General features: G+C 36.5%; 3 protein-coding genes, 1 long non-coding RNA gene and 1 other non-coding gene across 5 annotated transcripts; 4 read left to right on the top strand and 1 right to left on the bottom strand.

Moving 5' to 3' along the window:
• Positions 1–13,104: 13,104 nt before the first annotated feature.
• On the bottom strand, positions 13,105–15,762 carry LOC122301991. The gene is made up of 4 exons (XR_006240244.1): positions 15,481–15,762; positions 15,305–15,387; positions 14,171–14,208; positions 13,105–13,288 (listed from the first exon to the last, which is right to left on the bottom strand). It is a non-coding gene; the product is annotated as an uncharacterized LOC122301991 (long non-coding RNA).
• Positions 15,763–33,061: 17,299 nt separating this feature from the next.
• LOC122299884 (aspartyl protease family protein 2-like) lies at positions 33,062–34,645 on the top strand. The gene has a single exon (XM_043110365.1). The coding sequence runs from the start codon at positions 33,068–33,070 to the stop codon at positions 34,565–34,567; it is 1,500 nt and encodes a 499-aa protein (XP_042966299.1). The 5' UTR covers positions 33,062–33,067; the 3' UTR covers positions 34,568–34,645.
• A 12,852-nt stretch (positions 34,646–47,497) lies between these two features.
• Positions 47,498–47,606, top strand: LOC122302047. The gene has a single exon (XR_006240296.1). It is a non-coding gene; the product is annotated as a small nucleolar RNA R71 (small nucleolar RNA).
• Positions 47,607–56,078: 8,472 nt separating this feature from the next.
• Positions 56,079–60,044, top strand: LOC122299868 (UV-stimulated scaffold protein A homolog). Its single transcript, XM_043110345.1, has 2 exons — positions 56,079–56,325; positions 57,848–60,044. The coding sequence occupies exons 1-2, from the start codon at positions 56,134–56,136 to the stop codon at positions 59,612–59,614; spliced, it is 1,959 nt and encodes a 652-aa protein (XP_042966279.1). The 5' UTR covers positions 56,079–56,133; the 3' UTR covers positions 59,615–60,044.
• A 4,224-nt stretch (positions 60,045–64,268) lies between these two features.
• LOC122301673 (protein FAR1-RELATED SEQUENCE 5-like) lies at positions 64,269–66,863 on the top strand. The gene is made up of 4 exons (XM_043113068.1): positions 64,269–64,940; positions 65,201–66,532; positions 66,621–66,734; positions 66,807–66,863. Exons 1-4 carry the CDS (start codon positions 64,269–64,271, stop codon positions 66,861–66,863), a joined length of 2,175 nt encoding a protein of 724 aa, XP_042969002.1.
• Positions 66,864–72,089: the final 5,226 nt, after the last annotated feature.

The following is a 72,089-nucleotide window of genomic DNA, read 5'->3' as shown; positions in this document are numbered from 1 at the left end:
CTTGGAATTTTTGGGTGTTTTTGGACTCAAACTATGCCCTTGTTTTCATTCCAAACCGTGGGTTGCATTTTGTGTTTCTTGTTGACTTGTTCTTGACGTGCCCCTGTTTTTGGTATAAATCCATGCATTTTCGATTTTTTAGTATTTTTGGTGCTATGGAAGCTTCATTTTCAGCCATCATCTTTCAGATTTGCCTTTTTGCACTGTAAGTAATTTTGCAAATACCTTTCAAGATTTAAATATATTTTTGCACTAACTCATATTTACAGTGATTTGCTTGGTTATGTCGGACTGAGTTCGAAGAGTTTGGGAGTCAGTTGGATTGGAGGATGGAGTTGTTTGTGTGCTTAGATTATGCTGGGATTCGGTGGTTGTTAAATAATTGTGTCATGTCATATACATTGCATGATCGTACACATATTCATGTTTGTAAATGAAAACTAGGTTTTCGTATAATTGTATGCATGTGTTCATGTGTATATTTGAAAACTGGATTTTTATGTGAGAAATGACTTTTGGGTGCGAGTGTATCACGACCCCAAGTTGAGATGGATATTATCTCGATGGAGGTCCTTTGGTCACGAGGGAGCGGAATAAACTCAGTGACATCCCCTGGGTTGTCGTTGGGCGACAACGGGATCAAACGGGATGGTAACGCTCTCGTGCTGACTCTGTGGCCCCTCTGCTAGCGGGAGCTGGAGGATGCTTGGCCACGAATGCCCTGGGCGCGGAACTAGGCATCGCTCATTACAAAGTCACACGCACGATCGTTATCTGTGGTGTGACGGAGGGAGTCAGGGTGTGCAGATGATCCCTATGGGAAATCAAGCTGCATAAGGTAAAATTGGATAATGGGTCATTTTCTGGAAAAAAAAAAAAAAAATTACGGTTTCAATAAATAAATTTATGTGAATCATTTTCTGGAAAAATCGTGGATTTTTATACTGAGCCATTTTCTGAAAAAATAGTGGATGTTATTTTTAATAGACTTGATTTTTGGGCCAAAATGAGATTTTGGCGTCGGTTGAAAAATATTCATTTTCGAGGAAAATGATGTTTTGGGTATCATATATATTTCATCATATGCACACATATTTGTTAGTTAAATTAATGCATTTTTATCTCTTGGATTGTTTGAGATGTTACTTACTGAAATTCACAATCTGACGGTATTCGACACCCTGCAATATCATTTCATGGTATCATAGATTTTGATGCAGATGACGAGATAGAGCCTGAGGATTCGGCTCCGCCGAAGGAGTGATCGGGGATCACTTTCTCGAGTGTTGGGATTATTTCCCCTTTTTGGTTATTGTATTTTGGCTTTTTCTTGGTTTTATTGGACAGCTGTAATACTTTTTTAAACGCTTGTATTTAAGCAAAGTTGCAAAGTTGTATTTAACAATTCTGATACTTAGTTGATTGACTATGCTGTATTTTTGTTGTATATTTTCTACATGTACACACACTTGACACTTTTTTTTTTTCCGAAGAGGTGGTAGCCACCCACATAGCAGCCCCGTCCCAAATTTATTAAAAAGCCCTCACATATGGTGGAGGAATACCGTGGTTACAACACAATCACCAGAGGTTTTACAAAAAATAAACAAATAAAACCTAAAACCCCTGTGATCAAAGAAAAACAACCAAAAAAAATTCTTACAACGGAAAACATAAGGAGATCAAATAATTACATCCTAAAATAAGGAAGACCCTACATATCCGTACGTACTAACCCACGAAGGATACCCCTATCAAGGACAAGCCCTGTGAAATACTTACATCTATTAAAAGCCCCCTCTTTGGCAAGATAGTCTGCAACCATGTTTGCTTATCTGAGAATATGATGGATGGAATACTGTAAATCAACAAACAATCTCTGGATGTCATCCAAAAAATCCCACAAATACCATAAACTGCATTTACCAGCCTGAATCCATCTCACAATAACTTCTGAATCTAACTCCACCAAAATATCTCGAATACCCAACTGTTGTGCCAACTTTAAACTATCAAGTAAAGCTCTTCCCTCAGCAGCATTATTGGAAACCTGCCCATAATGAGTAGCAAAACCCGCCAACACTCGACCATCATGATCTCTAATAACCCCTCCGCCACCTGCTAATCTAGGATTTTTGAGCGAACTATCATCAACATTTAGCTTATATTGTCCTCTATTTGGCTTAATCCAAGCTATAGCTTTCATACTTTTCTTGATAACAAGAGCAATTGGGCAATTTAATTCCTATAAAACCTTGATATCATGTGAATGCAATCTATCAAATTTTCGATGCAAAGAAAACATATCAGTTAACATTAACTTGATCCTCCTTACCACACCCTTCCAATCAGTTTTATTTCCTTCTATTCTATTCTCACACCATACTCTCCACAAAGCCCACGTGATAATGATTGGTAAGATACCATGACAACAACTTACTTGAGAAGATTCTGACGCTCGAAGCCACCAAACATTCATAACCACATTCCATCTTTAGAGGTTAGGTAATCGAACCCCTAAAATACCTGCAAAATACCTCCAAACTGTAGCAGCCAACTCACCACTACAAAAAATATGATCAATGGATTCTTGTTGTGATAAAACACAACAATGACACTTTGAAGCTAGAGGAATTCCTAGCTTAGCAATGATATCATCCACAGGTAAAACTAGTTTTTTCGCACACCAACAAACAGAAGACATTCTTTTTTGGAACCAATTTATGCCAAAGCCATTTTTTCCAAATACAAACAGGCTCTGTCTCTCTAATTAAATGCCAAGCAGATTTGGTAGAGAAAGTACCATCCGGATTAGGCTGCCAAATATGCACATTTGATCCACCTGATATTTGAACCGGTGAGGCAATTATTTTCTCCACCATCTCTTTCAACATCAGCAGACGCAATTTAGTCACATCCCAGCCAGAATTATTTTAACCAATTATCAAACCAAAAATTACAGATACCATTTCTAACCAAAATACATGAATTCTGTTGCACAATCAGCATCATCGACAAAATACCTCTCCAAAATCTTGAATCTGTGGAATTATAAAGAGTCACAGGGTGCTTACCACCCACATATTTCTTCTAAAAGAATTTTGCCCACACCGAATTCCCCTCCAATGATTTCCAAGCAAATTTCATAAAAAGAGACATTTGAACATCATGTAGGCTCCGAATACCTAGATCTCCTTCCTAAACCAGCAAACAAATATTTTTCCAAGATACCTATTTTCTTTTTCTCTTATCATCATTAAAATTCCAGAGAAAACTAGAGAAAATACTTTTGATGGCTTTGAAAACACCTTTAGGTAAATTCATAACAGAGAGAACATGAATTGGCATAAGATAAAACATGTTTGAGGAGAATAATCTTACCCCCAAAAGAAAGAATGTTACTCTTCCAACCAACCAATTTTTTCTGCAGCTTCAACAACAAAGGTTCAAATAATTTGATAGTCATCCATCCCACATGCAGCGGAACTCCCAGATAATTACACGGCCATTTACCCTCCATAAAACATGTGATCCTCAAAGACTCTAATTTTCTTTTCTAGCAACAGAAAACTTATAGGAGAAAAAAATAGATGACTTAGCCAGACTGACCAACTACCCAGACATAGATTGGCACGCTTGCAAAGTCTTCATTATCTGCACTAGAGATCTTTTACCTCCATTTGAAAAAATCAGCACATTATCAGCATAAAACAAATGAGAAATCAGAGTACCTCCATTAGCATTAAACGGCTTTACTTTTTCCTGTTGAAAATCAACATTGATCATACGAGAAAGTAATTCTTATGATAAAATGAAAAGATATGGTGATAGAGGATCCCATTGCCTAATACCCCAGGAAGGTTTGAAAAAGCCCTTCAAAGAACCATTGAGCATCACCGAACACATAGGTGAAGAGATACAATTAAAAATCAAACCCCTCCAATGATCTGAGAATCCCAACCTTTTCATCACCTCTAACAAGAACCTCCAATTCACCCTGTCATACGCCTTTGCTATATCAATTTTAATCATTACATTACCACCTCTCACTTTCTTATTCATACTCTGAACCATTTTTTGAGCAATAGAAATATTATTAAAAATGTTTCGGCCTTTAATAAAGGCTGATTGTTCATCAGAAATTATTTTCTTCATGATAGGTTCCAACCTATTCACCATAATCTTGGATAAAATTTTATAGACAACAGAGCATAAACTGATAGGCCTGAATTGTGAGAAGCCCCTTGGTTCATCCACTTTCGGTATCAACACAATATTGGTGGCACCAAAGAAAGTGGTTAATGGCTTCCCCTCAAAAAATTCAATCGCCAACATCAATAAATCTTCTTTGATAATATCCCAGGCATGATGGAAAAAACTAGCAGAAAAACCATCAGAAAAACCTTAAGCTCCATCAAATCTGGAACTCTGCAAAGAAACCTATTATCAGCCTCAATAATAATAGAAGTTACGAAATTCATACCAGACTCCTCAAAAGACACTACCGACGTGGTTAACTGCTGCTGGAAGAATTCAACCCCCTCAAGGACTACTTCACTGGAGTCAAGAACACTACCATCTTCAAGAATCATACTCTCTAAAGTCTTAAATTTCTTTTTACATCTAAGAGAAGCATGAAAGAAAGCCATGTTTTCATCACCTTCACAAATCCGCTTAACTCTAGATTTTTGACACCCCATAATCTCCTTTCTATGCAAATATTGGATATGCTTTTGCTTGCATCTCAAAAGCTCAACTTCCATTTCCTGAGTATAATTTTACTGAACATTATTCTCCAGCTCAAGAAGCTCCTCTTCAATGACTTTAAGATCTACTTACACTTTACCAAAGACCTCCCTATTCCACTTCTTCAATACTTGTTTCAATTTTTTTAACTTTCTACTGAATTTCACCATCGGACAACCTTGAAATTCTTGCCTCCAACACTCACTTACCACACCTATGAACTCCTCATGCAAGCACCGCATTCTTTGAAAACGGAAAGGTTTAGGGCCAACCCTCCTATCAACCCATAAAGAAGTAACCATAGGACAATGATCAGACGAGGTGCGAGGAAGATACTCCAAACAACTATTAGGAAAACTTGATAAAAAACCAGTATTCACCAGCACTCTATCAAGACGAGCCCAAATTCTTCTACCCCCTAACCTCCCATTATACCAAGAAAATCGATTGCCAGAATAAGGAAGATCAACAAGACTACAATCTTGAATCCATTTATTGAACTCATCACGCCCCCGAGAAGAATGACAAACACCACCAATTTTCTCACCTTCAGACCGGATAATATTAAAATCAGTATATTATCACCACCATCTAAACCTTAAGATAATTCCAAAGGATCCGACGATGTCCTTGAAAACAACTGCATAAATAAAAGTCGCCAACACTCTAGAATTACCAAGGAAGAACCAACCTGAGAAAGCTTGACCCATCACTGAATGCAATTGAAAATCAATGCCATTAGCCCAGAATAACCAAACTTTACCACGTGCTTCCACATTATTAGAAGATGCAACCACCGTGCCCAGTGAGCAAACTTATTAACAGAAAGAAAATGTTCTAAAACTGCTACAACCGATGGACGGTATTTATTAATAATTCGCCGCAAACTTGCCTTCGAGGAGCAAATCCTTCTAATATTCCATACAAGAATATTCAACATTTAATAATGTTTATTGGAACGCGTCGTAGGCTTCTTTGCTTTACCACCATGATATTTTTTTTTTGTTTTTTTGAGACTTCAATCTCACTATCCAACTTATAACACTTGGTAGCCAACTCTTCAATCTCATCCTTATTATCATTATAAGTCAACGAATGTGCCAACAAAGGATACAACAAGCAATTATCATTAACATTAGCATTGCAACAGACTTCTCCTTCAAGAGTTTCATCAATCAACTTTAAAGAGCTTCTGTGAAAACAAAACACCATTAGAATCAACAAATAATACCTCCATCGGCTCGGACTGTGCAACAGTCTGTTTCTGGGAAATATGTTCCAGAATTGCTTTCCATCATCCATTTTAGTACTCCCTTCTCGCACTCTCCATCCGGAAGCTTCTCCTCTATTTTTTTCTCCCCTACCACCTTCCACACCTTGATCTCTATCCCCTTCCCATTGTCAACCGAACCCACTTTCTTTTTCTGCTTCATATTATACTGCTTCTTGGATTTACAGAAACCTTCCGCATGTCCCTGTTTGCTACACCAGTTGCAATACGGTGAAATGTTCTCAAAGATCACTTCTTGAAAATGACTGCTCTCTAGCCCAGGTGGTCTAATCCAAAAATGAGTCTTCAACGGTGCCGACACATCCAACTCAACACAAATTCTGGCAACTTCCGGTCAGGTAACACACAAAGTAGCATTGTCGCATTTCAAGAATCGCCCAAAACATCTCCAAAACTCTTCAACATGGACGCTTGAAAATAATTCAGTGGAGGGCCAGGTAACGTAATCCAAACAGGGACCAACGGAGGCTCATCATCTTCATTAAATCCCGGAGTCCAATGGAAAATTTTATACGGAACACCATTCACGTCCGAGCAACCTCTAGCCATAACAAACACAAAATCAGCCTCATTGATTAAGCAGACTAGAATATTTCGAGAGTTTCTTAATTGACTGACCACAGGCATATCTTTAAGACCCCATCTGCTCTTGATAAACATTCTAATCTAATCCAGAGAAGGCCGACGATGCTGGAACTTCAAGACAACTGCAAAATCGAAGAAGGCTCTGCCCATTTCACAATTTCAGCCGGAGAAAATGTAAAAAACATCTCTCCCTCAACAAACCTAGGTTCACGATCCGAAATCTCCATGGATGGCAAAGGTTGTGGTCGGTTGGCCACTACATCTGCAAATCCCCTCTGAAAACCAACTCTAGCAACGTGCGACAATGAGTTTTGAGCAACACCAATCACCGTTCCATGCACACCTAGTGGCTGAGCATCTGTGGAAGACGATGGCGCCATAGATGAGAGTAGGGGGCCTTGATCATCCCGATGCCTTGATTTTTACGTGTCCGTACATGAGAGTAGGGAGTGTCACATGCATCATTATTCACTCCTCTCTCTCCAACTACTCTCTCTTCAATGTCCCTCTATTTGAGTTCCAATTGCTCAACGACCAACCTCAGTCTCTCTTCCTCTTGTCGGATTTTATTTCCCATGTTTTCTTGATCATATTGCATCTTTTCGGCCTTGAGCAAGAAAAATTCTTTCTCTTAAGCACGTAACTCCTCGAGAAGAGTATACTTCAGCTTGCTCAGCTCAACAATCTCCTCTGATGGCCTGTTTTGCGCCTTACATTTTCCTTTCTCACCTTTCCTTTCCATTGGCCTTTCCAATTCAATGACATCATTGTCCACAACATTCTCAGCCTATGTACAACCAACTAAATCAAGTGCAACTATTGAGGTACGTGTTGGGGTTGGGGACATCGTCGACCTTCGCTTGGTCCCATCTTTGTGCAAAGCTAAATCCACTTCGGTTGGTCCTTCAACAAGTGCTAACAATACTCGAACTGAAAGGAGGTTTTCTCCAGGGATTGGTACATGGTCTTCGCTTTGTCAAACTTCCAATTCAAGAAAAACAAAAACAGTGTTAAAATTAACCACCCAGTAGATAAAGGAAACATAACACATAAAAATGATACAAAATCATAGCAGAATAAAAAAGTGAATTCTTATACCTTGTCTTACTCAGTCATGCCACTTTTATTTAACCCTTCAACATGGGCAAGTTTAGCACAAAATTTGTTGGTCGCCTTTTGAATGGCTGACCGCCGATGTATTAAGGATCCAACACTACACTCATTTGTAGTTTCTTTATGCTCATTGAATTATTGACTAATTTTTTTCCAAAGTTGGACGTGTTTTTAGTGCATTCTCTAGGTGGCATCAACACTACTATTTAACCATGCTGACACAAGTAATTTATCTTCTTCGAGAGTGAAATTCGCACCCCCGACTGATTTTCTTTGGGATGAAGGCTCTACTTGCGGTAGGGGTGGAGAGTCATCCAAAGTCACATGAGATTGTTGATTTTGACCACCATAAATGTGGTCAATTTAAGGTTCCTGGGTGAAAAGGCTGGTGAAGTACAGATTTCCATAGTCTTTCAATCCATCTATCTCTAAGAAACTGAAGACACATAATAGTTGGTAGAGATGTTAGACAATTTAGAACAATATTACTACGTGATTTTTGTAGGCAGCTTAGGAACCCTATGGTAACATATATGAAATTGGGCAACTTCCCTCTCATGGCTGCAACAGCCGATTGCCACTATTTATTGGTCATCCAGGTTACCATGCCATAGAGGTGTATGCCAAATATCTTGTGTCTCCACAAGGATTTGTCATCATCACAACTGAGGAGTTAGAGAAGGGAAATCCAAGCTCAATAATGCTCTAATCCAACAAAAAATCGAGCAACGTTACTAAACTGAGAAGCAATTCTACAAGAAATATAATTTACAAAATCCAAACAACTGGCAGCATGCAAATGAATAAGACCTTAAAAACAACATGTTTATTTGGCAATATATTGATTAAAACATAATATAATAGAACAAATAGAACTATTACATGTATGTCAGAGCAGGAATTTAGCATGCAAAATCAGCGTCATTAATTTTCAAAATCCAAACAACAAGAAATCAACATGTAAATATCACAAGGCTTGGTCAAAATATAAATGAGACAAGAATATATGGATTAAAAGAGAATGTTCTAATACATGGATTAAAAGTTGGATGTGGTAAATGAATAAGAGTATTCTCATCTGGTTCCCTAAAGTATATGTGTAATATTTGCAAGCTCAAAAAGGTTTTTTTTTTTTTTTTAATTAATAGCATGCGTAAGACAAGAGCCTTACATGAATGGCTGCAAAACCATGAACCCCGGTTGCCTTTTGTGAAACCTACCATAAAAAACTTAGTGGCCATCCTAGTTCGGATTACCCTAACATATCAATGGGGTCCCATGGCTCAACACTTGTGAACCCCACTCATCACAGCCCTATAGTAGACATGCAGCCCCACTTAATACGCCTAAATCAACACCAAAAGTTGCAAAGGAGGAAGGTAAAACTAAATCACAGCATTCAAACTCTGAAATGCAAAATCACCAAACGCTGCCGAATATGCATGGTTTTGTCAGCATCTATTTACATTACCAGAATCACAAAGACTTAAAGCAAAATCAAAGCAAGCAAAAGAAATGAAATACCCGTCTCTAAATAATAGAAAAAATGGCAAGTATTTGAAGTTCAAAACTTAACATGAAATCAAGACCAAACTGAGCAGCAGTTACACAAATTTTATTCCCAAAATCAGAGCATACAAAATCAGAAATAGCCATGGAAAATCACAGCCCCAAATGGCTAGTATTTCAAGTAAAAAACTAAGCATGAAAAATAATTCTCAACAAAGATAATGAATGCATCACCATGACTACCAAATTAGAGACCAAACTTAGCAACAGAATCACATAAGTTTAGAGCAAACTCACAACCTATAAAATCAGAACAATATGGCAAGTATACTTTGTGAAAATGAAAGCACGACAAATAATTCCCAAGGAAAATAATCAATGCATCAAAGTGGCTATCAAATTAAAGACCAAACTAAGCAGTAGATTCACTAAGAGTTAGTTCAAAGTCACAACCTGCAAAAGCATTCAAACTAGGGAGGCAAAATTACAGACCCAAGTGCCTACAAATCACAGACCCAAATGGCAACAAATCACATATGAAAATAGCTACAAATCACAAACCCAAATGGCTGCAAATTAGAGAATCAAATGGCAGCAAAATCATATACCCAAATGGCTGCAAATCATAGACCCACATGGCAGCAAATCACAGATAGAAATGGCTGCAAATCACAAACGCAAATGGTTGCAAATCACAAACTCAAATGGCTGCAAATCAGAGAATCAAATGCCAGCAAAATGATAGACTAAAATGGCTTCAAATGGCAAAGCCAAATGGCAACAAATCACAGACCAAAAGAATGCACATCACAGAGAAAATGACAGCAAGTATATTCACTCAAAGCACAGACCCAAATGACAACAAATATTTATAGCAAACTCATAACTTATAGGCAAAATCAACATATTCAATAGAGATGCAAAATCACAGACCTGCGAGAGACCAGTTTTCCCCAAATCAAAAACCCTAAACAAATCATGAGAGACCAATTTTCCTAAAATCAGGGTCCCAATATTGCTTAACAAAGTGGTTGGTGCTACAGGTTTGAGTAGCAAAACACCCAAATGCATAAAATCATACCCAAATCACTAGCCATTTTGAAGGTGTAAAATTAGATAGAGAGAGAGAGAGAGAGAGAGAGAGAGAGAGAGAGAGAGAGAGAGAATTTGATCGTGTGTGTGTGGATCTTACGAACGACGACAATGGAGGGGCTACTAGATGGGAAGGCGAACGACAGTCAAGGCAATAGAGGTTCGAACCAGGGGTGTTGGCACGAGATGAAACCAAAAAGGAAAGGATTGAGGATGTATAGTGGTTCGCCATATATAGGGAACCATTGTAGCATCCCTAATAGCAAGCCTTAAAATGGGGAACGGGATGAAGGGTGTACTTGGTTTTCCCCAAATACACACCCTATAATTTAGGAAAACCCTTCTTTAGAGAACCAGATAGAAATGATCTTACTCATTTAATTTAATGTTGTCCATAATATTTGCATTGGGTGCACGAGATGAAAAGGATGGTCCACCTAGGCAGGTTGTAGGCCTTGCTAAAAAGTAATAAACCTGCTGAACTAAATACTAATAGCTTGTTTATTTTTTATTTTTATTACAAACCTTTTCATTTATTTATTAATTTCCCCAACACCATTTTAGTGACAAGCATAGCCCTGTACCATGCATCAGTCTTTTTAATTTCACGAAGTGACTGAAATCCCAATAATCTATCTGAACTCACTAACAGTGGGGGCTTTACAAGTATGCATGTCTATAAAACTATGTGTTTTTGCCTTAATTTCGCACAACATATGAAAGAAAGGATTATCATCGACCCACGATGGTGATTTAGGCGTCAATACAATGTTCTTCATGTTCATCCATGAAATAAATAACAAATAAGCAAATAAAAATATATGAAGTGAGATACAGGGATTTATATGGTTTAGCATAATGCCTACATCTACAGCTTGTTTCGGGGTGAAATACACCATAATGAGTGATTTTACAATCTCTCATGGCTTCAGATATCTCATAGAACAATGGAGAAATTTAGTTCAGGTGTAGAGAAAATGTGGTGAGTTTGTTAGATTTGTGGGGATCTTTGCCTTATATAGAGGTCTATTTCCTTAAAGTGATTAAGTCAAACTAGCCTTATAAAGTCTTTTGCTTTCAGGAATCTGAGTGTCTTTCCTTTTAGGAGTCTTAGTGTCTTTTCTTATCTCTTCTTAGCCTTATCTCTTAACTTGATTTTTAACTTCATCTCGAAGCTAAATTTTAGGATATTGATTTGAACCCTACAAATACCCACTATTCTAAAGGGGGATTTGCTCAACAAAAAGGTCTTAAGAATCTTCAAGTAAATAATCTGCAGAATAAATTTGAAAATCAATCCTTAGTTTCCTATTTGGTCTCTGTTTTTCTATTTGTTTCTTGATTTTTAGATTGTTTTGTGCTAAGTAGTGAAGAACCTAGTTTGAAGAGATAGGCGGGAGATATACGCACCTGCATTATGTGCAAGCATAGAGCTCTACTTTGGTAAGAGATATACTTGATCGCATAAGGTATGAGTGTGGAACTCGGCTTGAGTTTGTTTATTTGTGTGGATGTTTGCCTGAGAGATTGTTTATTATCTATCAAGAGTGCATATTTCCATGATTGATTTTTTGTGTGTATTTCTGTGATCATTTTTGTTATTGCTAGTAGCAGTAGATTTTCTGCCCCTTGGTGTAAATCATCGTTTGATGTTCCCATTTTAGGTTTAATGTTGTAGTTTGTTTGCAGTAACCCGTGCTTAAGTGATCAGAAAGCCTATTGACTCCCTGAGTCCAAATTAGGCAGTTGCCAAGCTCATTGACTCATTCCCGAAAGAAACCCATGCGATGCAGTTGTGGAGCTCAGTGGCTCTTTCTCAAAGGTAACTCACTGGCGAAGGTTGTGGCCCTAGCGTAAACACTCAACATTTACTGAAGAAGATGTTGTATTTGTATTGCAGTCCAAGTAAGAGAGGTCAAGAAGTCCTGAGATTTGCTCGCTTGTTAAGCACTAGGGAGGTTGGGTGGTCCTTAACCTTACCCACCTGTTGGCTCGTCACAAGGGAGGTTAGGCAGTCTGATAACTTTTCCTTCCTATTGACCCTCAAGGAGAGATGAGTGAGGTCAAGCAGTCCCTGACCTTTCCCACCTACTGGCTCATCACGAGGGAGGTCAGGTAGCCTAATGACTTGTCCTGCCTCTTGACCCTTGGCTAGAAATGAGTGAGTTTGGGCTGTCACTGACCTTTGCTCCTATTTTGATGGCAAGGGCCACAGGGTCTTTTGACTTGTGCGCCTGTTTGGTTACCACGAGTTTTTAGACTCATCATTGGTGTTTGAGAGGTCGCATGGTCTTTTAACCTATGCGCCCATTTGGTCACCGTGAGTTTTTGGACTCATCATGAGTGTTTGGGGGATACTCAACCGCACCATTACGACGAGAGACTAAGTTCGACTGCCATCAGAGGATTTTACCAAGAACCAAATAGGTTAGTATAATATAAATTACAAGTTTGAGATTTGTAAACCTCAGCCATTTTGCTAGAGCATGATGAAGGTCCAAGATACCTGCGATACTAAGCAATCTATTCTAATGACGCAAATAAAATGCTCGAGCGGTGCTTGAGATGGGCTTTGTACTTGGTGTTCCATGCCACGTGGGTGATTTCAAGTAAAGTATGTTTCCCAATCTTGAAACCACTCGGATTTTCGTGAAACCTTGAAGAGTTTTGTGGGGGAAAACCTATAACGCCAATCCTTGTGGTAGGTCTTTTAGAAAATGATTTTAAGAAAAACAATGAGAATTACAATTCATTTAAAACTTTTTCCTTCCATGTCAGGATACGAAAGACTCCATATTTATAAAATAAAATGTGATTCTTAATTTAAAGAGAGTTACAGCAGTAAACATTAAATTTTATAATTGAAAGTCTTTCACACAAAACATTGTGCCTAGGCTCAGCACTCTTCCCCTTGGGAAGTGTTCGTCCTAACTCATATCATTCGTCTTGATCCTGGGAGGGCACACATAAAAATTAAAATAAGTCAAAAAATCGTAAGCATTACTTCATATAATTAAAATATCATAACATACGTTTTCAGTCATGTATTCATCACTCCATACAAACTTATACTTAATAAATTCATTCAATTAAAACTTTCAAGTCGGGGTTTTTCTTGAAAAAAGATTTTCTTTCATAAAATATTTTCCCACACCTCGTGCCTTCATTTCTTAAAGAATCTGAGCATAAATGCATTCTTTCTTAACATGTATACATTCTTTCTTATTACTTTCATTGGCCGTAGCACACTGTTACACCTCGTGTGCGAGGGTTAGTGATCTTTTGGACCTTATTTCCACCCATGGCCATGAGTTAGGAATCTATTCCGTCAGAGTACAGCACTGGGTGCACTACTAGTACTATTTACCAGGCATTGCAATCTGCCCGTTCATTTGGTACCCTTTCATTCATATGGTCATTATGTATTTTTATACATTGAACTTTCATTTCATCTCTTTCCTTTCTTTACAGTAAAAAATGTTTTCATCATCTTTCTTAGTCCAATGCATATGCATTTTTTTTTAAAAAAAAAAAAAAAAAAAAAAAAAAAAAAAAAAAAAGACATTTCATGTCATATTATGTATAAGGAAAGACATTAATTATTTAAGCAAGGTATAAAATCTCATGATATAGAACTTAATGTGCATGCGTTACATTATGCTCTCACAAACGGTGCTTAACAGGGATACCAAGAAAGGCTTGTATATAATATATATATATATATATATATATATATATATTTACTCTTTTCTTTTAGAAGAACATTTACAAAGACAGAGAGACATTCTTTCATAAAGAGAACTTGGTGTAAGAAGTATGATCATAACTACTTACCTCTATGCTCCTCGATACTTCCAATGTCAATATAGGTCCTATTCCAACAAATAGCATAAGCTTATTAATACTCATACAATATTCTTTAGCCTTCCCTTTAAAAGAGAAAGACACGATATTACAATCTAACGTCCCATCTATGCTTCGCATTAACCCCGACTACTCCTCACCTCAACTTACAAGAGCAATAAATTAAATATTAAGACATGCTAGCTATCCATGAAGGCTATTTAAAAAGCTTACATGAAAAGTAGTTAAAAATTCATAGGCTTCAAGCAAGGTCTCTTTGGTTCAAGCTCACTTTGGGTTATGGACATTTAGAGATAAAATCTGGAAATTCTCAACAATGGGCTTTAAAATAGATTTAGGCATCTCAAGTAGACTAAACAAGCTTAGCAAACATGCCTTTTAAATCAACTTGTGGTCCGTCATTAGAAAAGGTTAGCTTATCAATATTTTGGACTCTTAGGTTAGGTAGAATTTAACAAACGAGGGACAACATACATGGGCTATTTTTTACATCAAGACAAGGAGTGGCATGACATGGGCTTAGGGGTATTTGGACAGCTTTACATATCATAATATATTATTACAATTAATCTGCTATAGCTAAACCAACTATGCTATAATCTAATCACACAAGAAATATTTAAATGGTTTAGATACATATCCCAATAAAATGAAGGTAGCATAAAGTATAGCAAGGTTACCCATTAAGCAACTTTAAAACCTTTCAACACTCAAGGTTATGCTTTACCCACTTAATATCTTCTAAAAGAAAGATATAAAATTACAAAACCCAAGCAAAACCTCTAAACCGAACCTCTGGAATCCTAAAAACAAATTACTAACCAACCTCAACACAAGACACATGGTACCAACATATATAAACTAAAATCACTTTAATCATTGGATCATAACCAATGATTAAACCAAGTTTAATAGCGACATAGCATTTTTGAAATATAGGAAAATACATAGCAAAACTACTTCATCATATTCGATTTGGGCCAAAACAGAGCATACATATTTATTTACAACATAGGAATTTAAATACACCAAAACATAAGCTAAAACAACTTAGTTGGCTTCCAAAATCACATTAAAACAAATGAGTCAAATTAGGGTTTTTACCTTAAGCTCTTAACCCCTTTCAAAACACAAGTGGAGGACCAAATATTGGTATAGCCATGTAGATGATGAATGAAATGATGGCACTGTGTTAAACCCCAAAACTGAAAGTAAGAAAAATGGTGAAACTTGAAACCCATATGTAAATCATACTAGGGAATAAACCAAAAGTCTATTACCTTCAAGATTTCATCTTTTGGAAATGAAATCCAGCTTTGGTTCCAAGCTTTAAGTCAAAACCGAAAATGGGTATGGAGGGAGTGTTCTCGTATGGCTTGAAGAGGATGAGAGAAAAATGCTTTTTCTTCTTCCCATGGAGTCACAAAGCTTGAAGAAGATGAGAGGAGCTTGTTTTCTTGAAGATGAGAAGAGAGGAAGGTGTGCATCGGCTATGGCTTCCTTGGAGAGAAAGATGAAGTTTTCTTTTTCTTTCTTGAGTAAGACCAACAGGTATAAGGGACTCAGGGGATTTGCTTTTGTTTTTCCCCTTTTTCTTGCCTTAGCCGTAGACTTGGAGAAGGGGCAAGGACTTTTTGGTCTTTGTTCCCTTCTTCCATCACAAGGAAGCAAATAGATGGAGGAGATCTATCCACCTCAAAGATACTTTTCACCTAATAATCTAATGGTAGACAATAATTACGCCATTTCTTTAACAAGTAAAATTAGAGAGTTTAAGGGAAATATTGTAAAGTCTTAAAATCATATCCTTGATTTATTTTAATAAATCACATTTTAAAATAAAGCATACTCATCTTAAAATAAAATAATAAAAATCTTTATCTTAAAATATTTAACTTAAAGAATTAATAAACTGACGTAAAGACCCACGTAATAGGACTCGGGTATTAAAGCATTCAATCCTTCCCTTCATTCAATCCTTTCTTTCAGTCCTTTCAATCCTTTTCATTTATTCTTTTTAGTACGTTCAGTTCTTAAGCATCATTTAAAAGCAGAGGCCTAAACCTCGACATTTAAAATCATGACATAAGCATCATTTAAAATATCAATTCATGGCATCTTTAAACATCATCTTTCATGTCATCATTTAAAATCATCATCTTTCATGGGGGCATTTTAAAACATCAATTCATAGAGACATTTAACACATTTTCTTCGCGTCCTTCAAATTATTGCTTAAAGCACGAGGCATCAGCCTCACATTTCATTTTATGAAAATACATCTAGTACTTACTACGTATAACATCCATTCACATGCATATACTTAATACTTCGGGTGCATAAAAATGGGCTACCAAGGAGGGCCATTACATATTTATACTTGAAAACTTATACTTAGCATTCTTTTTTAAGACGTCGTTCGTGTCATTTTGTAAAGCATCGTAAAGGAAAAGCATTTCATTTTCACTTTCATATCTTTTAGAAAAGTCTAGAAGAGTATGAACATAATACTTATCTAGACTCTATGCCAGACTCATTTCATGCAATCTATTCATGTGCGTATCAGATGGCAACCTACATGCATATATATAACCTTAGCGTCATTCTCTGTCTAAAGGCATAAGTGATTATACTAGAAATAGAACTACACTTCACTTGGAACACTCTCCTTCTATCCCTGTGTTCTTACGTGTCCCTTACTATGTTAAAACCTTAGGATTAAGACACTAAGAACTTCGTCTTATCTTCCAATTCATTCCAATGCATGATTTTGAACGGAGTCATGCATCCCAATCTTAGACAATACTCCTATCACTACCTTCATGCATCTTAGCTCACACTAAACTCTCATGCCCATCCATACATGCCACATGGCTTTAAGTCAACTCTAAGGCTAAAACACCGTGTAACCATGTTGAGGACAAATTACCCATTGTATACGGTAAATTCGTCCAGTACACGTGTCTCACTAGATGCATATGTACCTTACCCATTTATCACCTAAGATCAACATATAATCCTTTGATCACTTGCTTGTATGGACAAGTGTCATACTCCAATACCAACTGACTCGTAAACCTAGTTGGTAGGAATTTCCTTACTTCCCGGCCCTTTATGAGTTCATCCCAACACTTAGCATGACGGGACTCCTTCCCAATACACTCTACATCGCGTCATGTGGCTTGAGACTACTCTCAAGCTATGCCATGACCTGGTCACATCATCTGATGTCTCGTTACGTCATTCTTATGCTAACCCCTCATTCATCACAAGCACGACTTCTTATTTAACCATGTCACTTTGTGACATTCCCCCATCATGCTTCCACTACGCTATTCTTACACTTTTCCACCACTTCACACATACTTTTATCCATAAGTCAACTACAAGGTGACATCTGTCCCCTTAGACTATAGGCCACATCACAGCTACCTCGGGACACTGTTCCACAGTTCCCGACACTACACCACATGCTCTACGCTCCTCAACTATGCAACCACCCTTTTCTTAGCGCCACACCACACAGTGTATCACTTCACCTTATGGAGTACACTCCACATGTACTCCCTTCACACACGCTACACCACATCATCACTATTGCATACACACCATATGGTGCATCACTCCATCACATAGAGTACACTCCATGCGTACTCCCTTCACAACACTATGCCACATCATAGCTACAGTATACACCTCACACCCATACTTCACAGCACAATCCACAGCACTACGCAGGACACTACACAATAAAGTCCAACACTTCACTACACAGCCACTCTTCACATCACAACTACACAGCAAACTCCACAATTAACCAATCTAATATTTAATATAATTAATGAGGGATAGAAGGTTATACCATCGACGAGATAACCCATGCATTGCCTCTATCCGTCACTGTCAAAGGCGTCAGAGGAGTAGTACACGGTGGCTATCCACCTTGCATGGTGGCTGTCCACCATGTAAGGTGGCAATTTGGGCTTAGGGAAAGGCTAAGGGTGGTCTTGGGAGGCTAAGGGTGATCTCACGGTGGTTAGGTGGTAGAGCTGTGGGTTCCAAGGGATTGGTCGTGGGTCTTACACAAGGGGATTTAGAGGGGAAGCTTGGTTAGGTGGTAGCTAGCCATGGAGGACTTGAAGGAGGTGCGGTGGAGCTATGGTGGCAACACAATGGCTGGGGGACGGCGAATCTAAGCCAAATGGGTGGAGACCCATTAGAAAGTGAGAGGGTGTGGGAACGGTGGAGGGCTTGGCTGGCATGGAGGAGCTCAATATGGACTTAGTGATAGGATTTCCTAGAGCCCTGGGTAGACAAGACTCAACATGGGTGATCATCAATAGGTTGTCCAATACAACTCACTTTATCCCTAGTAAGATGACCTATTCAATGAGCAAATTGGCATAATTGTATGTTCAGGAGATAGTCAGACTACATGGGGTTCCATCCAAGATTGTGTTGGATTGGATTAAAGGTTTATGTTAGTGTTCTGGAAGAGTGTGCAGAAGAATTTGGGGACAGATTTGACATATAGCACTGCTTTTCACCCTTAGACGAATCGATGGCCAATACAAAAGAGCAATCTAGATATTGGAAGACATGTTACAGGCTTACGTCTTGGATTTTAAAGGGAGCTAGATTAAATACTTGCCATGGGTCAAGTTCACATACAATAATAGCTACTAGGAGAGCATCAATGCTGACTACCAAAGGAAGGAGCTACACTTTAAGGTTGGAGATAGAGTATTTTTAAAGGTAGCTCCAATGAAAGGAGGTCATGAGATTCGAAAAGAAAGGCAAGTTAACTCCAAGGTATATTGGCCCATTTGAGATTCTTGAGAGGCTTGGGGCAGTAGCTTGTCGGCTTGCACTACCTCCACAATTCTTAGCCATGTATGATGTATTTCACATCTCAATGCTTTGAAAGTATGTGCAAGATCACTCCTATGTGTTTGAGTATGCGCCCCTTCAGGTAGATGAGGATTTCTCCTATGAAGAAGCATTGCTTTAGATCCAGGATCGAAAAGTAAAAGTGCTTCGTAGAAAAACAATTTCCGCTGGTCAAAGTGCTGTGGAACCACTACATTGAACAAGAGGCGACATGGGAGCATGAGGACGGTATAAGGGAAAAGTATTCCACCATTTTTCGTTGAGGTATGTTCAATCTTGATGATGAGATTATTTTAAGGGGGGAGAGTTGTAATACTCGACTCCTACTACGTCGGTCCTTACATCATTTTATTAATTCTTTAAATTAAATATTTTAAGATAAAGATTTTTATTATTTTATTTTAAGATGAGTATGCTTTATTTTAAAATGTGATTTATTAAAATAAATCAAGGGTATGATTTTAAGAATTTACAATATTTCCCTTAAGCTCTCTAAGTTTACTTATTCAAGAAATTGCCTAATTATTCTCTACCATTAGAATGGTAGGTGAAAAAGTATCTTTGAGGTGGATGGATCTCCACTATCCATTTGCTTCCATGTGATGGAAGAAGGGAATAAAGATCAAAAAGTCCTTGCCCCTTCTACAAGTCTACCGCTAAGGCAACAAAAAGGGAAAAAACAAAAGCAAATCACCTAAGTCCCCCATACCCGTCGGTCTCACTCAAGAAAGAAAGAGAAAACTTCATCTTTCTCTCCAAGGAAGCCATAGCCAATGCACACCTTCCTCTCTTCTTCTCCTCTCCTCTCATCTTCAAGAAAACAAGCTTCTCTCATCTTCTTCAAGCTTTGTGACTCCATAGCAAGGGAAGATGAAAAACCATTTTTCCCTCATCCTCTTCAAGCCGTACAAGAACACTCACTCCATACCCATTTTCGGTTTTGACTTAAAGCTTGGAACCAAAGCTTGATTTCATTTCCAAAGGGTGAAATCTTGAAGGTAATAGACTTATGATTTATTCCCTAGTATGATTTACATGTGGGTTTCGAGTTTCACCATTTTTCTTACCTATGATGTTTCAATTTTGGGGTTTAACACAATGCCATCATTTCATTCATTATCTACCTAGCTATACCACCATTTGGTCCTCCACTTGTGTTTTGAAAGGGGCTAAGAGTTTAAGGTAAAAATCTTAATTTGACTCATTTGTTTTAATATAATTTTGGAAGTCAACTAAGTTGTTTTAGCTTATGTTTTGGTGTAGTTAAATTCCTATGTTGCAAATAAATATATATGCTCTATTTTGGCCCAAACCGAATATGTTGAAGTAGTTTTGCTATGTATTTTTCAATATTTCAAAAATGCTATGTTGCTATTAAACTTGGTTTAACCATAGGTGATGATTAAAGTGATTTTAATTTATATATGTTGGTACCATATGTCTTGTGTTGAGGTTGGTTAGTAATTTGTTTTTAGGATGCTAGCGGTTCGGTTTAGAGGTTTTGCTTGGGTTTTGTAATTTTATATCTTGCTTTTAAAAGGTATTAAGTGGGTAAAGCATAAGTTCGAGTGTTTAATGGTAGCCCCTGTTAAGCATCCTATTGATTATAATTGTTTGTAAGATTATAATATAATGAATGCACGTTAAGTTTTAGATCATGAGATTTTATACACGCTTTCTTAAATAATTAACATCTTTCCTTGTACGTATATGACATAAAATGTCTTTTTTTAAAAGAAATGCATATGCATCGAACTAAAAAAGATGATAAAAATGTTTTTGATTGTAAAGAAAGGAAAGAGATGAAATGAAAGTTCAATGTATGAAAATACGTAACGACCATATGAATGAAAGGGTACCAAATGAATGGGCAGATTGCAATACCCAGTAAGTAATACTGGTAGTGCACACAATGCTACACCCTGATAGAATGGATTCCTAATCCCGCGGCCATGGGTGGAATCAAGGTCTAAAAAACTGCTAACCGTTGCACACGGGGCATAATAATATGCTACGGCCAATAAAAGTGATAAGAAATCATGTATGCATATTAAGAAAGAATACATGTATACTTAGACTCTTTAAGAAGTAAAAGCACGAGGCATGGGGAAATGTTTAAAGAAAGGAAATCTTTTTTCAGGAAAAATCCCGCCTCGAAATGTTCTAATTGAACGAATGTCTTAAGTATAAGTATGTATGGAGTGATGAATGCATGAATGAAAAACCTATGTTATGTGATATTTTAACTATATAAAGTAATGTTTATGAGTCTTCTACTTATTTTAATTTTACGTGTTCCCTCCTAGAGACAAGACAAACGGTACGAGTTAGAACGGACACGGCCCAAGAAGAAGAGCACTGAAGCCTAAGCATAATGTTTTATACGAAAGACTTTTAATTTTAGAATTTAATATTTACCGCTATAACTGTCTTTAAATTAAGAATTATTTTATTTTATAAACATGAAATCTTTCGTATCCTGGTATGGAAGGAAAAAATTTTTAAACAAACGGTAATTCCTATCATTTTTCTTAAAATTATTTTCTAAAAAACTCATCACAAAGAAGGAGATTACAAAACTTTCAAAAACTAAATTCGTCAGTGTAAATGAAATTAAAATATCAAGTTCAAGGGAGACAAATCAGAGCGATTAGTCGTTTCTTTTGACCGAGATTGTTTGTTGCTGACCCATTTTTGCGTAATAAAGTTGTTCGGCCTTAAGTATTCTTTTCACATTTTTTTTCTCTTTTTCTCCTTTTTTGTCTTTTTTTCTTGCCATGCACGATCGGTTGCTCGCCAGTCCATCTTTTCTAACCACAATCAGTTGCCCGCCTTGGAGTGTTTGTCCGCCATGTGCACTGAACTACTTGGCTAGATCATTGCCCACCACAAGGGTGGCAAGGAGCAGTGGGTGTGGGAAGTGAACAGCTTGCACACTGTTTCTCATCTTTGTGGAAGCCCATTGGCGGCAGGAACTACATACTGCAATCTCTATCTCTGATTCGATGGCTGGGCGAGCTTCAAAGCTAGAGGGGACTTGCAGCGGCGGAGGGGTGTTGTTGGAGGTAGTGGAGGTGGTGAGGAGCTCTATGGTGGTTGAGTGTCGATGTGCGGGTGACAGAAACTACAGTGGGGTGTTGCCTGCTATATGTGCAGCGGTGGGGATGTCGTTGACTGCAAAGGGCGATATTCCCTTAGGTGAGGCCGTTGCTCACCACGAGGGTGGCAAGGACAGTAACATGCCCTACCTTTTGGTGATGTTCCTCGCCTCTATGGAAGCCTGCCAATAGCAAGAATGATTGACGTTGGTCTTTTCGGCTTCTCATGGCATGCCCGTGGGTGACTGCGCTGCCGTGTAGTCACCTACGAGAATACCGCTGACAGGTGGTTTACCTACCAGCTTCCAGCTCCTGTAGTGTGCCTACCATGGGGCATAGACACAATACACGTTCGCTAGTGCTTTTTGCAGAAGGTGTGCCGAATTCCTCATCAGTGGCAGAACACGACGGCTGCTCAGGTGGCAACTGTTGGTGGTCTGCCAGCTCATGGATGTCTTGACATGGCTCTTCCATTTACTATTGGGATGTCTGGCGGCTAGGATTCCAGCACAAGAACTTTCGTGATCGAGGACCACCTTCACTGGCGTCAGGTGGTGGCTACTGGTCACTTCAACAGTTCATGGTCATCCCAAGAGGTGCATTTCCAAGCTCAATGATTAAGGGCTAGAAAAGGGTAGACGGCGGGGTCCGCTTCCTTGGCCAGGGACCATCTTGACAAAGATAGAAAGCACTAGTCATTCATCTGGCGACTAAAAGTGGCTCTATTAGCTCAAGGTTGGTCAGCATGTCTGTCCAACTCGTTTCCAGGCTTTAGGCGACGAGGAACCGACAGGAGGAGCCTCTATTGACTAAGACAGGCCGTCCAGTGGAGTGGTTGGATGGGGACCCAACCGCCTAAGATGAACGACAGGAAACCATCCTGCCTCTGCCAGTTTCATGGATGTACGGTGCGGTGCACCCATCACACCCACCGTGCAAATCATGCAAGGTGGGTGTTTCACATATGCGGTGCATGTGCCAAGCGCGTAGTGCATGCACATAGTGCCCTTTTTATTTTTTTATTTTATTTTTGGGTGATATCATGCGCGGCCTGCAAGCACAGTGGACATCTTATCTTGCACACTCTCCTGTTCTTTTCTTTCTTTTTGCAACAAAAGTATTAATGAAATAAAAAAAAAAAATGAGCGGTGCTACTCTGCCGTCCAGAATCCACCTCTCATTTAGATCGCATGGTCTTTTTCTTTTTTTTTTTATCTTTTTAGATTTTTTTAATATATTTAAATATTTTTAAAAAATATAAAAAAAATATCAATACACTTAAAATTACTTTCTTAATCATTAAATAAAAAAAATTTTATGACCAACTGTCACTTTGAAGGGACACGAGAGAGGACATCACAGCATTTTCCATAAAAATTACAAGCAAAGTTGCAAAACGTTAATTATGAGAGGAATTTTATCTGGCTCGCTGGAGACAATCCTGTGAGTCGAGAAATCATCCTACTTTCATTTTCAATGCAAAAAATAAGAAATTGATCTCAGTGTTAACTGTTAATACTTTAATTTTGCATGATAATTCGAGCGTTGATACGGTATTCTTTATATTCATTTATGAAATAAATAATAAATAAAAAAATACAAATAAAAAAAAATATAAAAATTTATGTGGTTCAATATAATATATATGTTCATAGATTGTTTAGGGGTAAAATATACTATAATAAGTGATTTTATAATTTCTCATAATCTTATATATTTCATAATATAATAAAGAAATTTAACCAAAATGAGATTATTTGACTTACAAAGAATTAGTCAAATAAACTGTTTTCTCGTAGCCCAAGAATTATTTCACATATCTCACAGTATAAAGAATTATCTCACGTACAATGTATTTCGTTTGACTAAGCTATTGTCATCAAATTTGCACGGGAGTTTCCGGTGCGTGCCATTGACTTCCGAGCAAAGCCTTCAAAAGCGACCAAACATTGTGTAAATCTGGTCCACAAAATGATCACTCGTGAATTCGGTCTGAGACAAAAGTTAATCCCGTGAGCATTAATTAACTCGCAATAAATAGTCTTTCTCATCCTAATAACAGAATAGATTAAACATTTTTCATTTAGTGATCTTTTATGCATAATCTTTATTCGAGATTATGGCCCTATAAATGTCCAGTTTACAATAGTAATTTTCTTCGTTATTCTTCTTGGAGTCATTCTTGCTATATCTACATTTTACACATTTAGAACTCGTTTAGATTCAAAAAGTATTTTATCTCATCTCATCTTATTATTATAATTTTTTAAAATTTTTACATATAATATAATAAGCAACTTAATAAATTTCAAAATAATAATAATATTAAAAAATAATATTCTAATAATATTTTATTAAATTTTTAACTTTCATTTAAAACCATCTCATCTCATCACTCATCAGACGTAGCGCGCATCCTTATTAAGATTTGACTATCAAAATTATTTTTCATTAATTTTAATAATCAGAATTTGGCACAGATATTTGTTTATCAAATTTATTGATAGTTTCCAAGATGGCACCATTAATGAGAGACCGCATTACCACATTAAAAGCTCATAAGTTCACTTGCCCAATGTGGCGAGAATGTAAAAGAACACAATAATGTCAACAGCCATTTTCGAAAGAAAGAAGTACATAATAAAGAAGAAGAAGGTGGTTGATTAAAAATTTAAAAGATAGGAATCAAAGCAGATGAAGGGTAGACAAGAGTCACGAGGAAACAGCAACATTATTAATGTAAGGAAAGAGTACGATTTCCATTAACTCTTTTATTATTATTATTATTATTATTGTAATAATAGAAGCATTAAAATAAAATTAAGGATGCAAGAGGAGAGCATGCGGAACACACCGAACAAAAAGCCACTGTATATATAGACAACACAATGTGTATAGAAAGAATTAATAATGTGTATACAAAAAGCCACTGCAAAAGCTTTGAACCCCATGTTCCTTAAACACAGTCGAGGAGTCGACATTTGGAGTCGTCCGTTGGATAGATTGAGGAGCTGTGGTTGGGAATCCAGAACATCAAAAACTTTCGTCAATCAATGACTTTCTTAGATGCATGGGGATTTTCATGCTTTCAAAGTGAACAAAGGGGTACGTGTTTTCAGGATGTCAATATGTTTGTTGCCTCATTAAAAAATGAGAGACCTAAATTACCATAAGTCAATGATATATAGTTTAGTGCACACGAGAAAACATGTACTATCAAGTTTTTTTTTTTTTTTTTTCTTCTTTTTTGGTTTTGTATTTTTCTTTCTTCAACTTGCACTCTAAAATAAATCACCTGTCCGTGATTGATGAATTGTTGACTTACAATCAAAAGGTTGGATTCTATATATATTTGCAGGGTTGATTACTTAATTGGTATTAAAAAATTATTATCTATTTATAATGAAAGAATGAGTTTAGACCCTACCCCGTAGGACATCAAGACATTGTTACATTTTGATCCAACTGAAATGTCCCTCTACGGATCACTTGGGTCAAAATGACCCTCTAAAGATCCCATGTTGGACTAAAAGAAACTTGCTACAGATAATGATCCAACCAATGTGCCCCTACAAGCGACCCGAGTTAGGCTCAAATGCCCATGCCACATCCAAATTTACTAAAGTTCCCCTATAACAAATCAAATTAGATAGAAAAAGCCTAGATCCATATCACAGACAAAAGATTGAAGAGTTTGGGACATACATAGATCCTTAAGCAGAGGGATTTCTTCGCCTTAGATTGTAATGGGTGATTCTAATGAAATTTTAATTTTTTTTGAGAAAAAAGCTAATACTAACGTATCAGTCTGACAAATGAAGGGTTTCAAGGATATAGAGTATTTTAATATAGTTATGTTGGCAAAACAACTATGGAGAATGTTACAATAACCTTCATCTATGTCTACTGGGATTCTTAAAGCTATGTATTTTCCTAATTCTTTACTATTTGAGGCAATGTTGCCTAAACATGCTTCTTATGCAAAGAAAAGCATTTTTCTAGCCAGACATTTATTGCTTGAAGGTCTGTGCTGGAGAGTAGGGAATGTTAAAAGTATTATAGTATATGGAAAAATAAATGGATCCCAAGACCTATCAATTACATAATTCAATCCCCAATCTCAATACTTGATGAGAATGATTTGGTTGCACAACTTAGTCTTCCAAGCACAACTGAATCGGATAAGTCTTTGTTGCCCCCTTCGAAGACCCATCACTCTATAGCAACATAGTTGGAGCCCTTCAGTTTCTTTCTTTAACACGTCCAGACATTTCTTTTTCTGTCAATAAGGTTTGCCAGTTCATGCACAAACCCACTGATGAACACTGGTTTGCTGTCAAACGGATCCTCATGTACCTCAAGTTCTCCATTGATTCTGGACTTCTCATTCGACCCAACACCTCCACTCAACTCTCCATCTACTCCGACGCCGAATGGGCAAGGTGTCCCAATAACAAGAAATCCACCTCTGGATATTATATTTATTTTGGTCTGAATCTCATTTCATGGAGCCCCAACAAGCAACCTACGATTGCTCGCTCTAGCACCAAGGCCAAGTATCGCACAGTGGCCCATGCAACTGCAAAGTCTCTGTGGCTTCAATCTTTGCTTCGTGAACTTGGTTATTTTCTCTCCACATGACCAATCATTTGGTGTGACAACATTGGAGCTACCTACCTCACAGCCAACCCAGTCTTTCATGCTCGGATTAAATATGTTGAAATTGACTACCACTTTGTCGAGGAAAAAGTTCATCAAAAATCTCTGGAGGTCCAATTCATATCCAGCAAAGATCAAATTGCCGATGGTCTTACCAAACCTCTAGTTGCCACTCAGTTTTCCTTTCTGCGTAGCAAACTCAACGTCCTTCCATCCACATTAAGTTTGAAGGGGAATATTAAGGATTCTTTGATAAAAGACAATCAATCCTCACAAGACTAGATTATGTCCAACAGATAACTTGTCTATGTATGGAAGCTTAACTCGTGATTTGTGCAGCATGTCATGCAATGATCCTTGTTTGTATTTTTGTATAACTTTGATTCTGTCCATTTATACTCTCTATAATATATGTTGTACACTTGGTCTATATAAATGAAAGGAGACTGCAAGGCTACAGCATGCAGAGCATTTCCCAAGTCCAAGCAAGATTAGACGGTAGCTACATCCTCTTATCTGCATTAAATTAATAGCTTTTCTACGGATTTCTACGGAAAAGCGTCGGATGCAGTTGTTGTGCAATCTAGAGTGGCCCTGGGTCACATCATCTTTAATTTTTAAAAAAATAATTGAAAGAATGATCACCTTTAACTAAGAAAATTGAAAAAAATAAAAAAGTTCCCATCTCCCAACTTTCCTCCATTCTCTCTCGCTCTGTCTCTCCTCTGCCTTACTTGGTGAATTCAACATTATCTCAGCTGGTTGCTTTGTATTATTTTGTGAATCCAGCTTCAACTCAGTCTGCAGCTCCCCACTCCCCACACCTAAATTCCCCAGACGTTATAGTACTCTTTCTTTTTTCGGATCTTCAACCATTTATGAGTTGTATATGTTTTATTTCATCTGTACATTTGTACGCACGGTCATACATGGATTATATTTGCCTATTTTGCTAGTCCTACATGTTGGCAAGTTTACAATAAGACTATGGTTGTGAGAAAAGATTGACAATGTTGCATTTTGGATCTTAACTCTGTTTGGTCATTGAGAAAAGAAAAGAAGAGAATTTTGTTTCATTTGTTTGCATTTGGTTTCATTTTAAGGAATTAGTGAAACCCTCCGCTCAAGTGTAGTAAAATTTCAAGCTCAATTTATTAGAGGTTTTATTTGCTATCTTGGGTCTTTAAGATTTTCCTACTAAAGGGAGGGTTTTCCTATTTGGGACTTAGGATTTTCTACTTGACGGGAGAAGGGAAGGAGAGTGGGAGGTTGGAGGGAGAAAAACAGGGGAAGGGAGACACAAAAGAAAAAATTAGCTCGTAAAATGAAGAATAAAATGCTTGTACGTAAAAGAATTTATTTACAAAAATGATTATATGCTCGTCGTTTTATTAATACTACGTGTTAGGCCACGTCCCACAATTTGCATGAAGACTGCAAAAGCCGATTGCATTTAGCATTTTACTTAAATTAATAAGAAATATATATGATATTTGTAATCGTAGTTATGTAAGCACAATGTAATTTTTTTAAAAAAAGTGAATTAATATGAGACTCATGTAATTACTACAAGAAATTAGACCTTTTGCAGCGCTTAAAATCGTTGCAAATACATTCAAAAAACGCTGCAATTAATCAATTGCAGCGTTATTACCCTCCTTGCATGTTCGACAGTATAAAAGTGATATTTTTGATCAATAGCAACGTTATTAAAAAAACGCCGCAAAAGATCTCAGTTGCAGCGTTTTTTAACCGCTGCAAAGTCACTCATTTCACGCTGCAAAAGGCCACCCCATGTGATTGCCATGGCGCTGCATTTGATCAGTTTCAGTAATTTTTTTCACTTGTATTAGAAGCAAAGTTCGTAGATCAGCTAGGATTTAATTCCCTTTACTTAATAATACAAAGGGTACATAGAAAATGTTCTACAAAGTACATTCAGTATACAACAAGTAGAAATATGTTCAGTACATAATTGATATACAACAAGTAGAAATATGTTCAGTACATAGGCAAGCAGAAACTTCAAGTCGATCCTAAGTGCACTTCATCACTTTCAACTAAAAGTAATTGCTCCCATATTCAAGAAAAGATGGTAGGCAGTAATAGCTATGCTCTTGGCATTGGTGAGTGGAATATAGCTTCAAGGTCACTGCAGCCAGTTGCAATATCAACAACTGTCTAAATATATTTCAACGTGTAAGCAATAAACATCAAATATTTGGAAAGCTTGTATTCAACCACATTCAAAAGGTATGAATCTGTGCCCAAAGACACAAATTACCCCCACAGAAACCACTATAATGATGCATTTTAAGCTTTTATGAATCCTGAAATAGAAATATAATATGAAGAAATTGAAATACCTCGTCAGCCTCCAAGGGGACCCCAATTGCACCAGTAATATAAGATAGAGGAACTTCCATATTGTAGAAAGATAAATCAGGATAAACAACCGACTTCCCATCAGAATATATCACCTCAACTGGCTCAATTTCAAACTTTCTTTCACAATATTCTGAGAAGGTCGTCACCTAAGAGAACAGATAAAAACCTTTCAATCATCAGCTATAAATCAGAATTACAATCTGAAACAACTGGGAACTTCTTGATTACCACTGTGTTTAAAACTATCTTTGCTTTTGTCAAATCAGTAGCAGTGCATTCAATGAACACATTCTTCGTCTTAAGAGTGATTGCTGAATGTGCACCATTGATAATTGGGGGTAAAGACAAAACAATTCTGCATCAAGAATAAAATTTTGCATTAAGAATAGAATTTTCAGGGGAAGAAAAAAGAAAGAAATGAAACACTAAACAGCAAGCAGAAATCAAATATATTTGGAAATAGAGAGTTTTGAAAATTCTCTGAGACTTTTTTCCCTCAATCCAAACTTCTTGACACCAAAATACAATCCCAAAAATAAATTTCATAAGAAAAACGTCTTACTTCCATGGCAAAAAAAAATCAAAACTCAAAAAAACAAAAAAAAAAGTCACAAAAATTATCTTCCCAAACATATTTTAAATGGACCCCACCACTTAAAAAAAAAAATCTCAAAAACTTTCTCAATCAAAACATGTTTTTCATGGGTCTCACCACTTTCATAAAATCCTCCAAAAACCTAGAAGATTTTTCAGAAATTTTATAAAAATCATGCATTCAAACATTCCTATAAGTTGGATATATATCATTGGCAAGGAAAGACTGGTTGGCAGACAATGGTAAGAGCATTAACAGAGGCTGCGTGATTTTCTTGTTCTATGAGCATTCAATAAAAACAATTGCATAATACTTGCCAGTACTCTCAGTAAAAGGAACAATATGAACTCAACATCTTCCAAGCAAATAAAGCTCCAATAACTTGACACAAAATAGAGTAAATTGATAGAAGGGTAAATAAATAACAATAACTAAATGATTAGCAGGTAAAAGAGACAAGAATATTTATAATTTCATAAACATTAAAGATTCATACCTTTTGTAGTCATATATCACAGGGAACACTGGTGAGTTCTAATATTGCATCCTCCCTGTTCTTCTCAAGGCCAGAAAAAAAGATTGCATCCTGATCAGTAAAACTATTAATATAACCAATAAAAGATTGCATCTTGATCAGTTAAATGCATGCCATAAGATCAAAGAATAGGAAAAAAAAAGTCAGGACATACTCTCTACTTCACTATCCACTATTTCTGCATCCTTAGGATACATCTAGAGCAGGACAATCATCAAAACCAATCAACCAAGATTACAGCAGTCACTGGTATCAAATGCCCAATACATTCAGCAATAGATGTGATCATATTCAACAGCTGAGATCCAAAAAAAACTCTGCATTACAACTTCCAAACATCTCCAAATCATTACATTTAATTAGAATATGGACATAGCTCAGTGCAGAACTTCTACACTGTATCAATAGCTATTGTCATAGGGATAAAACATGATAGAATGATCTTACTCCAATCATCCCACATGTTGAGGGTGATTGGAGTAAGATCATATGAGTGATTCAATGGATCTTTTGTTCTAATAAAAAAAGGAGTTCAGAAAAACACTCTTTGAACAAGAAACATACAGAAAAATGAACATAAATTGGAAGAAGTTTTGATACTATATATGATAAATATATATATATATATATATATATATTTGGGTATATATATATATATATATTTGGGTATGATTACTATGAATGGAAAACAGTGGCCTTTTGAAACAACATCCTGATTATTAGAAAGTGATGAAAAAGAATTGAATTCTCAAGAATATAATTATGAAACCTGAAAAAAGCTTTCTTAACAGAAGTTCCTATGTCTCCATTGGAAAGCATATAAAACAATGTTGATCACCTGTTGGTGAAGATACTTGGCACAGAACTTTGCAACCACCTTGCCTGAAAAGCAATTGGATTTACATGAGTACAATTTTGGAAGTTACCACACCAAGATGAGATATAGATTGGATAAAAACGTTAGAAGGGGTTCAGACTTTGAATCAGATAGTTTCCCAACAAGGAATACAATTAGAAATAGAACTGAATTCTTGCCAAACATCTAAGTACATAAGAGTCTTATGGGGTCTTGTTCAATAAATAAATTGAAAGACAATGTTGAGTTAACAAATATCAATAAAGCTGCATTATTGACTTCATCAGTGATGAGGAGTTTTGTAGTCCCAAAAGTTAAAAAGATTATCAATTAGGAAAAGAAGGTTTCACATGCTTCATTAATGGATGACACAGAGAATGACATATTGGAACCAGCAAGAATTAAGGTCAAGCTGAAGAAAGACAATGTTGATATTTGTTACCCTCCAATGTTGATGCTAAAACAATAAAAAGGGTAGAAGCTAATAATAATATACTCATAGTATCAATTTTTGCCTTGATATTTCGAACATGTGCAGAATAATATAAAATGGCCAAGAAAAGTATGGTTCTTAATTAACTTTACACATGTAAGCAGGCATGCATCATAGTACAAATCCCCACACATTTCAATGTATTGAAGGAACTTAGTGATTGATCATCAACAAGGCAGATACACACAATTGATACTCAGATTATCTAATACACACAATTGATTGAGCAATCCAAACACAAGGCAGATACACAAAAGTTTAACTCAAACAAACGTATGGCACATCAGTTTCACATCAACCAAAAGACCCACAAGTGTACATCAAAAAACAACAACTTTTGTAATGCAACCTACTCGTAAAGGGGTATTGAAAAAATCAGTGGCAATAGGAGATATACCTGGAGCCTCGTATGATCATTCTTGAAAACAGAGGACTGATAACTTCGGACTAGAAATGGAGGCAAGGAATCGTCTATTCCAGCGAAGGTGGAAACGTAGTCCTTCAGCTTCCCAAACGGAGACAATGCTTAAGAATCAAGTGGAAGGCCGTTTGCACATTAGGGTTTACGATTGGGAGCTCGGCATAAGTTTGATTTTGGTGAACCAAAAACGCGAATGGGAGAGAACCCGAATGGGAGAAACGCTCGAGTGGCTAGAGGTGGAGGAGATCAAGCCACTCGAGAACGCGATAAGGTCTATTTTCGTTGGGGTGGATTGAGCTGCGAGATTGTTGGTGGGAAATTATCGAACTGCAAAAGGTTGTGCAGATGAGAATCGGAGTGAGCAAACATTGGGGGAAAAAAAGTTGGGGGGAGGGGGGGAAATTAAAAGTTCAACTGTGTTGGGCGCGGCAATATCTGTAGTAGCGAAGAATACAGCGCTGCTAAAACCTAAATTTAAACTCCGACGGCGAAAATCGCTGTAATAGCACAAACAGGCGCTGCAATTTTCATAAGTGCACAGTAATTATCTTTTGCAGCATTACGTTTCGTTGTAATAAGTAAACAATCGCTGCAAATAAATAAAAATTAAAATTACTGTTTTAAAGGCTTGCAGCGTACTGAAATCGCTGCTTTTAATATGTTATTGCAGCGATTATATTTTCAACAAAAAAAAATTGCTGCAAAACCCCTGATTTCTTGTAGTATAAAAGAAAAAACTAACTTTTTAATCGTGAACTTCATTCTTTTTCAAAACGATTATGTAATATTTATACACTTCACAATTATTTATAGTATTACTAAATAAGAAAACGGAAAAAAAATTTAATAAAAATTACATTCTAATAACTGGACACCGACACCGACCACTCTCTCTCCAATATTATTTATTTAAAGCACCCTCTCTCGCCCCCATGCATGCACTCAGTCTCACTCGCAAGACTCCCTCCCTCCTCTTCGCCTGTATCTTCAAAATGGAACCCATCCCAAAGACAAATACTTTCCTTCTTACCCTCACCATTCTCTTCTTCTTTCTCTCAACCTCTTCCTCGGCCCCACTTCAGTTCCAAAACCTTGTCCTCAACCCACTTTCTTCCAACGCACACACCCTCTCATTGCCTGAATCAGATTCCCTGCTTCCCGACTCCTCCGTGCACGACCCAGATGCCGCCTCCACCACCACCCTCCAATTACGCCATTTAGACTCCTTGTCCCTCGACAAAACTCCTGAGCAACTCTTCCACCTCAGGCTCCAACGCGACGCTCTCAGAGTCAAGGCCCTAACCTCACTCGTAGCTGTTGGAAACGGGAGTCGTGCTGGCGGCACTGTCGGCGGGTTCAGCAGCTCCATCATATCCGGCCTCGCCCACGGCAGCGGGGAGTACTTCACGCGCATCGGTGTGGGCACTCCTCCAAAGTACGTGTACATGGTGCTGGACACCGGGAGCGATGTAGTCTGGATCCAGTGCGCTCCGTGTAGGAAATGCTACTCCCAGGTCGACCCTGTCTTCGACCCCACCAAGTCCAGATCCTTTGTCGGCATATCCTGTGGCTCCCCCTTGTGCCGGAAGCTCGACTCTCAGGGCTGCAACTCACGCAACAGGTGTCTCTATCAAGTTTCCTACGGCGATGGATCCTTCACACTGGGCGAGTTCTCCACAGAAACGCTGACGTTCCGTGGCAAAAAAGTAGAACGCGTGGCGCTCGGCTGTGGCCACGATAACGAGGGCCTGTTCGTCGGTGCTGCTGGATTGTTGGGCCTCGGTCGGGGGAAGTTATCGTTTCCCTTGCAGACCGGTCGACAGTTTAATCGGAAGTTCTCGTACTGTTTGGTGGACCGCTCCGCCTCGTCCAGACCGTCCTCGATCGTGTTTGGCGACGCAGCGGTTTCTCGGACCGCCCAGTTCACTCCTTTGCTAGTGAACCCCAATCTCGACACTTTCTACTACGTCGAACTCCTCGGGATCAGCGTGGGGGGAGTGCACGTCGCCGGCATCACAGCTTCGTTGTCCAAACTGGACCCGATTGGGAACGGCGGTGTCATCATTGACTCGGGCACGTCCGTAACCCGATTAACCAGACCTGCATACATAGCCTTGAGAAACGCGTTCCGGGCCGGAACATCCAAACTGAAGCGGGCACCGGAATTCTCGTTGTTCGACACTTGTTATGACTTGTCCGGGAAGGCAGAGGTGAAGGTACCAACGGTAGTGTTGCATTTTCGAGGCGCTGACATGTCGTTGCCGGCGACTAATTATCTGATTCCGGTGGATACCGATGGGAGATTTTGCTTCGCGTTTGCAGGTACCACGAGCGGTTTGTCGATCGTAGGAAATATCCAGCAGCAAGGATTCCGCGTCGTCTATGATTTGGCAGGTTCACGGGTCGGATTTGCTCCGCGTGGGTGCGAATGATTGGAAGAGCCTTGTAATTTCAGGAAAAAATAAATTATTTAAATAAGTCAAATTATAAAATTAAAATTTAATCTATCACATTAAATTACGTTAATTTATTAAAAAAATTAATAAAACTATCTACAATTTATATTTGGGATAATGTTAATTTATTAAAAAAATTAATAAAACTATCTACTTTCGCAATTTATATTTGGTATGCCGAAAAGAAGTTATGTTGTGTAGTTATTTCTCTCCCCATGTTTTCTACTTCGGTGAGAGCGGTTTCGTGTCACAATACAAGACTTTCTGCATGCTTATATGGATTACATCGATTCCTGTGATCATCTCTACAGATTTGTTCCTTCATGTTCTCTTTCATTCTCAATCAAAACTTTACAAATTTGTCAAGTCTAATGTGAAGGGGACAATGAAAATGGTTAAGAGTTTTGATATATGGCAACTTGTAAACCACGATATTATGGGTAACTGGAAGTAGAAAATGTACGTGGAAGCTCTGGCAATTCGAAAGGCTTCAGCTTACTTTTCACAGGAGCATTCTAATTTATGAGTATCATCGAAAGTGATTCGCAAACGATTCATGTCAACAATCAGAAATATCCAAAATCGAATATGTTTTCCCAAGAACCTCTCTCCGGGCGGTACCGCTCAAGTGTACCACTAAGGAAAAAAATAATTTTTTTTTTATTCAGTGATTAAGAAATGAATTTTAAATGTATTGGTGTATTTGTTTTTTTCTTAATAATTAAGAAAGTGATTAAAAAATTATGAAAAAAATTGAAAAAAAAATTTACACTGAGCGATAAGCCCAAGCGGTAAGGGTGGGGCAGCAGAGTAGCCCCAAATCGATAAATGTGGTCACGTGTGGTTTTAAGATATGTAAGTTTTGTGTATATTTTTTTTTAGTACTACTATGTACAAGTAAAATAGCGTATTAATCTACATATTAATACTGATTCATTTATATTTAAAATTTAAATTAGCACTGTTTTTAATAAAATCTACTTTTAAACTAATCACATTAGATTGATGTATATATTAATAGGCAGTTACACTTGTAACTAGATTATACATACATGAAAAAAGTAGATTTTTTTTATACTTTTTTTTACCTACTTGAAAAAATTAATAATCTATTTTTATAATGATAGCCCTATTTTTTTGAAAAGAGAGTGTGAAATATATATATGACTGTATCTAAAAATATTTTTAAGAATTTATGTATTGAATTTACAGAAGTGGAGCTCTCTAATATGGGATGAGATGCAAATGTGGTTGCCCAAAGTTTGGCTAGATCTTGTAAGGATACGAATGATATCAAAGATGGTAGGATTCTTTTCCTAAAGTTGTTTTACTGTAGAGCCATGCTTGTAAATTGAGACTTTTGTATGTTCTTTCAATGTTATAATTAAAGTATATTTTATAAGAATAATGCTACTTTATTCTTTCATTTTTGTCATATATTTAATTTTTTAAATTTATTTTTTATTTATTAATTAAAAAATAACTATTAATATATTGATATTTTTATTATTTTTTAAGTATTTAAACATGATAAAAAAATATAAATTAAAAAATTAAAAAAATAAATTTTGTTTTAAGGGGTATCCCAGTGGTCAGTGCTGGGCTACACCCTAGCAGTATTCTTTTTATAAAGAGAAGATGCATACAGAGAAAAATAAGAATTAATCCGATTCTTTTCCTATTCTTTTTCTTTTTCTTTTTCTTCTTATTATTAAATTTAAGAAATGAAAAATTAATTGAATTACTTTTAATAAAGGATATGCACATATAATCTCTAAGTGGAGACTATAAATAGAATTTTTTATATAATAATTTAGAGCCTGTGTGTATATTAAATATCTCAGAATATCTATTAATAGTAGTAAAATAGTTTAACTTAAAATATTTTATTAAGTTTTAAGAAATAAAAGAAAAAAATTGAATAAAAATATTATAAAATTAAAAATTATTAAAAATTATTTTTATTTTAAATGTTGAAAAACGATGTATTATTATTATTTTTTATTTAAAAGTTTAAAAAATTATAATGATTAGGTAATTATTAGATAAAAAATTAAAAATTAAATTAAATTAAAAATATTTTATATTTAAAATATCTTAAAATAGTTGCATTTACAAACATACCTTTAGTCAAAATAATCTTACCAACCGACCGAGTCCCGATCTCCTCACAAGAACCAACATCATTCTTCTGACCTTTTGGGTGCGTCTAGATTTTCTAAACCATGATAAATTATAAATTCTCTTCGAAGTTCGCACTTTAAAAGTTAAAATATCGTTGAAAACAATCCAAATGCTTTTTCTTTTTTCTTGTTTCTGTTTTAGAAAAATAAAATTATATATTAATATAATGTGATTGGTCGAAAAATAAATTTTATTAAAAATAATATTAATTTAAATTTTAAATATGAATGAATTAGTATTAATACACAGATTAATATGCGACTGTACTTGTATATAACAAAACTCTTTTTTTTTAGACTTAGGTCATTGAAAACAAACTCGTCTATCTTTTATTTTCTAAGATTGAACCTTTTAAAAATTTTGTTTAAGTTTTAGATTGTGGGAGACAGTAAAAATTCTATATATATTTACTTTTACGTATTTTTTATACATTTTAACTATTTATATGATTGGTTAGATCATATTTTTTAATATAATATAAATATTTTGAACAATCAAATCAAAAATCGAAAGATAAATATATAAAATAAGTCTGAAGATATTTGCAAACATATGCGTCTATCTCTCTCATTCTAGACTAGAATTTTAATAGGAATTTTAAGAGAACCAAATTCATTTTTATTATTTACAATTTTGAGATAAAAGTATATAAAGATTTCTATTTCAAATATTTTTTACAATTTGAAAGCAGATAGGAAAGATACGTAGAATTTACACTACTAATTGTTAATGCATGGACGCGAAACTCAATATGATTAAATAGTGTGGAGTTTATTTGTTTTATTTATTTTTTACAAGTGTAGTAAAATATTTTATATAAAAATATAGAAAATCCCATAAAAATACAAACAGGAAGCAAGTCAGTCAAGCAAAGCGGGCACCGACGACATTTAACAATGCCCAATGCAGCAGTACTACTGGTTCCATGCACATGAAATACTGTCTTCTACAACTCAAGTACTCAGTGGCCTTTAGCCTGTAGAAAGGGTAGACATTTTCTTGATTTACAATTTTTTTATTTAATAATTAAAAAATATTTTTAAAATATTATGAACCTTTTTTTTAAAAAAAATATTTAAATATATAAAAATAAAATACCAAATAACCTTCTCGAAAGAATTATTCGAACTGCAGTACCCTCAATGAATGTAGCACGATCAAACTGCACCCTCTTGGTATATGTTCATTCCCACCGAATTGAAACTTATTATATGGTCCACATGATGCGAAGAGCACCATAATCTATTCCATAGATTCTATGTACATTGGAGAAAAATCCAACACACTGATGCATCGGATTCACAAGAAATTTAAAAAGAAAACAATCCTTTTGTGATAAAATTTTAATCTTTTATATGACCATGATCATCAATCTCATCCGGCATGCAGCCAGCAAAATGTATGGTTGTTACTATTTTATGTACGCCTTTATAACGATTGAAATATTCTAAAGTTTTCAAATTTATACAGTGTCTATAATTCAGAGAGAGATAAATGTGAGTCTCATTGTATTAAATTCTATTTACTACGTTTACGAAATCATGTTTTATATGTTAAAAGAGATATAGACATCTTTTTATTTATCAATACATGAACTTTCTAGTATTTGCCATTTAAGAAACAAAACTTTTATGTACAGTTACTTTTATATATTTTTTTACACACTTCACTTATGTGATTGGTTATTTATGTAATTGGTTATGTATTAAAAAATAAATTTCATCCAATTACATCAATAGAGTGCTCAGAGAGTACACAAAAGTGATGATATGTAATACTAGATACAGTTATTGATTATGTAAGCTTGGAATCCACCATTAAAAAATTCATTTTTTTCATGTAAGTCACACATTGACTCACTTTTTCAAAATAAATGGATGGCACTGGCACATTTAATTACTGCAGATATCATTTTTCATACATAAATCTATCTTATCGAATTGATTCCATTATAATAAATAAATAAATAAATAAATAGATAAATAAAGTAATATATATATATTAGTTGGAAACTACTTTTTTGCAAAAAACAAAAAAATTGCTTAAAATTTATACACTGTTAATACCAAAAATCGCATAACAGTGTAGAATGAGAGAAAGAGTCATTCCCAATCCTGGCAACCCACTATGACGATCTGAGTCTCGATCGGTATAGTCTGGAGCCCCCGGCATGGTCCAGTGCGGCTGTGTGTACGTCTATGGCAGTGAATGAAAAATAAATACTGAGAATGTAAAAAAGATTGACACATAGATTTACGTAATTCGACATATTGTTTACATCCACGAGGGATTTTAGGGAGAGAGAATCCACTATAATATACTTATTTACAATCTCTCATAGCCTCTCTTTTCTTAATGTACAGTGGAGATCTCGAATATATTTACTGGAGAATTTCTTATCGTTGGAGCTCTTGTCAAAAGGTTGAGGAAGTTGAAAAAGTGGTCGAACTATCCCTGAAATCGTCTGTTTGCTTCCTTTTATATGCCTCCTCTTTTTGCGTTCCCCTAATATTGAGAATTTGCCGCTTTCCCTTGCATGTCTGACATCTTCTTTTCCTTTCTATTTTCTTCTTTTCCTTTCCATATCCACCTTCCCTTCCCTTGTCCCCTTCTTGTTTCCCCTTCCATTTCTCTTCTTTTGTCTTTTAGTGATGTGACCTCTTCCATTGGGTTAGACTTAGCAGACAGACTTTAGGCCGTGTATATTTAATCTCTTCCAGTTGCCCTCGATTCTTAAGGCCATCTGTTCCAAAGAGGACCTTGAGAATGTTTAAATATAAAATATGCAATCAAAATTATCCTTTAAATTCCGTAGATAAGCAAACTCTAGGAGCGGATTCATGGTTATCCATTTGACTTACGTTAAGCGACAAATATTTTTGGGCATGTAGTTAGGCGGAAGGTGTACTCGACCTCGTAAGATGCTAGCGCAGAGCTCAGACGTAGTGGGAGATGAACTTGATCGGGTATGTGGCAAGAGCGGAGCTCTGTGTGGTAAGAGGTATACTTGACCGAGTAAAATGCACAAGAGGGTTGTCGGGCAATCAAGTGACTTGCCCTCCTACTCGAGCACCTGGAAGGTTGGGCAGTCTCTAACTTTTTCCGTCTGTTAACTTGTTATGAAAAATGGTAGCCAGCAAGGCAACCAAAAAACTAGACCAGCCTTTTTGGTCTAATGGAGATCGAGCGATTCGTAAGATTGGATTCGCTTGTCATTGTCGAAAAGTGTATATTCATTCAACGTTTTTGTTTTCGATGGTGTTAGTGAGATTTTTCCCTTCCAATGTGAGTCGTTATTAACGTATAATATTTATTGTCAGTGTTGAAGTTTGTGTGTGGTAACCCACACAAAGTGGTCAAGGAGCCTATCGACCCATTGGATCCACCTTAGAAAGGTTACTGATCAGCTTATAATTTCGTCTTCCAAGTGTAGAAACTGTCAAAGTAATACAAGGATAAATTCCAAGGCAACCAGTGTAACGTATAATATTTATTGTCAGTGTTGAAGTTTATGTGTGGTAACCCACACAAAGTGGTCAGGGAGCCTATCGACCCCTTGGATCCACCTTAGAAAGGTTGCTGATCAGCTTATAATTTCGTCTTCCAAGTGTAGAAACTGTCAAAGTAATACAAAGGTAACTTGTTATGAAAAATGGCAGCCAGCAAGGCAACCAAAAAACTGGACCAACCTTTTTGGTCTAATGGAGATCGAGCGATTCGTAAGATTGGACTCGCTTGTCATTGTCGAAAAGTGTATATTCATTCAACGTTTTTGTTTTCGATGGTGTTAGTGAGATTTTTCCCTTCCAATGTAAGTCGTTATTAACGTATAATATTTATTGTTAGTGTTGAAGTTTGTGTGTGGCAACCCACACAAAGTGGTCAGGGAGCCTAAGCCCAAAACAGTCATAGGTTACTCATTGAATCGTAAGTCCAAAATCTAGCATATCATATCTAAATTAGAAAAACGTTCAAAAATAATGAATCCTAACATTTCAGATTGTTGTATGAAAATAAATGCAAAAAAATAAATAAAACAAGTTGCCCGAAATCAAAAAGAGAAGCAACAATAAAGCCAAAAAGATAAAGTCTGCAAGAACCAGAAAAGAAGAAACAAATCGAGCCAGCGCCTCTTGTTTTCCAACAACTTAGTAAAGTAAGAACAATCAATCAGAAAAAAAAAAACAATAGCCAAATGAAACTAATCTGAAAACACTAAGAAATAAAGCTGGGAAAATGAAAAAGTAAATAAACTAAAAACGAGACAGAGAAAGTTCTGTCTGTCCCTCCTAACCGAAACGTAAAAACAAAAGTAAAGACTTCCGCCCTTCTGTTCTCCAACCAAAACTAAAACTAAAAACTAGAAAGAAAAATCTAAAAAAGAGAGAGCTCCAGAGAGCTTCCGCCGCCTCCACTCCAGCATATAAAATAAGAAAAAAAATGAATAAAATCAAAATCCCCTCTTTTTTGTCCGAGGCCAATGGCATGTGCTTTGTTCTTGCGAGACCAGCTGTTGTGCGTGAGTTGGTGCTATGGTACGAGCTGAGGAACGCTATTGTTGTTGTTTTCATGAGGCCACGTTCGTACTGCCCATTTTTGTTCTTTTCTCCTTATTGGTTCCCATTATAGATTGGTTTCCACCAAACTCATAATCAGTTCTTCTATTTCCTCACAAGTCCCACATGCATATAAACTTGCCGCCCCACTCTTTCTTTCCTTCCATAAATGCCCTACAATATATAAACATGATATTATAGTTTAATTATTTCAAGGGCAAATATGAGACTTTGATGTGCAAAATATTAGCATCAATAAATTTTTCATTGAGTATTAAAATTTGATGCATAATTAAGTGTTCAACCCTTTTTTGATGTAATAAATCACTCACTAAAACAACTTAATTATGCATTTCTAATACTTCATCACACCCCCCAACTAGCTCTTTGCTAGTCTCTAGCAAAAAGAGTGAAAGAAAAATTCCTAGCTTTCATCCAACATAACTGAAGTCTATGCTATAGACTAGAGATTATTGTTGAAATGGGTATTGAAACCAAGACAGATCAGATTAAAGCTTTTGTAAAAACTCATGGCATATTCAACACTCAAGTAGGAAAAATGTGTAGAAAATTGTAGCTCACTAAGTGCAGCAAGTGTGTGGCAAGATTACCAAGGTTGACTAACATTTCGTTATATCTTTACCAATAGTAGCAGCTTATCAAGAAGAATCACAAGTAATCTTACTCTAATTCAAAACCATTGTAATCTCTGCTTCTTTTCGCTTTCCCCTCCTTTTTTTTTTTTTTTTTTTGAGAGAGAGAGAAATGGTTCATTAGAGTTCTTGTTCGTTGCAATATTAAGCTAGACTTATTGAAATAGAAAGGCAACCAAGGTATTCAATTTGTGTACAGTCAAAAATAGCAATCAGCTACTTCATGCATTTCCCTTTCTCAAGTAATTGAATATAAAATATAAACTTCTATGTTGAACTAAAATCCGAACCATTTGGGGTTACCGCAACCCAGAATTCCAACACTCCTTTCCCAAGCATAAAAGTTTGAACATAGTAATTTATAAAATTTAGCCAAGAAGTTTCATAAAAGTGAACATCAAACTCCATCAAACTTGAGGAGGGACACACAACAAAAGACACACCTAGCATGTGAAAGAAAAATAAAATTCTCCACCCCCCCAACTTAAAATGAGCTTTGTCCTCAATGATAAAAACAATTTCAAAAGAATAATAAAGTGATAATGAAGGGAATGAAGGGTTACCTGGTCAGAAAAGAAACATATGACAAGAAGAGAACAATGAAAAATAGAAGAGAGAAAACACACATGCATAAACTAAAAAGTAAAACAGAAAAATTCAAGAAAGAAATGAAATAAAATGACAAACAAGTCAAACATCAAGGCTCGGTTGGAAGGTCAGGGTCCAATAGATGGATTGTGGTATCCTCTGGTGAAAAATGTTCAAGGAAATGTTTGAATCACTGTCCATTAACCTTAAAGATATTACCAATGTGTGGATTGAGGATGTCAACAGCCCCATGAGGAAACACTCTCTATACAATATAAGGATCAATCCATTTGGATCGAAATTTACTGGCAAACACATAGAGTCTACAGTTGTAGAGGAGAACCTTTTGATTGGAGAGAAAACTCTTTCTCAAAATGTGCTTATCATGGAAAGCCTTAGTTCTCTCCTTGTAAAGTTTGGCATTATCATAAGCATCGTGCCTCAACTCTTCTAATTCATTCAGCTCCAATTTTCTTAAAACACCAGAATTGTTAATAAAAAAGTTAAAGTACTTGATAGCCCAATAAGCCTTGTGTTTTAGCTCAATAGGGAGATGACATGCTTTACCGTAAACCAAACGATAGGGAGACATGCTTAGGACAGTTTTAAAAGCTATCCTATAAGCCCATAAAGTGTCCGAAAGCCTCAAAAACCAATCTTTCCTATTTGGGTTGACTATTTTTTCAAGAATGACTTTGATTTCACAATTGGCCAACTCAGCTTGGCCATTGGTTTAAAGATGATAAGGAGTTGAAATTTTGTGATGAATCCCATATTTTTTCATTAATACCGCAAAATGATCTATTGCAAAAGTGGGAACCTCCATCACTAATTAAAATCCTTGGTATCCCAAACCGAGTGAAAATGTTGTCTTTCAAAAATTTTAACACCACTCGATGGTTATTGGTCCTACACGGTATTGCCTCGACCTATTTAGAAATATAGTCCACAGCAACAAGAATGTAAAGATAACCAAAAGAAGATGAAAAATTATCCATAAAATCAACCCCCCAACTATCAAAAATTTATAATGCTAAAATGAGTTGTAAGGGCATCATGTTTCTACGGGTCATTCCTCCTAACTTTTGGCATGGTTCACATGCTTTATAAAAATTGTAAGTATCCTTGAACATGTAGGGCCAATAATAACCACATTGCAAGATTTTAGCCACTATTTTTCTAGCTGAAAAGTGGCCTCCACACACACTAGCATGACAAAAATTTAATATGTGTGGAATGTCACAATTAGGCACACACCTCCTCAAAATTTGATCAAAACAATATTTGAATAAATAGGGGTCATCATAAAAGAAAAATCTGGCCTCCAATTTAAACTTTTTGATGTCTTAAGGGCTCCAATGTGGTGGGGTGTGTCCTGTCACCAAGAAATTCACAATATCAGTAAACCAAAGCAAAGAATCAACAGCTAAAAGTTGTTCATCCGGAAAGGAATCTGAAATGAGAGTGGAAAGTTCAGAATTTTCAACAATGAGTCGAGATAAGTGGTCGGCAACCACATTTTTCACTCCCTTCTTATCCTTGATGATGATATTAAATTCCTGCAACAACAAAATCCATCTAATTAGTCGACGTTTGGCATCTTTCTTTGTGAGCAAATATTTAAGAGCTGCATAGTCAGTGAATATAACAATTGGAGAGCCTAAAACGTAAACTCTACATTTATCCAAAACAAAAACAATTGCTAGTAACTCCTTTTCAGTGGTGGAGTAATTTTTCTGAGCTGCATCATGTGTTTTGCTTGCATAATAAATCACAAATGGAAACTTACCTCTCCGCTGACCAAAGACAGCACCTATGGCAAGGTCACTGGCGTCACACATGATCTCAAATGGCAATGACCAGTCAGGTGGTTGAATTATAGGTGCAGTGACAAGCATAGATTTGAGTTGCTCAAAAGCAACTTGACATGCATCAGTCCAATTAAAAACGCAATCCTTAGCTAACAACTCACACAAAGGTCTCGATATGGAGCTAAAAATTTTTATGAAACGCCTATAAAACTCGGCATGTCCCAAAACTGATTTAATATCTTTGACTGATTTTGGAATGGGTAACATCGATATTAGATCAATTTTAAATTTGTCAACTTCAATGCCTCGGGCTGAAATGATGTGACCAAGAACAATACATTGTCGCACCATAAAATGGCATTTTTTCCAATTTATAAGCAGATTTTTCTCTTCACATTGAGCCAAAACGGCAGTGAGGTTAGTAAGGCATGCATCAAATGAATCACCATAGACTAAAAAATCATCCATAAACACCTCCAAGATATGCTCAACCATGTCACTAAAAATATTTAACATGCATCGCTGAAATGTCGTAGGTGCATTACAAAGTCCAAAGGGCATTTTTCCTAAATGCAAAAGTTCCAAACGGGCAAGTAAAAATAGTTTTTTCTTGATCTTCAGGGGTTATTTTAATTTGATAATATCCCGAAAAACCATCAAGAAAACAATAAAAACTATGACCCGCAACTCTTTCCAAAGTTTGGTCTAAAAATGGTAATGGAAAATAGTCCTTTCTTGTGACAGCATTTAGTTTCCTAAAATCAATGCACATGCGCCATCCTGTGATGGTCCTAGTTGGGATTAACTCATCTTTTTCATTTTTCACAATTGTAATCCCAAATTTCTTAGGAACTACTTGAGTAGGACTTACCCATTGACTATCCAAGATGGGATAGATGATACTTACATCCAAGAGCTTCAAAACTTCATTTTTAACCACCTCCTTCATCGTAGGATTCAACCTCATTTATATCTCTTGAGTTGATGATGAATTTTCCTCTAAGAAATTCAATGTGTGCAAATGGTGGGGCTGATTCCTTTAATGTCGGCAATCGACCATCCAAGTGCTCCTTTATGTTGCTTAAGGACCCGTCAGCGTTGCTCCTCTTACTCAACTGACAAAGAAAATGAGATAATACATGGAAAAGTGTTAGTTGGCCCAAGAAAAACATATTTCAACGATTCAGGTAGTGGTTTCAAAACCGGAGATAGAGGAACTTCATCCGATAGTTGCTGGTTTATGGTTTGAAGTGGCAGATCTTTGAATTTGAGTCACCACAATGAGTCAACTTTGCTACCTGCACCAGAATTTACTGCATTAGTATCCAACAGCGCACTATTTTCTAAGATTCCAAGTAAAACATGTTCCATTTGACTCTCTTGCTCTAATAAAAAACATTCTTCAGTAAGTAAGGATTCCAAAAAATTCACTTCCTGAAGTTCTTTCAAATCTTGTGGTTGTCTACAAGTGTTAAACACATTTAACTCCAATGTCATATTTCCAAAAGTCAATTTAAGGATGCCACTTTGACAATTTATCAAAGCGTTGAAAGTAGCCAAAAATGGTCTCCCTAAAATGACAGATGCCTGAAAAATAAAGTGAGAAGTTAATTGAACATCTAATACCACAAAATCAACGGGATAATAAAATTTATCCACTTGCACCAACACATCTTCTACCACTCCTCTAGGCTTTTTAATTGAACGGTTGGCCAATGGCAAGATAATAGAAGTTGGTTTCAACTCTCCTAAACCAAGTCGTTCATACGTGTTATAAGGAAGCAAATTGACACTAGAACCTAAGTCTAGTAGTGCTTGGCCTATTTTGGAGCTTCCTATAACACAAGCTATTGTTGGAGAACCTGGATCTTTATACTTAGGATAAGTATTGGATTGAATAATGGCGCTGACTTGTTCCGTGAGAAATGCCTTCTTTTTCACATTAAGTCTTCTTTTAACCGTACACAAATCTTTAAAAAATTGGCATATGTGGGAATTTGCTCAATGACATCAAGAAGAGGAATGGTAATGCGCACTTATCTAAAACTGTCTAAAATCTCAGCATAATGTTTATCTTTATGTAAAGGAACCAATCTTTGAGGAAAGGGTGCCGGAGGAGTTACCTTTGGTTCCAAAAAAACATCAACATCAGAATTTTTACCTTGTGCAGTAGAAATGGAACTTTCACCTTTCTTGCTAGCTTCATTACCCAATGTATCAACTTCTTTGCCACTACGGAGAGTTATTACTGCCTTGCAAGTCCTGACATTTGCTTTTGAAGAAGATGAAGACTCTATGACAGCAATTTGGACTTGAGGATTTGGTTGGGGTTGAGATGAGAATTTTCCTTTCTCTTGTGCACTCAAGATTGTGTTCAGCTTGGTCAAATTATTCCTTATGTCATTGATGGCTTGAGAAGTTTAGTTATTTATGGTGGTTTGACTTTGCATGAACTGTTGAAGAGTAGAAGTCATTTGTTGAAATGGGTCATCCATGGGTTTTCTAGGGGCTGGAATTAGTGCATTTTGTTGGGTATGAACTGAATATTGAGGTGTACCAGCTCCCGGATGTGCTAAATTTGTGAGATGATCATTTCTCCAGTTAAAATTAGGATGATTTCTCCAACCTGTATTATAAGTGTTAGAATATGGTGCAAGAAAAAGCTCAGAAATCATGTTAACAGGATGAGAAGCATCACACAAAACTTCTTTAAAAGCTAGAATAGTAGGGCATTTAGATGTTACATAACTAATATCCTCACAGATGTTACATTTTCCTTGTTTTAGAATGCCCTGAATTTCATGCACTTTCTTCAACTCAATCGCCTCTAATTTTTTTGACAATAAGGCAAATTTGGCTTTTAAATCATCCTCCTCATTTAAAATCCCCCACTCACGGTCCTCAATGGTTCAACTCTATCATAAACACAAGAAGTATCCCATGATTGAGCGCTTTCAGCCAAGTAATCAAAATATGCAAATGCTTCTTCCGGCTCCTTATCAAAGAATTCTCCATTACACATAGTTTCGACAAATTGTCGCATCTTAGGTACCAAAGCTTCATAAAAAAAATAAAAAAAAAAAAAAAAAAAAGCTAATGATGCGCCAATTCTCGTAACCATGGTGTGGACAAGCACTTAAAAGATCTTTGAACCTTTCCCAACTTTGATAAAAAGTTTCATTTTCTTTTTGAGAAAAATTCATGATTTGTCTTTTCAAAGTATTGGTTCGATGCGTTGGGAAAAACTTTTTCAAAAATTCAGCTAGCTTGCATTTCTTGCCATGTTCCAATGGATCTTGGCCTCAATACATTCAACCATGTTTTTACGTTGTCCTTAAGAGAAAAAGGAAACAATTTCAATCTAACAATCTCCTTAGTACAATTTTGATCCAAAAATGTGGAGTATATTTCCTCAAATTCCTTGAGGTGCAAATAGGGATTTTCATAATCCATCCCATGATAATGAGGCAATAACAGTATCATTCCAGGTTTAAAATTGAAATTATGAGCATTCAAAGGTGTAATGATGCATGATGGAGTGGTGGTACTAACAGGATGCAAATATCCTCTAAGTGTTCTATTCGGATTTCCCACATCCCTATCATGATGTTCATTTTCAGCCATGATGCTATTAATGTAAAATGATGATTCAAGAGAATGTGATGCAGAGTTAAAAGATGTCAACGATTATGTCCTAAACAGTCGAGATGTGTGGTCTCTAGTCCAACTAGTCATACAAACAAAGGCAGGAAATCAAAGACAATGAAAAATAAATAGAAAAAAGGGCAAAAAAAAAAAATCAGATGTCACCCTCTTCACAACCCCACAAACGTCCTCTTAGGGAAAGGAGAATGCTCTGAGAAACACCAGTTATCCCCAACAACGGCGCCAAAAACTTGATTAGCTTATAATTTCGTCTTCCAAGCGTAGAAGCTATCAAAGTAATACAAGGATAAATTCCAAGATCGAATTCACAGGGACAATGGGAATTAAACAAACCTTTTATAATCACAAGATAAAATATTAACATTTATGGTGACAAGAAATTTCGAAAAGAAGAAAGTCTTGAACTGAAATGGGGACTATTTACTAAGGAAATGTGGACTGAATTAAGAGTATGATTAGTGGCTGTTTCGGAAGTTCAAGCATGAATTAAACTGAAAATAAAGGTAAATCTATGATTCTAAATTTACCAAAACTAAGAGGTTTTAGAGCAAGTGTGTAGCAAATGAATTAAACTTGTAAGAAATAATAAAACAAACACTTGGGATACAATTTTCACCCATTGATTTGGCGATGTATTTACTTCTCTTTTCATCTTCTCTCAACCATGCTCACATTTCTAAAAGTCATGGTCGGATAATATAGCAATGAACTACAATTCTTAGCCTAATAAAACTACTTGACAGATTATATAGCAATTGTAAAATAATGAAAGAAAGCCATCAAAGTCTTGTTACTTGTTCAAGTATCAATTGTCTCTTTACATCTACAACTAATCTAAACCAACCACAAAGAACTTCAATCATTTCTAGATGTAAACTGAAATATCATCCAACAAGTTAATCATTGAAATCACATACCATTGAAGAAAATCCACCCCAAAACAGTCATAGGTTACTCATTGAATCCCAAGCCCAAAATCTAGCCTATTATTTCTAAATTAGTAAAACGCTCAAAAATGATGAAGCCTAACATTTCAAATTGTTGTATGAAAATAAATGCAGTCGAATAAATAAAACAAGCCGCCCGAAATCAAAAATAGAAGCAACAATAAAGCCAAAAAGATAAAGTCTACAAGAACCAGAAAAGAAGAAAAAAATCGAGCCAGAGCCTCTTGTTTTCCAACAACCTAGCAAAGTAAGAACAATCAATCCAAAAAAAAAAAAAAATAGCCGAATGAAACTAATCTGGAAACAACTAAGAAATAAAGGTGAGAAAACGAAAAAATAAATAAACTAAAAACGAGAGAGAGAGTTTCGTCCGTCCCTCCTAACCGAAATGTAAAAACAAAAGTAAAGACTTCCGGCCCTCTGTTCTCCAACCAAAACTAAAACTAAAAACTAGAAAGAAAAATCTAAAAACGAGAGAGCTCCAGAGAGCTTCCTCGGCCTCCACTCCAACAAATAAAACAAGAAAAAAAAATGAATAAAATCAAAATCCCCTCTTTTTTGTCCGTGCATGATCCCCTGCGTTTTGGGGTCCCGCTTGATCAATGAAAAAAAAGTCCCAGTGTATTCCTTTCCGCTTGAATCGTCCTAGTTCAGTGGCATGTGCTCTATTCTTGCGAGACTAGCTGTTGTGCATGAGTTGATGCTGTGGTACGAGCTGAGGAACGTTGTTGTTGTTGTTTCCGTGAGGCCACGTTCGTGTTGCCCATGTTTGTTCTTTTTTCCTGATTGGTTCCCATTATAGATTGGTTTCCACCAAACCCATAATCAATTCTTCTATTTCCTCATAGGTCCCACATGCATATAAAACTGCCGCCCCACTCTTTCTTTCCTTCCATAAATGCCCTACAACATATAAACATGATATTATAGTTTAATTATTTCAATGGCAAATATGAGACTTTGATATGTAAAATATTATCATCAATAAATTTTCCATTAACTATTAAAATTTGATGCATAATTAAGTGTTCAGCCGTTATTTGATGTAATAAATCTCTCACTAAAGCAATTTAATTATGCATTTCTAACACTTCATTAGTTGCCAAGCCCATTGACTCGTTCTCGAAAGTATCCTCTGCATGGCAGTTGTGGAGTTTGAAGGCTAGTTAACTCCAAAGGCTCGTTCTCGAAGGAGACCCACTGGTAGCATTTATGGCACGAGTATGTATACCCAGCATTAGCTAGTAAAGATGATGTGAAACCCAATAGACTTTGTAACAACCCGCTAGAAATTTAATTGTAAAATTTCTATTAACTTTAGGAACTTCGTGAAGACCCCATAAGTTTTCACGAATCCATTAATCGTATAGGTTTTTGTCTAACTACATAATTAGTGTTATTATTTACTATAGTATCAGAAGTGTATTTTTTATTATTGAAGATAGTTAGAAGTGTCAAAATGTATTATGGTTTGTGCCATTAGACTCAGAGGGTTATTTAAGGTCTTATGGCGCAATAACATTTTTTCATATTTTCGGACAAAACGTCTGTTCAAAACTGTAGATATTATTGGATAAAAATATCTTAAACTAATTTTGTGGATATTATTAGATAAAAATATTTTAAACTAATTTCATGGATATTATTGGGTAAAAATATCTTGAATTGATTTTTGTAGATATTATTAGGTAAGAGAGTCCTACACTCCACTCTCACTCCGGGTAAGAGAGTCCTACACTTAACTCTCACTTCAGATAAAAGAGTCCTACACTTAACTCTCACTCCAGTCTCATCTCTTCCATATCTCATCTATAAGTATCTCCAGCCACCTCTCCCCACGAAATTATTTTCATTTATACTTTTCATTAAAAGAATATCAAACACACTCTCTCGGATAGCTTTTAGGAGTTCTTTTGCATGCCCATTTCGAAGTTTTTGTAAGTGTTTTATCATAAAGTCTCCTTCATATAAGTTATTCTTTTTTTAGTCTAGTTTACATGAATATTTTATTTGTCCCATTTGAAGGTCATTTGGTCAGTCACATATTATATAAACTATAGAAAGGTCATTCTGAGAGATAAACTGGAGAATATGTTATAGTTTGTAGTTTTTGACCAAGCTAATGGATAGATATTGGTCCGAAAATTTTATAGAGTATTGTTAACATGTATATATGACTATTGGTTGAGGATTTTTGCATGATTAAAGGTTTTGATGAAAAATTTTCTTAGATTTAGAAACTTAGAAACTGGAAGAAGAAAAACAGTTTCTGTTTTGAGAAAGTTTAACTCTTTGGTGGTCTAAACATATTCTAATGACTTTGATAATTTTATTGGAAGATCCTAAGCATCTTATATACATGTTATATTATTATTTTGAAGATATTTGATGTTAGTTTCAAAGATATGAAATTTTATGCAAAGAGATATTCAGATAAGTCAAAGTGTGGATATTCTTGGCTAAATTTATGTTTTGGTTAATTTCTAACCATGTGATCTTGAATTAGAAGCTTATATATATTTTAGGACATCTTTTTAAACCATGTGATGGTTTGGTTTGAAGATCATATATTTATAAGTCATAGATCAAGAGATTTATCAAAACTAGTTGAGGAAAAAGTTTCTGTTTTTGGACTAAGTGTAAAACTAAAAACTCCAAATGTTATTTTGTGATTTTGGTGACTTTAGTTTGATGATTTAAAGCATGGTTGATGTTAGGATGATATTATGAATATGTTAGAAGTAAGATTTGATTTTTTGAAATTCTTGGAGATGTTTTGATTTAAGGTCAAAACTTGTGATTCAAGTACTTGGATCTTTTTACAAAAAAAGTTTGGTGTTGATTATTAGTTTTTCTAAATGGATGTTTTAAGTATGGTTTTGAACTTAGGATTGGAAGATGTTTGTTGCAAAATTTTGGTTTAAGCATGAGTTTTGAAGTTGGAAGGAATTGCAACAAAAATCAAGGGAAATGGCCTATGGAGGTTTCGGCCATAGTGTGTTTTTCATAGTTGTGTTTTGTTTTAAATTTTTCTGAATTGATATTTAAGTTTAGGACAAAATTTACATGAATAATGTAAATTATGGAAGCTTTTGGAGTTAGTATGAAAAATCCTTAAATTATGGGTAAAACGGTCATTTTCCCACATGTAGAGAGTGAAATGAAAATTTTACTCTTTAAGTTAGTATTTTCCATATTTCAAATTATTAGTGATTTAGTTCTAACTTTTAGAATCACTAATTATAGTTCCTCGTGATCGCACTTGAAGTTTTATAAGAAACGCGGAGATCGAGGTAAGTTAGCTTTTAACTTACTAGCAGTCTACTGTGTATGTGTGCTAAGTAAAGGAACTACAGTGTATGTATGTATGTTATCATATATGTCATGCCATGCCAAGTTATCACGTAATTGTCTATTATACAGAATTTATTCTGTCATAAATTTTTATCTGTTACATAATATATTCTGTCATGTATTACTGTACATTGCAAGTATATCATGTTAAATATATTGTCTATTATATGTTATGCCATGTTACGAAATGTTTCTATCTCAAGTTGGTCATGTATTTCAAGTTATGTTCAAGTCACGTTATGTTACGTCAGGGCTTCAATCATTTCGTATTCCAGTCACGTTTTATCTTGATTACTTATGTATGGGGTCACAGCAATTGTGACGCATACACTACGTGAGACACAGCAATTGTGACATGTAGAATACACGAGGCCACAACAACTGTGGAGTATGTATTTAACCAATTAAAGAATAAGTTTCCGTAGAATACATGGGGCCACAACAACTGTGGAGTATGTATTTACACGTAGAATACATGGGGCCACAACAACTGTAGAGTATGTATTTTTCATGTTAAGTCAAGTTTCCGTAGAATACATGGGGCCACAACAACTGTGGAGTATGTATTTACACGTAGAATACATGGAGCCACAACAATTGTGGAGTATGTATTTTTCATGTTAAGTCAAGTTTGTGTAGAATACATGGGGCCACAACAACTGTGAAGTATGTATTTACACGTAGAATACATGGGACCACAACAACTGTGGAGTATGTATTTTTCATGTTAAGTCAAGTTTCAGATCAAGTTCATGTCAAGTCAAGTTCAGTTCATGTTTCAATTTAAGTTATGTCAATTATGTTATGTTGTACGCCAAGCTATGCTTTAATTACTTATGAATTTGATTATGCATTTATGCTTTTACTGTCATCCATGCATCATTTGCTTGTGTGGAAGTTTTTTGTTAACTTACTGAGATTTGTAATCAAATTTCACTTTGGTAGTCCCAACTACCATTCCCCCTGAATGGTAGATCTTGTTACAGGACTTGAAGGAGAATCAAGAGCTGATCAACTAGACACAGTTGACTAAGCGACGGTGCGACGTCAATGTTAATATAGTAGTTAACGTAAATTACTACTTGTACAATGGAGTTGCATCTCTATTACTTTTTGGATCATAACCATTTTGGACTAGTGTTGTGATCTATTCAATGGGTCTTTATGTATGAAGTATGTTTTAAGCATTTGGGATATTTTCAATTTGGTGCATAGTATTGCTAAAGAAAAAAATTATCCGCTGCGAATATTACATAATGTTAGATGCATGTTAGGAACATTGTATCTTATATGTCATGAACGGGGGCAAGTAACCTTGTGTTGCATGTCTCGACGCTTCAAATGTCCGTCCGATCCCATACGGAATTTGGGGGCGTCACAGACTTGCTTTGAGACCCAACAACAATACTGGAAAAACAACCCCAAGAAAGCCAAACTCAGGTATATGCATGGAGAATCTAGACCCGATGAGAACTCGTTCAAAGAACCTAGATTATATCAAAATCTAGACCCATTGAAGAACCCGTCTCAAGAACCTAGATTACAAAAGAAGAACGCCACAAGGGTTTTGATTTACCTTTGATAAGTTCAGAAGTTCAAGAAGAACAAGAGGAGATAACTCAACTCTCAATGACAATTCCATATAGTCTGCCTCTCAAATGAGATTACAAGTGGTTTAAATAGACAATCCCTAAAAACCCTAAGTAAACAATACCTCGGGTACTGTAGCGTGAACAGTGTCATACGCCGCGCTACAGTAACTTCTGAAACCCTAGTGAGACATAAAATTATAACTTTCCAAATAAACCCTTGACCAAAATACAAGACATTCCCCAAAACCCTAGTTTATTAGAAATAAGACGTGTGGGCTAGACATCCCCGAAGCCCAATTATTCTTGATTAATTCATTTGACTAATAAATTAAGCTCTTTTAATGAAATAAATAAATCCATGGCCTTCCATAATAATAGCCCAAGTCGTGTCTTCCATAGCTTAGATCAAGTGGAGCAAAACTGGTTCTCCTTCTTTCAAGCCCGTCATGAGTGTTGGGCTCTTGTTAGCTTGATCCCAATTGGATTGCACCAATTCTTGCATTGCTCTCTTGATCTTCGTGGTTCTTAATCTTGTAATTGATTCTTAAGACTTGGTCCGCCTTGGGGCCCATCAAAAGATGTTGTCCTGTGGTTCTTCTCATCTGCCCTCGTAGACTGGAGACACAATACTTGACTGCCCTAGTCTTCTCGTCGGCTTGTCCTTTTTTTGAAAAATGTAAGACCAAATAGAAAGAATTGAGACAAATGAGAAAACAAAAGGCTTCATTAATATTTCACTTGATTCAGTACATCATTTTACAATCTCTTTCGTTTTCAACTAAAAAACTTTCGTATATGCTCTGCGTTCCAAGGGTGTAGTAGTTCCTTTCCTTGCGCATCCTTGAATCAGTAGGATCCTGGGCGACCACTGATCGTGACTACATAGGGCCCTTCCCATCGTGGACCAAGCTTTCCTTCAGCCTGAGTCATCACCCCGGTCTGCCTAAGTACCAGATCCCTTACTTTAAAGGGCCAAGGTTGAACTCGCCGATTGAAGCTATGCTCCACCTTCCTCCTATGGGCCACTGTCTTTATCTCTGCCTCCAACCTTCTTTCTTCCAAAAGGTCAAGTTCTCCTTCTACCTTTGTGTCGTTGGCTTTTTGATCGAAGTGTTGAACACGATATGTGGGCATCCCTATTTCCACAGGCAAGATAGCCCCATGGTTGTAGGTAAGGGTGAAGGGGGTCTCTCTTGTATGGGTCTTCACTATTTTGGATGTGTTTCGCATGCTCAGCTAGGTCTCCACAGACAACCGGGGGTTGGCTCCCTCTCCTGCACAAACACAAATTCAAAGGATGCTCGAGGTGGTCTAGAGACCCTTCGATGCCTAAGTCAGTTTTCTTTAATGGTATTGCCAATAGAATTTTTGCGTAAGTCTGAATGTGCCTTGTGGTCAGCTTTTATACGAGGTGTGGGGAGAGCAATTTGCACTTGTTGTCAGGAGGTAGTCCCATCACTTTCATGCTCTGGCTGCCTGAAGCATTTAATGCGACATGGCGTATAAAATAATAATAATTAATGCGGCGTTGGTCTCTGACTGATATGTCAGTGACCTCTCAGCCAATGCTGACGACGCCTAATTTTTCCCCCCTAGGACATGGGTGGCGGTTGCTTCTCCCGCACACCTTCCAACAGCCGCAGCTCATAATGCCTGAGATATCAGGTCTATGTGTGTCAGCTCTTGTCAACTCTGTCAATACTTCTTCATTTTCCCTCACGAGTTTTTCTTCAATCACCACTTTTACCAACTCGTAGGTCTCTTGGCTGGGTTGAATGGACCTCTTGGATTTGGGATGAGCCTCTTATTTCCCATTGAGCTCGGCCCACTAGGCCGGAGGGTTTTATCCCCTCCATATGATAACTGGGATGATTTATTTGTAAAGATACAATTTGTGAGCGGAAAATAGTTTAGAAACTGTTCCCAAATTACTACCTTTGCAAAAATTGTGGACTGAATACGGCGATATGCGTCCCACTCCCCCGCAGAGGCTCTTCGGGTACAAAATATTCTCGATATCGGATTGGGTTGGCTTGGAAAGGCCCATCTCTGCTTTTCTGGGCCCATTCTGTCAAACCGCCATACTTGGGCCTTTTCGGCTCTACGTCCCTACATATTATAAATTAGGGATTTTCAAATCAAATTGAGAATTCCATGATCCATCCTTCCTATTTCAGACTGGTTGGGATTAATGGCAGCAATGGAGAAGAGAGAAGACGAAGGGAAGGTTAGGGTTTTGATAGAGAAGGCGACGAACTCCACGGCTCCGGAGGTTGACCCCCGACTCCTCAAGGCTATCAAATCGGTCGTTCGATATTCGGATTCCGAGCTCCGACTCGCTGCCCGTACCCTTATGGCCCTCATGAAGCGCGATCACTCTCAGGTCCTTATTTTTTTCTGACTCATTGTTTAATTTATTCGGTTCATTGTTTTTATTGAAAGTTATTTCTTTTATGTGTTCCTTCTTATCTAGCAATGATTTCCAGTGGATATGTTTTCAGGGTTTTATTCTTTTCTTTTTTTTGGCGATAATATGCTTTATATATGAATTAGATTCGGTTTGGAACTTGAATTCGCAGAACAAGAATTTGCATCGAATTGTGTTTCGGTTTGCTTTCTAACCTTTATATTTTGTTGCTGAGAAGACTGGGTTGAGAAAATTGTCATTAATCCTTCAAGTCAACACAGCCTGGTATCTGCTTGTTGGTATGCTTATTTTTTGTTCCATTTTTACTATTTCGTCCATTTTGACTCATATTCTCAATAATTTTCGGCAACATAGAGAAACTCCACAAGACTTTAATTTTCCTTTCAGCGGCTACACTAGAGGGAAGAAAATAAAGTGGAGTCGTATAAATTTATGTTAATTCTCTTGGTTGATTTTTAAAACGTAATGGATTGTAATTATCTACTTATTATTTTGCTCCATATTTCCCCCGCCAAGAAGCATTCTTTATGGTTTCTGTCAGTTGATTTGTAGATTTTAGATGCAATTTTTGCTGAGCATTGAGACACTCATATTTGTTTGTGTACCGGGGATAGAAATTCTGTGGTATCACTTGTTGTCCCATACGATCATCATAAAATATAAGGGGAGCAATAAATATTGTGAGAGCTTAGAAACGCTAAAGTGAGAGACAGATTGAAAATCAGGAGAAAGTTGGAAAGGACATGGAGAATGCTCAGATTTATCGTCACACATAGCAGGCAATGAAGTAAGAAGATGTGGAGCCTCGATCGGTTTTGTACTTAACTACTGTGACTTTTTTGCTATATGAAAACTGTTTGGTAGGTTGCCGTTCTAAGACTTCTGGTGATATGGTTATGAACTTGAGACCGTAAAATTCTTGCAGCATTGTACACAGAACTGACAGAAGATATTAGCCTTAAGATAAAGACGTGTATCCTCCTTTCCTTTAGAGTGATTTTTAATATTAGGCTCACCCGGTGGGTGACATCTGTTCTAAGACTACTGGTCATATGGTTATGAACTTGAGACCTCAAAATTTTTTCAGCATTGTACACAGAACGTACAGAAGATATTAGCCTTAAGATTTTATCTTAATTTTAGGTAGATTAAACAACTTTTTTCATTTAGGTAGATTGGTTGAAGAGTCAAGTCTTTTCTTCTGAGGTATGATTTACTTGAGGTGCCCTTGATCACGCTATAATTAGGGGTATGGGTATTTTTCATTCGTGGCAGAAATAATCAAGTATTCACCCACCCAACCTTCGCTTTTCTCATTTTCTGGAACAATTTAGTTCTATGATTGTTTTGGGCTGGCAGTTATTTGTTTCTTTATTATTTCTTTGAGTTTGCCGCCCTTAAAATGTTCATAAATATTGCTTCTGTGAGAGTAGGCTTTGGTAGACAAAAGATTTGATCTTCACTCAATTTGTTGCAGGTAAGGTACCTCACGCTTCTCATAATTGATGAACTCTTCATGCGGTCGAAGCTTTTCAGAACCGTCCTTGTTGAGAATTTGGATCAGTTACTGAGTTTGAGTGTTGGGTTCAGAAGAAATCTGCCTCTTCCTGCTCCACCAGCCGTGGCATCTGTTTTGCGGTCGAAGGCAATCGAATTCTTGGAGAAGTGGAACACTTCCTTTGGGGTTCATTACAGGCAGCTCAGATTAGGATTTGACTACCTTAAAAACACCCTCAAGTTTCAATTTCCTAATCTACAGGCACATGCAGCACGGATTCAGCAGGAGAGAAGTGAAAGGGAAAGGAGGTCAAAAGAGATCTTACTAAACAAATTTGAAATGTTGAAGGAGAATTTCTCATCAATAAAGGAAGAAATAAAGTTAACGATAGATGAGATTGGGGAGTGTTTAGACATTGTCTGTACAAAAGAGGAATTCATGCCACCAGGTCCTTTGGACGATGAAGATTTTGTGGAGTTTCGTTCATCTGAACTGCTGCAAATACGTCTCAATACTTTAAAAGAAGGGGGAAAGGTTCGTGAAAACAGTGAAAATAAAGTGGTTTTTGATGCATTAAGGGAGCTATACAAGCTTTTAGCGACAAAGCATTTGGTTTCAGTCCAAGAATGGATTTCCGTTCTTGTAAGGGTTGAAGTAGCAGACAACAGGTTCAGAGATTCTGTTTTGAAGGAGTTAATCGACATCCGAAATAATCTCATATCGGTGAAGAAGAAGTGTGAAGAGTCAGGTTGTGCTCTTGTGACGACTGCAAATCATGATGAAGAAGATGAAGATTTCTGGGAGGAGGGTAAGATTGGATCACTTGAGAATGGGAAGTCTGCTGTGCCTGATAAGCAAAATGAAGATATTTCCATGGCGTCAACATCTAGTGAGTTGAAAAATAGAACTCCTGAAAGCAGTAACAGAGATTGTAATGACAATGAAATGCTCAATCGTGAAGATGACGAAACCGATTCAAACCCTTTGAAGGGTAAGCTTATGGCTGAAGCTCCAGTGATGAAGTGGGGCTCTTTCTTGGATAACTGGGGTTCAAGCAGGGAGGTTTTGGCTAACCAGCGGGGATTGGAGCTTGAGAGTCACTGGGGGAGGGTGGACTATAATGCAGTTATTCCAGCTGAGAAAATTGCAGAATTAAATGTTCATGCAACTCTTTACAAAGAGGAGCCGATGGAAATTCAACCATGCCGTGCTCCTTTGAGGAAAGGGGGAGTTTGTCAGAGAAAAGATTTGAGAGTTTGCCCGTTTCATGGACCTATTGTACCCCGAGATGATGAGGGAAAACCACTCAATCAGAACTCTTTAAAAGATGAGATAATTCTTGATTCAAGGATTGATTTAGTTGAGCAGTTAGCAAAACAAGCTGTGAAGAATGTTCGTGAGAGAGAGAAAGAGGTAACAAAGAAGAGAGAAATTGATAAAGAGTCAATGAAGCGCGCAAAGCTTGCCAAAATCAGGGAGCACAACGCAGCTGTTCTAAGGGATGCTGCATTGGCATCAACGTCAAGATCTGAAGCTATTGGACAAGATATGGAGGTGACTAACAGTGAGACATCCTCAGCCAGAAACAAAAAGGAAACACTGTCGTCCATGCTGCGTAAGAAAGTTACATCGAAAGATAGGTTAGCTGAGAGGCTTTTGAATACGAGAGTGAAGGATGCAACAGTAAGAGAGCTTACATCAGGTGAAGATGCAAATTACCGAGAAGCCTTTCCAAATCAATGGTAATGGAAACTTATGCTATGCGTTTGGGCTATTTTTGAGATGTATAAGAATTACATTGATGCACATGGTGGTTACATACCAGCAGATTCAGGTGTATTAAAGGAGACTTTGGGAGTTGGTCTCTCTCACAACTGATTGCATGAGACCGAGGCGTGTCGCGTAGTTTTACTAAATCGCTGGTCTTTTCGGACTATCAGGTTTGAGGAGTGGTACAGAATGATGTTGTGGGCAACACATTGGCCATTTTGTATTATATGTATAATTATTTTTCCATTTTAACTATTTTAAAGGTTTGTATAGGAATCTTACGCTCACGAGTCGTGAGTTCTTTGTTAGTATCATGGGAAAGGAAAAATCTAATTACAGGCACAATTGCACATTAATATGTGCATCAATCTAATATGATTGGTCAAAAAGTAAATTTTATTGAAAATAGTATTAATTTAAATTTTGAATATGAAGAAATTAGTATTAGTACGCTATTTTATTTATATGTAGCAAAATTTCATGAAAAAAATTGAGAATTGAGAGGGGAAACAGTTCCTCTCCACTCTTCCTTTGACATCTCTCTGGAAGACCTTATAGTTTTGTCACTTACACACCATATTGTGTATCTTTCCTTTTCACCCATGTGCACACCGGTTCTTGCATCTCCTTGTTAAGGCTTAAGCTTTTGCCTCGGATGAGAAGGGTCTCTTTAAGGAAATTCGGGTTTTGTTTACGTTTTAAAAAGTTAGTTAAAAATAGAGACCAATTTCATCAGAAAACATAAAAATACTTTTACCCAGAAAGGCAGGTAATTTTATTTATTCCCTGCTCTTCTATTTTTAGACTCGAAATGGGATGCATCAATTCCATTTCACCTCCAACTTGGACAAGAATTTCTAGTTATGTCCCTGTTGACGTTGCACCTTCTCCCAGATTTTTCTGGCCATCCTATCGGGTGCATGGGGCCCTCACCTCCCACCATAACCTGCCTGTGCATCTTGAGCATATTTGTTTTGTAATTCAATACCATCTCATAGAGCTGTACATAAATAATAATACTTGAGAAGCCGTTCGAGTTCAACTTATCAAATTCAAGTTTGGCTTGATTCGTTTATTAGATGAGCTGTTCTTAAATGCACAATTGTGATTGATTATTAAACAATATAATAACTTATACAAAGTTTGGCTCAACTCATATAATTCGAATAACTCTTCGTATTTATTATTTTATGTAGTATTATCTCTATATTTATAATAAGAAAATTTAAAAAGATTGAAGCATATTATGTTCTTACTCCTGAGAACATGTTACTTGAATTCTTATTAATCTAATTGTTGTAATATATTAGCAAAAAGCCAAAATTTACTTGTAAAAATTTTTAGATAAAGTTATCAGATGTAATATAAATAATCTGTTTTATCTAAATAAAGCAGCTTGTAATATAATGTCAAACAAACTGTTTGTCAACATAAAATCCAACTCCAAAACAAAACAAAAAAAATGGAAACCAACTCGTATTCAAATAAAAACTAAATGTACGAGACTTGACCACTCCCTCGAACTCAACTCTTTTACCCCTAGCTAGAACCTCGTGGTATTTGCTCTCTTCGTGAATAGGTCACATGTGCTTGAACTTTTGATTTTGGATTTTTAGCTCATTGAAATGGATTTTCAGCTCATTGAAATGCCATAGATTATCTTAAATTTATAATTAAAAAAAATTAAAATAAGAAGATTTTTGCTAACATATCACGTTAATAAGCGTGGTCGTGAATTATGAAGCAAAAGTCACCCAAAATAGTGTTTCTGATGGAAACACTAACTACTAAATGTAGAGTAGAGACTGTTAAGGAAGTTAGGGTTTTAGGGGTGTCTTACGGTGGGTCTAGCGGGTAGAAGTGGTGGATTAGCTGTGTTATAGCGGCATGAGGTAGAATTTAGTTTGTTTAATTTCTATTTAAGACATATTAGTGGATGGGTTGCTGTTCAGGGTCATCATTCAAGATGGCTCGTGACTGGGTTCTATGGCTATTCAAATGTTGGTAATAGATCAATGTCTTGGGAATTACTGTCGAAGATTAGTCCAGGTGATTCTCCATGGTGTGTAATGGATGATTTTAACGAGATCCTATAGCAGTAAGAAAAGAGAGGAGGGCGAAGTAGATCAAAAAGTCAGATGAATGCTTTCAGGTCTGCTGTGGAAGATAATGGGCTTTTTTATTTAGGCTATAGAGAAGATTCCTTTACATGGAGTAATAGACATGTGGATGACAATTATACTAAGGAGAGGTTAGACAGAGCCATGGCTAATCTACCTTGGAAAAACTTGCATAATCATGTTGAGGTTGAATGTTTGGTAGCAAGAAGTTCGTATCATAAACCTTTGCTAGTGTCAATTCAACATGGGAGTAATATGGGAAGTAGATATAGGAAGGCTTTTAAATTTGAAGCATGTTGGAGTAAAGATGAGGATTGTGGGAAGGTAGTGGAGGAGGTGTTGAAGTCTTAAGAGTATCAATCCGATGGGAAGATTACAAGATGTTTTACATCAGTGAAGCAGAAATTTATAAAACTGGAGCAAGAATAGATGTCCAGGTGGGGAAAAACTGGTTAAGGAAAAGTCTGAAATTTTAAAGAAAATGCAAGAGTCTGAGGGGCCCCATAATATATAGATGGTGAAAATGTTACAAAAAGAGGTGGGTTTTCTGTTGGAACAAGATGATATAAGGTGGAGGCAAAGAGCTAAGACTAATTGGTACAAATTAGGAGATAGAAATACAAAGTTATTTCACATCTATGCTACATAAAGAAAGAAGAGAATACAGATTACACGAGTGAAGGATTCTATGTCAGTGGTAAGAAATAATCAGCAAGATATTTAGAAGTCATTTAAAGATCATTATAGGAATGTTTACTGTTCAATTTCCCCTTCCAAAGAAGAAATGGAGATAGAGGTCTGGAGCATATTCAGTGCAAGGTTTTAGTGGAAATGAATGACCAGTTATAACGAGAATTCACTAGAGAGGAAGTGGATGAGGCTTTATTTCAAATGGGGCCTCTAAAATCCCCAGAACCTGATGGTTTTGGGGTTTGCTTCTACCAAGATTACTGGAGTATAGTTGGTGAGGATACCGCTTCTGCAGTACTCAAATTTCTTAATGAAGGTTGTTTTGATGAAAATGTAAATTTTACCCATATTCTTTTAATTCCTAAGGTGGAGTGTCCCAATGGAGTGACTGATTTTATACCAAAAAGTTTATGCAATGTGTTGTATAAATTTATTGCTAAAATTCTTGCAAATAGATTGAAGATTGTTTTACCAGATATTATCTCCTATAATTAAAGTGCATTTATACTAGGGAAACTCATTACGGATAATATAATACAGTTCTGCTATATACCCCCGGGGAGTAACCCCGCCGCGGCATCTCGGTAATTAATTAAAAAAAAAAGGGGTAATGCGGGATTTCGGGGGGGGGGGGGGGGAGCATTTCACGTGATTTGAACTATAGCGCCATTCCCGTCTTCTAGTCCTCCCACCTCGCCGACGAGCTGCATTTCACATTTTTGCAACTGCTTTGAGCTGCCCTAAGCGTGGAAAAGAGAAGAACCCCAACGACAAAACAGAAGAAGCCAAGCGACGAAACCTGCGCAAGAGCCCAAATCGGAACCAGAGACCGGAACCGACGAGCTTTAACTGGGTAGGCAGCTTATTCTTTCATCTACATTTTCTTTCATCTGCATTTGTGGGTAAAGATTAGAACAGTTTGATCTGGGTTTTTGCTCTGTCGTTGTCGTTCTTTGTTTGTTTTCCAGACATTTATTTATTTATTTTTTTCTCTATTGCTTAGAATTCATTTGACAAAACAAAGCATGAAATGTGTTTTTTTTTTTTTACAAGTACAAAGAGCGTGAAATGTGTACAGAATAAAAATATTTGATTGTTTTTTTTTTAACAATTATTTGATTGTTTATTTCATTATTTCTTCATTAACAATAGTTGATTATAAATGGTTTCTATGTTTATTAGCATGCACAATCTGTTGTTAATATATAAATGTGGCACCAGTTAATGAAGATACAATCTGGCACCAGTTGATGAATATAAATTCATGTGGTAAGAGACTTGAGGTTGCAATTAATACTATGTGGTCATACGATTAAATGGAATTAGAAAGTATTTACGATTGTAGATTTATTGGAAGTACTTAATTGTTGACAGTTCTATTATATTTTCCCAGCATGGGAAACGAGAAAGAACAACCAACTATGCAGACATCCAATAGCTCAAATCCCCCATCTAAGGTATGAATGTTATATAATTGGAGAAATATTTAACATTTGTACTGTTGATATTTTGTTTTGCAAAATACATTTTGAACTTTATCTAATAACATGTTAGGCCATACCATCAACTAGTCAAAACATTCCAAATTATATGTCTGGTTACTTTGGACCAGTGCCTACGTGGTCACCAACTTTTCTACCATATCCGGCTGATAACCAATATCCAATCAACATACAGGTAGTGATAACTTATCCTAATTTATTAGCCATAAGTTGGCTTTGTTGCAACTATTAAAAGAATCAGGTGGCTTAATTGCAGTAGTTTAATTGATGACCTTTTATAATTTTTTGCAGAATGCTGGTTACTCATTTTAACATATCATGGAACCTCCGAGTCATATCAGCAATACAAGCTCTGCCACGAGCAAAATAGTTGGTTCAGGGCTGGATAATACTACTGATGGTGGGGAATCTGAAGCGCCATGTGGATCTCCTATAGTTGATGACTCGAATAATGGCAGTGCCGAGAAATCTCAGAATGTCCAAGTGGTTGATGATGATACGATTGATGAGCCAAATTCGGGAATGGAGTTTAATTCCCTTGAAGAGCTATTAAGTTATTATAAGGAATATGGTAAAAAATTTGAGTTTGGGGTGATGATAAAACGGACTGAGAGGGAAGAAGATGACTATGTTAGATACGTCACTCTTTTTTGTGCCCGTGGTGGGAAGGCCCGGAATAGGACGCTGAATGTCGCCAACCCACGTCTGACAGGAAAGACAGAATGTAAGGCAAAGATTAATGCCTTAAGGCAAGATGGAGTGCTTCGGTTGACGACAGTACATAATATCCATAACCATGGCCTAAGTCTAAAGAAATCTCGCTTCTTTCGATGTAATAGAGAAGTTAGTGATGCCGTAAAAAGGGTCCTAGATACAAATGACTTGGCTGACATCCGAGCGAATAAGAGTTACGGATCTCTCGTTGTTGGTGCGGGTGGATTTGAGAATCTCACATTCTTGGAAAAGGATTGTCGTAATTATATTGATAAGGCAAGACATCTGTGACTTGGCGCGGGTGGTGCTAGAGCGCTCCGACAGTATTTTTTACGGATGCAATACAAAAATTCTGGATTTTTTTATATGATGGATATAGATGATGATGGGAGGTTAAAGAACGTCTTCTAGGCAGACCCCCGTAGTAGAGCAACATACCAGTATTTTGGCGATATGGTCACATTCGACACCACGTACCTAACGAATCGATATGGTATGCCTTTGCACCATTTGTTGGTGTAAACCACCATGGGCAGTCAATTCTGTTGGGAGCAGGCTTGATTTCTAGTGAGGATACCGAGACATTTGTGTGGTTATTCGAGACATGGTTGCAATGCATGGATGGTAATGCTCTGAAAGCTATTATCACTGATCAAGATAAAGTGATGAAAAATGCAATCGCAATTGTCTTCCCAAATACCCGACATAGATTTTGTCTTTGGCATATACTGAAGAAAATTCCTGAGAAGCTTGGCTCATATGGTTCGTACAAAACTGGGATGAAGAGTGCATTGATGAAATGTGTATATGACACCCAATGTGTTTATGAGTTTGAGAAATGTTGGGATCAGTTGCTTACCACTTACAACTTGGGAGATAATGCATGGTTGCAGAGCCTATACGTTGAGCGTGAGCATTGGGTACCGGCATTTTTGAAAAACTGTTTTTGGGTTGGAATGAGTACAACGCAGCGAAGTGAGAGCATGAATGCATTCTTTGACGGTTATGTACATTCTAGGACAAACTTAAAGGAGTTTGTAGACCAATTTGATAATGCATTGAAGAAAAAGATTGAGAATGAAAATCTCGCGGACTTCCAATCATTTAATGTGACAATCCCCTGTATATCTAGATCTCCAATTGAGAAGAGGTTCCAAGAGTTGTACACGATAGCTAAGTTCAAAGAAGTTCAACATCAAGTCAATGGTATCATTGACTTGAATCGAAAGTTACATAATTCTGTTGGTGCAATAAAGACATATATGGTTGAGGATGAAGTTTGTTTGGAAGAGTTCACTAAGTTGGTTAAACATTTTGTAGACTTTAGTGAGGAAGACGCAGTTGCAAAGTGCTCATGTGGATTATTTGAGATGAGGGGGATATTGTGTCGTCACATTTTGACCGTATTCAGGTGCAATGATATTAAATTTTTGCCTGAAATGTATATTTTAGATCGATGGAGGAAGGATATTAGAATGCGATACACATTAATCCATAGTAGCTACGATGCAGGGGAACAACACGCAGATTCGAATATATATACCAGTCTTTTAAATATCTGTTATCAGATGATTACTTATGCATCGGGTTCGAGAGAGAATACTGAGGATGCAAGAAATAAGTTATATGCAATGATTGAGTTGTATCGTGCTAATCAAGAAGGCCCATCGATGACTCAAATTGGTTCCAATATTGATTGTACGGCGAATGACACTATAGTCGGTGCTTCTGGGGAAGTACGTAGTCCACGTGTTGTACGAGGTAAAGGCAGACCTCCCTCTTTAAGGAGAGCATCCAGGATGGAGATAGACATGCGGAAAGCTAAAGCAAAGACGAAGAAAGCACCAACAAAGGGGAAGCGTAAAGAGGTGCAGATATTTTAATATCCGCATTTTATTTATATGATATTACTGATTGAGAGATTTAATGTATATTTGTTTGTTAATTAATTCTTAGTGGGATAGAGGAGATACCCAGGTCGTGGATAAAGGAGATACACCTATGACGGAAGTATGCAGGAATTTATTTGGCCCTTCTGATATGGATGTCTCTAATGTTGGACACATGCAGGTATAGTAATAAGTTTAATTTTATTAAACTTTGTTACAATATATGGCTGTATAACTTACCTTTCATTTCCAGCAGGCTATTCCCGAAAGAGAAAGCGTGGCTATCGACATTACTGGAGCCCAGTCTTGAGAAATAGCTATCCAGAGTCAAGAAAGTGTAAGTGGTATCAAACTTTTTCTCCGAGTTTAATACAAATTTTTATGTGGTATCAATTAATATTTTGGGTTATTATTTATAGATGGAAATTGGGTTCGAAAAATCACAATTGGTGCACTTTGGGTTGGACAGATCACAACCTTTGCAATGATGTGACGGAAGTGCTTTTGATGGTTGATTTTGTTTAAATACCACAAGGGTCATTTATTGAATGTATTCCTAGGATGAAATATATGTGTAATGAGAGATTTAGGGACTTTCTTGTGCACTTGGATTTGAGAATGAATATTTTTTGTGTATTTGATTTAATGATGGAGTGCACTTTGTTGTGTTTGATTTAATGATTAGAGTGCACTTTGTAGAAGTTCCTGATAAGATGCTAGGTTTTTTTTTGTGTATTTGAAGCACTTGGATGGATTTTGTGTATTTGTCAAATTGGTTCCACTTGGATTGTGCACTTGGATAAGATGATGATTATTATTAAATGTATTTGAGGCACTTGGCAGGAGTTTATAGCTTGATTTCCGTGACTTCAACTACATGTGTTTGTGCACTTTGTGTAGATATTTATTGGACAACCAGCAGGAATGAACCTGGAATGGAGTGGAAAAAAAATAATTATTGTCCTGGATAACCTGGGTCCCCTGGTGGAGAATTACTAAGTGCAACCAGTTGTATCACTTTTGTTAAACTGATACTAGCCACTCGGCTCACTCCAGTTATATATGCATTGGAATTGATGTGTTGTTACTTAGTGACTGGTGACAGCATCCCACATTTCTGATGAATTGATGATACATTTTGTCAATAAGAATTCCCAATTGAGGCTGTCATTATTAGCCTAATCTGCATAATACCACAAAATGGACTAGTTGACATCCAACTGCCGTAAAAATTCAATATATATCAACTTGGATAAAGGCAATTCATATAGCATTCTGGAGACATCCATATATATATTCAAAATTCCATATATATCATCCTGGATAACATGCATTTTATTTATAGCATGTCTTTCACATCCATATATAGTACCAAAGAATTCCAGAATCACCAAAAAATTCTTAAAAAAGTTCCATCAACCTATCTTTCACATCCATACATATAAAACAGTACATAAAGTGCAACCGGTCACATATTTAACACATTGATCAACAACTTCCACAATTCCACTTTGCATAAACACCAAAATAATTCCCAAAATAGCTAAACACATAACTACTAACAACAATCCCAAATTACTTATATAAAACTAGGTAAAATGCATGTACAAATACTACACAACAATAAATCCAAAATAGCGTGCATAAACGCCTTCTTTTAGCTTCTTGTACGTTAAGCACCAACTCCTTTTGCATAACCTCGTCTCTTTTATTGGACAGCACCCTCTCGAGGCGCTCCACTATCTTACGGAGCTCAATCTCCCTCTTTCCAAGCAGCTCAAGTAGCTTCTCGACATCTCTCTCTTTCTTTAACAATTCATCAATCCTTTCTCTATATTGTAACTCAGTCACTTCATTACCATCCAACCACTTAAAAAACTTACAGTATGGTAAGCCCTGCTCATTTCATTTAATGCATATATTAGACATCTTTGAACTGTACAGTATATTAATCATTAGATACAAAAAATGTTTTAGGCAACGACCACATGTAGTTACCTGCGTATTATACTTTGAACACCCTAAGAAAGGCCGTCTAGGATTTTTTGTAGCAGTTGACCATTTCAATGTGGCTTCCAGCTCGCAGAAGCACAATTCTTTTCCCAAAGTACGTTTGGGAAAAGATGATGAAGATATTGATGAAGATGATTTTGACATTCTAAGATGAACTCCTATAAAAAAAAATTGAATAACAGTTGAATAATGATGCTGTTATTAATGAACATAGCAACTTTTGACAAATGTCTATAGTTGGTAAAATATTGTGGAACCTTGAGCTCTTAATCAACACATTTTATCAAGCAATAGACAGAAATTTTTTAGAGGTGCTAGCCGGCCTCCAAGATTCGAGGAATTAGCTAGCTAGCAATTAGGCCATCATGTGGCCCATGCACCATGCATGCATGCTGCTTCTGATCAATCTAGCTTATAAGTACTACGTACTTATAATTAAAAGATGATCATATGCCTACAATTTTAATTAACTAAGGTTAATTTGTGTAGTATATATTATAGCAGCTGACATTTTGAACATATATATATATATATATATATATATATATATATATATATGTCCAAGAGATTATGAAAAATGCTAGATAAGTGGATATGGACCCAGGAAAAGAATGTCAAGTATATGGTTAAAAGTGCATATCAATTCTTTAGAGAGAGACAAATCAGAAGCCCAAATAAAAGCACAAATGCAAGCAGAATATAAGCTCTTTGACATGCTTTATGGAAGCTAAGAATTCCTAACAAAGTTTCTCAACAATTCAACTAAAATCACCAAAATCAACTAAGGGCCTTTCATCCCTTTTGATGAATCCTGTATTCAAAAGACAATTAATTTTACAAACTAGACTATTAAAATGTTACACATTTGGAATATTCTCAAAGAATATTCGATAAATTTACACATTAAAATAGAGGAAGTTCTCTCAACTTATTTTGGAAGAAAATCAATAATTTATAAGGAGTATTTTTCAAATTGAGTCTCCATAATCCAACTCTTGATCACGAAACGTGAATCTAGAATTTCATGCCATTTATTATTATTATTTTTGTTTTTGATGTGTGAAGTCCTGTTAGATGGCTACTCTCATTTGCCTTTCCCCCATCAACTTGGGTTGATGATTAGATTACTTGAGAAAGAACAGGCTAAGCTTCTCAACTATATACACTTAAACAAATAAAGTCACACATCTTAATCCTTAAAAGAAATAAAATAAATACACGTCTTAATCCTAACTCAGAGAAGCTGAGACGATATGTCCAATAATGAGTGATGAATCCCATCTAATTTGGTGTTATAATGGCAAATCATAATCATAATCACAACTTGCATTCATAAAGAAAAATTCTAAATTTCAAAATATGGGAATAAACTAAATGGCCGATGATCCAAAATCAACTACTCAACTAATTAACACTTTAAAAATCATAATCAAAATCACAATTTTTAGTTTCATTCATAAAACTAAAATCAACAAAATAAATAAATAAAACCTGGGTTCTCCGAAGAAGATTCCTTTTTTTCGAGTTCGTGTCCCGTCGCGGCCTCAAGTGGGTGAAAACGATAGGATGGAGGTTTGGGGGAGGGCACGGGGAGAAGACTGAGTGGGTTTTCTGGGAAGACGAGTGGGTTCGCGGCTCTCTGGGAGGACGACGGGGAGAGGGAGGCCGAGTGGCTTCACGGCTTTGGGTTAGGGTTCGTGTCGCCTTCAAATGGGTTCTCTGGGTTAGGGTTCCTCAAAGCTAGCTTCGGATGAGAGGGATGATGAGAAAGGAGAGATGAGAGGGAGCTGAGAGGGAGCCGAGAGGGTTAGGGTTAGGGTTCATGGGGCATTGAGAGGGAAGAGAGAGATGAGAGGGGGGACGAGAGAGAAGCGTAAAACAAGTCTAGGGGGGGAAGCAAGGGTCGAGCCAAATTCAGTCATAATGTAAATGGCGTCGTTTACATTATGACGCCACGTAGGACCCGAGGCCGCACCGGGGATATACCCCGGTTGCATATAGGCTTTTCCAATATAATAATAGCCTACGAATCTTTATATTTAATGAGATACAGACAGAAGGGTAGAGAAAGGAGTATGACTTTGAAGCTGGATATTTCTAAGGCATATGATAGAGTTGAATAGGCATACATGAGGGCAGTTATGGAGAAGCTTGGATTTAGAAGGCGTTGGATTGATTTGATTATGAAGTGCATTACTACTCTTCAGTACTCAGTCTTGTTGAATGGTCAGCCTAGCAATGTGTTGACACCAACAAGTGGATTGAGGCAAGGGGGCCCTCTTTCCCCTTACCTCTTTCTTTTATCTGTAGAGGGTTTGGGTTTAATGTTACACACTGCTGAGGTGGAAGGCACAGTTAAGGGAGTTGTTATGTGTAGAGGTGGAGCAAGCATTAATCATCTGCTTTTAGCAGATGATTGTATAGCTTTCTGCAAGTCAAATATTCAGCATGGAGAGCTGTGGCTCAAGTTCTGCACACGTATGAAATGGCTTCTGGACAGAAACTTAAAATGCAAAAAACCACAGTTTATTTTAGTTCTAATACAAAGGGGTATGTTCAAGGTATGTTACTTAGTTGTATTGGTGCAAGAGAGTGTGGTGATGCTAAAAAGTATTTGGGGTTACCTTCTATGGTTGGCAGGTTGAAATATCAAGCTTTTAAATGGATTAAGGAGAGGGTTTGGAAGAGAATGAATAGTTGGAAAAATCAGTTCTTAACTCAGGCAGGGAAAGAGATCCTTATAAAAGTAGTTACTCAGTCTATACCAACTTATGCTATGTGTGTTCCAATTACCAAAACAATTGTGTAAGGAGTTATCTAGTATGATAGCAAGGTTCTGGAGGGGACATATGGAGAAGGATAGGAAAATTCAATGGAAAGCTGGGAGTAAGATTGGCAATTCAAAAAGTAGTGGAGGGTTGGTGGTTTAGAGATATTGATATGTTTAATCAAGCGATGTTGTCTAAACAATTCCATAGATTGTTAACACAACCAAGCTCTTTAGTTGCAAGGATTCTGAGAGAAAAATATTTCAAAGATGGTGGTATATTGCAGTCCAAGGTTGGTAGTTGTCTTTCTTAGATTTGGAGGAATATATGGAGTTCTGGTTTTTTTGTTAGAGAAGGCATGAGATGGCGGGTGGGAAATGGGGAAAAAATTAAAATTTTGGGAGATAAATGGCTCCTACTCCATCGACTCACATGGTTCAGTCTCCAGTAAAAGTTTTTCACAAAGAAGCTTTTGTTAAAGAACTCATTGATGAAAGGGGTTGTTAGAAGGATAATGTTATTAATGAATTGCTGAATGATGAAGAAGCAGTTGTAGTAAAAGACCTATCTCTGGGTACAAAAGGAACAAAAGATATGATGGTTTGGGGTCCAAATAAATCTGGGCTGTTCATAGTGAAATCAACTTATTACTTAACTTTTCAGTTGAGAAGGTCTAGCAAGGGGAATCATCTAATAGTAGTAATGCTTCAGTTGTTTGGAAGAAAATATGGGAGTTGAGTGTTCCTAATGTAGTG

This window comes from Carya illinoinensis, chromosome 2 (assembly GCF_018687715.1).
Source record: "Carya illinoinensis cultivar Pawnee chromosome 2, C.illinoinensisPawnee_v1, whole genome shotgun sequence".
Classification (NCBI taxonomy): domain Eukaryota; kingdom Viridiplantae; phylum Streptophyta; class Magnoliopsida; order Fagales; family Juglandaceae; genus Carya; species Carya illinoinensis.
This window is presented reverse-complemented; position numbering and strand designations above follow the sequence as displayed.

What these genes read in the sequence shown, in the direction of transcription:
- LOC122299884 (XM_043110365.1), top strand. Translation starts at nt 33,068, where the DNA reads ATGCATGCACTCAGTCTCACTCGCAAGACTCCCTCCCTCCTCTTCGCC.
- LOC122299868 (XM_043110345.1), top strand. Translation starts at nt 56,134, where the DNA reads ATGGCAGCAATGGAGAAGAGAGAAGACGAAGGGAAGGTTAGGGTTTTG. An exon ending in TGAAGCGCGATCACTCTCAG is followed by an intron (nt 56,326 to 57,847) that starts GTCCTTATTTTT and finishes AATTTGTTGCAG; the next exon opens with GTAAGGTACCTCACGCTTCT.
- LOC122301673 (XM_043113068.1), top strand. Translation starts at nt 64,269, where the DNA reads ATGGAACCTCCGAGTCATATCAGCAATACAAGCTCTGCCACGAGCAAA. An exon ending in GTCGTAATTATATTGATAAG is followed by an intron (nt 64,941 to 65,200) that starts GCAAGACATCTG and finishes CACCATGGGCAG; the next exon opens with TCAATTCTGTTGGGAGCAGG. An exon ending in CAAAGGGGAAGCGTAAAGAG is followed by an intron (nt 66,533 to 66,620) that starts GTGCAGATATTT and finishes ATTAATTCTTAG; the next exon opens with TGGGATAGAGGAGATACCCA.